Genomic DNA, 57,132 nt, shown 5'->3' on the forward strand with positions numbered 1-57,132 from the left:
AAAATGTGACAAAAAAGTCATAGGTTAGTATGTCGTCCAAAATGTGACCAAAAAGTCATAGGTTAGTATGTGGTCCAAAATTTGACCAAAAAGTCATAGGTTAGTATGTCGTCCAAAATGTGACCAAAAAGTCATAGGTTAGTATGTCGTCCAAAATGTGACCAAAAAGTCATAGGTTAGTATGTCGTCCAAAATGTGACCAAAAAGTCATAGGTTAGTATGTCGTCCAAAATTTGACAAAAAAGTCATAGGTTAGTATGTCGTCCAAAATGTGACCAAAAAGTCATAGGTTAGTATGTCGTCCAAAATGTGACAAAAAAGTCATAGGTTAGTATGTCGTCCAAAATGTGTCAAAAAAGTCATAGGTTAGTATGTCGTCCAAAATGTGACAAAAAAGTCATAGGTTAGTATGTCGTCCAAAATGTGACAAAAAAGTCATAGGTTAGTATGTTGTCCAAAATTTGACAAAAAAGTCATAGGTTAGTATGTCGTCCAAAATTTGACAAAAAAGTCATAGGTTAGTATGTCGTCCTAAACGTGAAAAAAAGTCATAGGTTAGTATGTCGTCCAAAATTTGACAAAAAAGTCATAGGTTAGTATGTCGTCCAAAATATGACCAAAAAGTCATAGGTTAGTATGTCGTCCAAAATTTGAAAAAAAAAGTCATAGGTTAGTATGTCGTCCAAAATGTGACCAAAAAGTCATAGGTTAGTATGTCGTCCTAAATGTGAAAAAAAAGTCATAGGTTAGTATGTCGTCCAAAATTTGACAAAAAAGTCATAGGTTAGTATGTCGTCCAAAATTGGACAAAAAAGTCATAGGTTAGTATGTCATCCAAAATGTGACAAAAAAGTCATAGGTTTGGATGTCGTCCAAAATTTGACAAAAAAGTCATAGGTTAGTATGTCGTCCAAAATGTGACCAAAAAGTCATAGGTTAGTATGTCGTCCAAAATTTGACAAAAAAGTCATAGGTTAGTATGTCGTCCAAAATGTGACCAAAAAGTCATAGGTTAGTATGTTGTCCAAAATGTGAACAAAAAAAATCATAGGTTAGTAATATAATAGTAATATAAAAGCCAAAAACACAAAATTGTAAAAGGCTATATAGTACAGAGGTATGGTGTAGTGATACACTGTTGTAACAGGTCAAAATGGATCTAATATATATATTATTAATGAAACATGTAAAACAATGATGTTATTATAAGCTACTTAAAAAAATGTCAATAAATATAAAATCAGAAAAATGTCATACTGTAATAAAAAGGCATCAAACCAAAAAAAATGTAAAAACTATTGTACATGTTTTACAGCCATTTAAAGTATACAAAACTGATTTATTTATTATAATAATTGCCTGCAGTACCATCACAGAAATGTATATTAAAATATTTAATAAAAAAAATACTTGTAAAAAAGTGCACAGTACAGTGTCAAAAATGCCAAAAAAAGTCAAGTTATTGAGTAAGAAGGCATCAAAATAATAAACAAGTATGGTATAAATGCTGATGTCGTCATAGTTATTATTAAAAAATGTATGACATAAGATTAGAAATGTAAAAGCTGTGGAGAAGTCAGAGAGAAAGAAAAAAAGGAATAATTGAGACAGTTTGATGTGTTGACTTTAATCCATCCGTTTGTTTTTCATACATGAAATTAAAAAAAGTTCCGTACACACCAGAGAATCAGGTTCTTCAGTGTTTCACTAATAATTCAAATCCTTCTGAATCCTTTATTGAGTCTTTTCATTTGTTAGGAAATGAACAACATCTTGTTAAAACTTTTTTTTATTCCAACACAAACGTTACCTAATTATTACTTTAAAACAATAGCAGGTTCTCCACTTTGTGGTCCAAAGTAATTATTATTTGCAGCCCCACAACAGAGAAATTTAGACTTTCTGCCAAATTAGATCCTACGATGGAGAATTAGAGATCAAACTGAAAAGGAAAAAAATATTTAATCTTTCCAGAATAAAGTCGTAACATTATGAGAATAAAGTCGTAACATCTTGAGGAAAAAGTCGTAACATTTCACAAATAAAGACGTAACATTTAGAGAATCATTTTATAATATTATGAAAATAAAGTCGCAATATTACAAGAAAAAAATTGTAACATTAAGAGAATAAAGTTGTAATATTACGAGAAAAAAGTCGTAACATTAAAAGAATAAAGTTGTAATATTACGAGAAAAAAGTCGTAACATTAAGAGAATAAAGTCGTAGCATTACAAGAATAAAGTCGTAATATTACAAGAATAAAGTCGTAATTTTACGAGAATAAAGTCATGAGAATAAAGTTGTAACATTGGAGAATAAAGTCGTAACCTTACGAGAAAAAGGTTGTAACAATATGAGAATAAAGTCGTAATATTACGAGAATAAAGTCGTAATATTACGAGAAGAAAGTCATGAGAATAAAGTTGTAACATTGGAGAATAAAGTCGTAACCTTACGAGAAAAAGGTTGTAACAATATGAGAATAAAGTCGTAATATTACGAGAATAAAGTCGTAATATTACGAGAATAAAGTCGTAATATTATGAGAATAAAGTCATGAGACTACAATAGTAACATTGTGAGAATAAAGTCATAATATTATGCTTTTATTCTCGAAAGATTTGATTTGTTTGGCCCTAATTCTCCGTCGTAAGATCCAGATCTCAAATAGAAAAAGAAAAAAATCTGTTTGCCCAAGAGTGAAAGAATCCAGGTGTTTCTAAACGTAAACGTGGCAACACATCATCTTTCATTGTACAAAAATTATTTTCGCTTATACAGTTTATCCATAATCAACATCGTTTCACCACAACCACAAGTGAGCTCTTGCTTTCATATCATTTAAACCACACAGAGAAGAGTAAATAACCATTCATGCTGCTGTGGTGATCCATGTACTGACCTGTGACCTGTGTCACGTGACTCTTCACCTCTGCATCACACGGTTATGGCTATCAAATCAAATGTGCTTCCATCCACCTGCTGACAGTTGTGAGCAGAAATAAATATACAAGGGTTGTAGAAAACAAAAAGTCAGGTCAGTGAGTGTCACCGACACAAAAAAGGCATTTTCCTCTGTTGTTGTTTGGCTCAGTGTATAAAACTGGTGTCGTACCAGAGAGAGGGAACAGACAGTAACGTCTGAGGAAGTTTTCCAGTAAACAACTTCCATTTTCTTCTAAAAGGAAAAAACGTTTTTTCAAGTTTGTACTTCAAACAATGAAAAGTATAAGTAATGAGACTTTTTAAAAGTAACTCTTACTTGTGCAATATTGAACCTAGTGATGTGACAAAACCTTCCTTTTGCACACTGTGGCTAAGAGCGAGTCTGTTTTCTGTATTTTTTTTCTTTTTAAAACACTGTAAAATACCTCCTTTGAGACAACGTATGAGACATCATAAGAACACAGATTGGACGACACGGTGCTTTACGTGAATTTGTCCAGACTGGACTTTAAATCTGTGTATGTTCTCAATCCTTCAGCGAATGCTATGGCGTGTCCAGACTTGACATGGTCACGTCCTACCCAAGGTCATTATAGTTACTGCAAACTAATGAAAGAGAAAAGTTCAAAGATAAACGACAACTAAATGAAACTGAATTGTGGGTTTACAAAACTAACTAAAATTGTAGTGATGTGCTTAGTCTTTGTAAATTTATTTCATACATAATCCTTCTGGGTTCATATAAAACGTGTTTATTTTTTAATAATATAAGGAGTTGTGTATTATCACCGTGGCAATTTACTAAGGGTGCACCCTTTGTGAGTACTAAGGCTAAGTGGCGTCTTTTGTTGGGTTTTTATGACATAATACTTTATAATGACTTTTTAGAATCTTGCACCTGGAAAAAAACTAGCAAACCCGCTCTAAAAAAAAATAAAGTAATGAAGAATCCAAAACTATTATAACCTTGGTCCTACCTCAAAGTGTCTGACGATATTTTCGAACAACGTATTTGGAAAGTAAATAATAAATACACTCAAGGAAGAGTTCCTTGAACCTGAGTTATTTACCTAACTTTTAATCTGGGTGGTCAAATGGTAATATTGTGATGTCAAATGTTTCATCTGTTGCTCTCAGACACTGTCCTCCAGTGACGGGGACGGATGATAAAGGTGAGAAACGGTCGCCTCAAAACAAACGGCCTCACTGTGGCAAAGTATTTTTTTGTATTTTTGAAAATACAAAAGAACAGTGTTTTATTTTGATACATGGTGTGGCTGCTTTATATTGATGCATTTATTAGTTGGGTAATTTATTTTGAAATATTTTGTCAAAATTCAAGGGCAGAACAGGTGTATCTATAACACGGCTTATGTGTGTACTGTTTTCAATTCTCACGACACTACATTTCACCATAGTCAGTGTGATTGCAGCATCTTCTTTAGTCACAGGGACGTTCTCACTTGGTAATAACCGCCTTCTTAGTAATGCTTGCTCTCCTGCTTCCTCCTCCTGCTGCTCCTCCTCCTCCATGCCAAAGATGGCCGGGGATGGTGAAGGCATCCACACTCATACCCATAGTTTTTGAAGGGATGGCACTAAACTGCTTCCTGTCCGAGCTGTATTTATAGATGGCCTCCACCTGGGTGGAGCCGATTGTCCGGGGACCCACTCCGGCCAGTCGCACCAGCTCCTGAGAGTCAGGGTTCATGGTGTAAACACCTCTGAACTGGCAGCTGGAATCACGGAAGAGGATGAGGAAGTGGTTGGCAGGACTCTTCTCTATCTCCTGAGGTTCAAAGGAAATTAAAGAGAATATTAACCTTCCAGAAACTGTGTGTTTAATACAACAGACAGGATTTAAGGAACAATGGAAACCTCTACCTCGACTATCTTGTTTTTCTGTGTCTCGTTGACCTTTCCCGCCAGGCAGCAGCGAGAGAGTGCGTTATTAATGATAAATTTGTTGGACTTGAAGCTTGGTTCTTTGAAGAGCTTTGGACCTGAAATTTAAAACACACACACACATTCTTGTTTGTACAAACCTAGACGTACAGCTGTCAATACACAACACTGAAGATTGTACTGCTTTGTCGTACTGCACCTGTGTATTCTAGGGCCGGTGACGCTCCGTTAGAACCACTCTCCAAGTCCCTTTCTCCGCTCTGATTGGCCAGTTTACTCGGTGTCACACATCTTGAAGGTGAATCATGGCGGCTGCTGAGAGAGAGAGAGATCAACAATGACCTTAACTCGTATACCTGTGCTATATTTGATAACGGAATAATTCATGCATTCATTGTCAACAAGAAATAAGGGAGGACGACCCACACTCCACTAATTAGCTGAAACAAACAGTTGTGTTTGCAATGTAAACGGTTACAAAAACTAAAGACCCTTGACAGAACAATGATGGTCCTTCGATAAAAGGCCTGTCAACAACTTCAGTTCTTACTATGTGAGAAATAAGTCAAGTGAAAGAACCAGGGATCTGGTCTTCTTTCAATCTAGTATTATACTATACTGTCTAATTGAAGTCCAGTATAACCCAGAGAAGGTGGAACTTATCAGCAAATTAGCAAACAGGCTTTTAGCTTCTCAGGATGTTAGCATTCTGGACTGTGTTTACAATTTTTATCCTTATGTATGGGAAATATTGCATTTTGCTCCATTTACAGCTAATGTTAGCATGTTACTGTGATAAAAGGAAATGTGTACTAACATTAGCAAGTTACAAGTAATTAGCACATTAATGTGATTACATTGACACCTCTCATGTCGCTACCACTGCAGCTAAAAGAGATTGCGTACCTTTGGGGTTTCTTAGTGTGGTCACTCCCAACGTTTCCTGGCTCATCCGTTGCTGCCAAGGTGAGGGAGGAGTGAGAGTACACTTTGTTCAACTTAGACCCTAAAAAACATTTAAAAAAAATTAAATGTAATCAGTTAAATCATCAACAGAATACCTGATGTACTTATAACTTTCAATTCATTCAATTTACCCGCGGTTCCTTTGGCTGGACTCAATGACAGCTTAGTTTCCTCCCTGGTCATACTTCGAGGCCGAGAACGGGTTTTCTTTGCTGAAGATCGTCCCTGATTGGAAGATTTCTGCCGCATCATTTTGTCCAAGTCATCCATGATCTTAAGCTGATGTCGCAGCGCATACTCCCCTCGTGTGAAATCCCCCCAACGGGCGCCTGGAGTAGCAGGAGGAGTAGGGGAAGGGGAGGTGGTGCCTGCCGGTGGTGTATTTGAAGGAGACGCTATTCTCCTGTCTGAAGACGTAGGTCTGAGAGAGGGAATAAAGGTGACTTTTTCCAGATAAGCTTTAGAGCGTATACGATGACAAAGCTGCTTAGATAAATATGCATGTGCTTACCTGATTTCCTTTTCTTGCTCGAGCCACTGTCTCCTCTTCTTCATCTCCTCTGTTCTCCTTTGTTGTCTCTCCAGTAGAAGAGCTTTACGCTGGGCCATCTCCCCTTCATGATACAACTCCTCATCCTACAACCACACAAATGCACAATATTACCAAAATGATTGCACAGATTCTGCATGCATGCAAGGCAAACTCAAATGTCACCAGCTCACCTTAAAGAAGAATCCTATTCCTCCTTTGGTATCTTGATCATTTTGTTCTGCACTTGGTTCCAACATCTGTGTTTGTCTTGTATCGTCTTTGGATTCTGTTTTTTCTTCTGGGGAGTCTGTAACTTCTGCTCCAAGATTCAGCTGCTCTATAGGATCGAGGAGTTCTGGGGCGAGCCTCCTCACTGGTTCTGCAGCAGATTCAGTGTGATCACTCATAGAATCAGAGGAGAATTCGTGCCCCTCATCTGTTGGTTCATCACTGCCCCCCTCAGGCCCTCCAAGAGATGACAGCGACACCTCAATCAGGCTGCAGCGATTCCCTGCACCACCATGTCTCCCCCCTTCACCTCCTGTGCTGTATGCAGCAGAGAGGGACAAAGTCTCACTCTCAAATGAGCACTCTGACGGAGCACCAGAGCTGCTGCCACAAGCAGCCCTGGGATGATCTTGCCTGGTCTGTGAAGGGGCCGGCAGCGCTCCAACAGCCTCCACGTCCTCCTGCTCCTGCTCCAGCTCCAGACTAAATTGGGTTGGTGTTTCACTGGAGCCTGTTTCTGATGTGCTCTCATCAGGCTGTAGTTGCTGAGCAGGCTGAGGAGATGCCTGAGGAGTCTGGGGGCCACCAATACGGAAGGAGGAGGAGGTCTGAACCTGACATTTGCTGGGCGACACACGGCGTAAGTGGGGGAGTGTGTCCACAGTCTGGGTCGGAGCCAAGACACGGTTGAGTGGAGGGAACTTGAGTTCAGAAGGCCGTGGATGGGGGCGCTGATTTTGCAGACGCTGGTGGTGTTTGGGGCTGCGAGGTGTGGAGGAGTGAATCTTTGTGCGAGGGGCGGGGCAAGAGGAAGAGATGGCCGTTTTTGGAGAGGTGGACAAGGAATGAATGTTAGATCGTCGTGACGGAGAAGAAGCAGTGGGGACATTGGGATTAGTAGGGATTACCCAGCCTTTACTGGTGCTCCTGGTCGGAGTCTTTGTCGGGGTTCTTGGTGGGGTCTTTGTTGGAGTGTGTGGAGGAGTTTTAGGTGGTGTTTGGATGTTACTTCTAAGTGTTGATTTTGGAGTGGTCTTGTGGTTATTTATAGGTCTTTGGTTGCTCATGAGCTGCTGTTGCTGATCTGTGAGTTTCTGCATGTCCTTCTGCAGTGACTGCAGGGCTTCACTCAGTTTATTCACCACTTCATTGTATTCCACAAAAACAGCTTCACCTGCTTTCTCTTTTTCTGTTCCCTTTTTACTATCAATAGAGAAAGTGACCTGCTTCTCTAATCGTGGTGGATTGGAAACAGATGGATTCTCTTTCTCTTTATTGCCATCTTTTTCTTCCTCCTTTTTTTCCTTTTCTTCTTCCTGTTTTAGTTGCTCCTCCATCTGGGTAAGGCGCTCCTCCAGGGTGAGACTATCCTCCTCCGCTGCCTGCCCTCCTCCCTCTCCTTGCTCTCTTTTTAGTTGAAGGAAAGCATTTTTTCCAAGCCTCTGTCTGTGTTTTGCAAATATGGCTTCAATGCGCCTTTTTTGAGCTTCAATGCTTTTCCGTTTTTCCTCCAGACGAGCACCCAACTCCCAGGCCTCAGAGCCTGGTTCAGGGCATCTGGGACCTGGGCTGTCCTGATGGCCAGGTGCACCAGCTGGGGTTGAGGGTGTGTGTGGAGTTCCCGGAGTTCCCGGAGTTCCTGGAGTTCCTTGGGTTGGAGTAGATGTCGACTCCTCACCAGGAGCAGCAGGATGTCGCCTCCTGTTGTCTCGTCGCTCAGCAAAGCTTGTCATTCGTGGACTATTGCTGGTGCTGTGGTTTCCTTGGTGACCACTACTAGGTCGAATATTACCCGGGGCATTTCTGGGGGTATCATCCGATGCTTCAGAGGAGTCAACACTGCCATCTCTTAGAACAGAGTCATCATCACGTGACATATCAGAGCTCCGCCCTGATCGCTCTCTCCTCTCTGCCCTTCCTTGCTTTTCTGTACCACCCACCCCTCCTCCAACAGGCCGGTAGAGAATTCCAGAGCGACTGGGAGCAGAGCTACTGAGCTGAGGATTATCTTCCTCCAGGCAGTGCAGGAAGAAACCAGCAGGGGCTCCCTCAGGACGTAACCTGGGCTCCGGCTTTCCTCCAAACACCCCTCCACCTTTTTCTGGTATCCTTACCTTCTTCACGCCTTTGCTGTTGGGAGTGTGCACCACCTGTAGTGCCTCCTCAATAGTTGGCAGCTCTCCTAGTGGTGCCGTTTGTGCATAAGGTCCCCAGGAAGACCTCTGCATTGGGGCTGAAGCACTGACCAGGTGGCTGAGGTCCTCTGGAGGGCTGTATGGGACACGAGTCATTGCAGGGATGCCGGTGGTTAGGTTGTCAGTGCTGACAGAGTGAAAGACAGAATCTATTGGATTTCCCATCACAATGTCAACATCACTGTCGAGGCCAAATGGGATGCTGAAAGTCACTGCTGACAGAGGACGACTGCAGAGTGATGATGGAAGGATGGACCAATGGATGGATTGTTTCAAAAAGTATGGAAAAGCAGAAACCACAGAAGCCAAAGTAAGAAGATTAAGAACGTAAGATAAAAATATGAATGCAGCACAACATTTACTATCGAAATTACACAGAGCTTTTAAGTATATCTACCTGATTTGTTTCTTTGTCCAACTTTTGTTCTCTGAATATACAGATAGCAAGATAGAGAATAAATGAGTAAATAACAGTTGATTTAGTTTGATTCATTTTAAAGAACCACATTTTTTCTTACCCGGTGACACTGGTGACGAGATGGGCACAAAGGGATGTTTGAATATAAAAGACGGAGAACCACTGAAACAGGATAAAACAGAAAAAATTAACTCAAAAATAACAACACCAAAATAAAGTAGTGTTCTAAGAACCAGGTTTTATGGCTTTGTTTCTGGGCATCTAGTTCAGATTTTTTTTCTCTCACTGGTTATTTTGACTACATGTTTATTGTTTTTTGGATTTGTTTTTCAGGTTTGCTGCTTTTGAAATAGTGCTACCCAAAAACAAATATGGTCTTTCAATTGCTTCAAAGAACTAACAGGCAGTCTAACGTGATAACCTTATGTCTAGATTCAAGGGTCTTGTAAGAAAAAAGTGATTATTTGTTCTGCCTGACCAAATTTTGAGTGTGGCATTCACGAGAAAGAAGGTTTTGATACCTGTTACTGTTCCCACTGACAGGACTTGTGCAGCCCAGGAACCTTGAGACATCTGAAAGACACACGGGTGCTGCAGTTTCAGAGGCTGTCACTGATTTATCAAACAACCAGGGGCAACAATGATGCGGGGAGGGATTGGAAGCAGACTGAATGTAACAAACCTATGAGGTCGATGGGTTGTATGGGCTGGACAAAATCAGGCTTCTTGACCTCAAACCAGTCCAGCAGCTCTGCTATGAAGTTCATGATGTTCAGCTGAGGAGGAAACAAAACCACATCAGGTGGAGGATTAGAACAGGTACATAAAACCAAATTTCCAGGTGCTTTACTCGCAGTGAAAATTAGGACAATCAAAATAACCGACTTACGTGGAGAACTGGTGGAGCGTAGAGCAGGTCCTCCACAGCGAGGGAGCATGAGTTCTGTAAATTGGTCTCACAGAACTCTTTGATCAGCTGCAGGTTGTAAACACTGTCGGCCACCGACATGGTGTCCTTCAGACAAACATCTGGACGAGAAGAGAAAGTAAAACATAAACATATTGATATCGTGTGTTTTAGTACTGTATATGTATTTTAGCAAGTAGTAATATTATCAAACCTATTTTCTGTTATATGACACTTATTTTGATTGATGGGCAACACTGACACGTTTGCACATACTTTAGCCAAACATTAATATTTTATCGCCTAAATGCGTAGCATGTATGTATGCATCTGTGTTCATGTGTGTACCCTCTAGAGGCAGCAAGCTCGGGCAGTAAAAGTGCAACACAGCAGCTACAGCACAGCCATTAGACAGATCTTTGACCGCAGAAACCAGGGGGAAAGTAGGCGTCAGCTTCGACTGCACTTTATCTTTCCTATAACGGATCTGCAGAAGAACGAGAGGGAATGGGGAGGAGGAGGACAAGATAGAGAAGAGGGTAAAAAGAGGAAGAGTGGTGCATTGACAAGGAAAGAAGAAAATAAATCGTAAGGAGGATACAGAAAGATTAGGCATATGAAAAATTGAAAAAGGCACAGAAAGTTAGAAATGATGACAGAATTAAATGTACAACCAGCCAGGACTGCCCTGCTCTCTCATAGACTGTGCAGCCAAGAAATAAGAAATAAGCAACATTTGCATACATACACACAGACACCAATCAGAAGATGCAGCAAAAAGGTGGAGCAAAAAAAAGACTGGGAAACAATTATGGCTAAAAGGAAAAAAAAGTCTGTGATTTTATGAAAAGATGAAAATCTATTCTGGTGCCCATGCAGCAGACGGAAACTGTGAGTTATAGCCTTTAGTTGTCATTACAATCTGCTGTACATATTCATAGTTTTAGTTTTATCTAAAGACAAGATAAGGCACAAAACATTTATTTACTCAACTTGTAACAAATAAATTAATTAACTAGTCTTGTTTTCTGACTAATTATCTTTAACAGATGCTGGTGATGTCCGCTCTGTTTGTTCATGGGCTGGTAAAAGTTGCTTGATTTATTTCATGTCCTGTAACTGCTTCTAGCTAAAGTAGCAGCTACAGTGGCGGCCAGAAGCAGCTACAGCTAGTAGCAGCTACAGTTAGTAGCAGCTACAGTAGCAGCTACAGCTAGTAGCAGCTACAGTTAGTAGCAGCTACAGTAGCAGCTACAGCTAGTAGCAGCTTTTTTAGCTATTTCTATCAGCAAACAAACAAACAGAGGCTCAATCATTCTCCTCACTTCACCAGTTAAAGATGGCTGCCTTCTATTAAGAAAAAACTGAAATATGACAAGTTGGCAAATAGTTGCATATCATGTTTAATTGCGCTAAATCTTGCCTTAGATAAAATAAAATGAACTACATTCATATTGCTCAGTGCTTCATCTCCACTTTAAATATATAAAAATAAAAGAAATCTAAAAAGTAAAGGAAATGTGCTAATGCCATAACTTATGCTAAATGATGTGCAGCATTGTTGCAAAGAGGAAAAGTGTGTGTTACATTGTTTTGAAACACACACTTAAAATAAAAGAAACATAAATAAATATTGTTAAAAGCTAGTGAGTGTTGAATGATCCATCCAACCTCGGGGTTGGAGTGGTGATTAGTTTGCAGTCGGTCATTGGACAACAGTGTGGAAGAGGTGTGGCGATTGGTCGGTCTGTCTGTCAGTCAGTCAAGTGCGTTGCTACAGGACACGTGGGAGGATGAAGGTGAGACAAGAGCGAGGAGTTATACGTTACCACTGGTGGCTTATTTCCCGACTCCTTCAAACAAAAAGCGATAGCATGCTGGAATGGGGGATGGCAGAGAGAGGGAAACAAGCATAAATGACAAGGGGGCCGGTCATCATGGGAACCGCCACACCCACAAAGTCACATGGCACTGCTCAGGAGAAGAGGAGCAACGGGGAGGAGGAGAGTAAGGATGGGACCATGTAGGATTTTATCTTGCATCGCTGTAAACAGCACTCACAATCAGTTGATCATGGCGACTTTCCAGTGACGCAATAATTATGGAGAAACAATTCACCTCACTTGAAAATATCCTGTGTATTTCACATGAAAATGTGTATCCTATTATTGCAAAACACAAACAAACAAAACCCCAAATTATTTCTGACCAAAATGTATGGGAAAGTGATTTCTGCTGCGTTCACACCGGACGTGATGAAGATTTTTTGTGTTGAGATTCTTCAGATAACGTCACATACTTGTCGGCAGTCAGACTCAAAATGGCAGCCAGACACAAAATGGGGATAGAAAACTAGCATCTCTGTGTGTGAGCACCCGAAGCTCTACGATACAAGTTGCCGTATGTAGCGGGGCAAAAAAAAACCCAGAAGAGAGCTTGGAAACTCGAATTCAGGCTGGCCGCTGAAGCTGATGACATAGGTGGTTGATGTTCTACAAATGATCTTGCGGCACACCACACAAATTTGCATTTGTGAACACAGCATTCGAGACCGTTTAAGAGTTTATAGTGGATTATTTGAATTATTGCAATAACATTGAGAATTGCATTTATTTTGACAACCTATATCCCAACCTATAGCATTAGTTCACTGGATAAAGCTCCACCGTTTTTCATGTGTCATATAAGTGAAATTTTACATTTACATTTAGCATTTGTGGACCTAATGTGTAACATTAGTAACATCGGTTTATTCTACCTTCAACTTTCCAATTTATCCCGGCTTGGGACCCACACTAGGAGAACGCTGGATGTAACCCTCCCCTGCTAAAGTAGCGACTAGTAGCAGCTACAGTAGCAGCTAAAATAGCATCTAGTAGCAGCTACAGTAGCAGCTAAAGTGGCATCTAGTAGCAGCTACAGTAGCAGCTAAAATAGCATCTAGTAGCAGCTACAGTAGCAGCTAAAATAGCATCTAGTAGCAGCTACAGTAGCAGCTAAAGTAGCAGCTACAGTAGCAGCTAAAGTAGCATCTAGTAGCAGCTACTACGATAGCGGCTAGTATCAGCTGCAATAGTAGCTAATAGCAGTTACCGTAGAAGAAAGAAGGCTCCACCCAATTTCATCTTAGAAAAACAAAAAAAACTAGTGACTAGCGACTAGTAGCAGCTACAGTAGCAGCTAAAATAGCATCTAGTAGCAGCTACAGTAGCAGCTAAAGTAGCAGATAAAGTAGCATCTAGTAGCAGCTAAAATAGCATCTAGTAGCAGCTACAGTAGCAGCTAAAGTAGCATCTAGTAGCAGCTACAGTAGTAGCTACTACGACAGCGGCTAGTAGCAGCTGCAATAGTAGCTAATAGCAGTTACCGTAGAAGAAAGAAGGCTCCACCCAATTTCATCTTAGAAAAACAAAAAAAAGTGAATCATAATTGTTTTGGTCAGTATGTATGGGACAATATGGATATTCTATCTCACGAATATCCATATTGTCCCATGTGTAAAGGAGAGGAACGGGGGCAAACAAAGGGGGACCCCTCCCTCCTCTCCAACATCTCCCCCTCCAACTCCACTCTGATAATCTGGGCAGTTTAAGATGAAATTGACGACTAAATGATTCAAAGTCAGAAAAACACCCAGGGGTCCAAAACAGCGTTAATTATAAATGGCAATAATTTCCGGGTCATTTCAGTGGCATCTTATTAGTCAGCTGAAAAGGTCATACAGACAGGCACTTTTTCTTATAATAGGACAGGTAAAGAGGTTTCGTGGCATTTCCAGCAGGCACAGTAATGTCAGCCACAGCCAATGGACACACTCAGAGAGAAGGAAGGAGAGAAGAAGAAGAAGAAGAAGAAGAGGACACTTACGGGGACTAGTTTCCAGTACCAGCGGTTGGACTGACACTGCCCGAGGGCAACGCACGACAGAGGTGAACCACGGAGAGGAAACAGAAGCAGAGCGAGGTCGATGTTAGAAGCTGAAGCAACATAGCAATGGGAGACAGTGTTTGTGTGTGTGTACTTGTATTTATATCTTTGTGAGGTACAAAAAAAACATACAAATCTATCTTTGTGAGGACATTTTGATCTTGAGGGGACATCATTGGGTTAGAATTAGGTTTAGGTTAGGGTTAGGGTAAGGGTAAGACACTCAGTTGTGATGGGTAAGGTAAGGGGATATGGAATGCATTATGTTTATGATGTGTCCTCACTAAGATATAAAACCAAGTTTGTGTGTGTGTGTGTGTGTGTGTGTTACCGTTTCCTGAGCAGGCTGCAGATCTGTACACGACTGTGACTTGAGAGGCTCGTCTTCCTCTGTGCTTTCTCTCAGCTTCTGGTTTAGCTGTTGGCACATGATGGCACAATTAATTATTTAATATAGGACAAATCAGTTTTAAAGCTGGATTAGGCAAAATATGCTCATCTTGTCAGATTAGTATTTAATGACCTGGGGTTGAGTTCTCTCTGAAATGTCCAGTGATTGGTAAAGTCTCATGTCATAGGCCAAATCACCCTGAGACTAAAAAAAGAGTCTAGAGGAGGTGTAGAAGTCCAGGTTTTTATCAGTGACACCAAAATTATGTCGCAAATGCACTTTTAAGACACATCAGAGTTTGCTGATCACTTCAAATTTTCTAAAAAATTATATTTACATTACAAACATCCTTCATAACAAGGTGCTGCAGAATTGTAGGAGTCAAGATTAAACCTGATATCATCTTTTATATGATTATAATATACTCAAATATTACAATCAATGGGCCACATGACAGAATAGTAGCCAGTGCTACTGCCTTGCAACAAAAAGACAGGGGCTCGCAACCTGGTCATAACAAGGGCCGTTTTCTCCAGTTTTCCCACAGTCCAAAAAGGTCAGAGGTTAATTTGACACTTCAATTTGTTACGATGCTATGATGTAACCCGCCTTTCGCTCTGTGTCAGCTGGGATTTGGCACCAGCAGCCCCGCGACCCTCATGTGGAGGATAATGCCGTAGACGATGGATGGATTATAATCAATATTAAAGAAAATATGAAAACAGGTCATTAATAAGAAGGATAAACAACGTTGGTCTCACCATGTTGACCCAGAACAGCAGAGCGTTCTCCCACGGAGCCCCGGCGCCCATCTGCTCCGCCTCCAGCGCCATCTTCACCTGACCGACTGTCTCTTTGGCAGCCAGTGACATCATAGAGTCAATCAGAGCAAGGTGGCATTTCTACACCAATCAGAGACAAGAAGAGGGACAATATAACCAATCACCTTTCTTTCGTTCTTTTTTTTTTTTTGCCCAGTGCTACAAACGTACCAACTTGAGGGGAACACTGCAGAGATCTTCCTCTGTGACATCAACATCCTGGACCTTTGGAGTGAAACCTTTTCTAATGAGGTACTGCAGGAGGGCGGAGGTGTCGGCAGGTGACCCCTGCGACGCTCGGCAGTAGATCTCCGGGGTGAGAAGCAGCTTGGAGACAGCCGGCTTAAGGTGCTCTTGTTCATACCGGTCCTTGTAAAGTGGCTCCTGCAACTCAACAGGAATGGTTTCTGAAGAAGACAGAAGAGGACTCAGTGAGCTGTGATTGGTTCATCATTTCAGTCCGGACTGGGCTTTGTTTTGAATGCTGCACTGTTGCCATGCATGGTTCCCAGAGGAAGGACTTTGTCTCTAATGACACATTGATATTTTAGGGAAATGTCTTGAGGGTGTTATCATGTTAATCAAGTTTAAACTTTGACATTTTCTGTTGGTCAAACTTGTTTTGTTAACATCTTCTTAGATTGGTTTGTATAAATTCATGTTTCATGGTTCATAGAGGATGAATCCTGAAGACTTTACCAATCCCAACACTTCTCCTGTCATGGCACCACAAGGCGGACATTAAAACTATTTTTGCAACCTCTGATGGTTAGTTTAAACAAAACAGGTTCCAGGCCCAATCCAGACATTCTTATGTATCATGAGAGACCATTGAATGTACTCTATGTACATACTGGACATAACACTTTGTGCAGATGATGGTTATTCAAAGACAAAAGATCACCAAAAGTAGAAGGATTCATAATCTGGTAACCATAAGTGTAAGAAATATACATTTCTTTTACAGCTTCAGAGTCATTGTGAAGGTTAAGGTCTCCACTCCCACTACTCTCTGTTAGCAGAAAACCAGCCTTCCAAGATCCTCAGAATCAGGAGGTCTCATAAAAACTCTTGGGTCTGGCAAGAAACACAAATTGCTTTACAACAGTTAGGATAAAGTGGTAGACATTGTATGTTCAAAGTGGTCATAAAATATAGAGTATTTTCCTATCTTCACTATAATTACTATTCTTATTATACAAATACTTATTTATAGGATTCGTCTATAGGGGGAGCTATGTAGTGAAAAAAGCGGAATGTATTGCAAAGTTCTGCTTTAAAAACCTAAAATGAAGTTGTCATCAAATAGGTGCATGGTTGCAGGTGCACAGTGAGTGGACCGGTTTTAAAACAACTGGCCAAAATGCTAAACTTGAGTGTTCACAGTGGCACTTCACAAACACATGAGTGACTCCACACTTGATCAGTGCGTTAGCATCATAGAAGTTGGAGCGACAGAGTCTTCGCTGCACAGAAGCACCGTGTTTATTAACAGGAAAGAGTTTTAGAATGAATATTTCAGTGGTGCAGGTTCAAGAGTGCACTCACTCATTATGTACTGACAGATGTTCTCCGTCTACTAATGGACTTAACTCTTACCTCCATGTGCATACTTTGTAAGAAAATGGGGAAAAGTGAGTCCGTGCATTGAACTGCTTTGTGAAATCTTTGCTGCAGCCTCACTGTTGTGTCTTTGCTGGCAGAGAACACGACACATCTACACATCTACACATCTACACATCTACTGGACAAAAGTGGCGACACTTCCACACAATGGAAATTTGGGGCAACATGTAATCTGACTGCGGGAGAGAATAACGTCATCATCTGCATGAACAGCTCAGCCCAGAGAGGTTTCTCAGACTAAAGTGTGGCTCCATGGAGTGACTGGGTCATTTCATGGGTACACACACACTTTCCTGACCCATATTCCAACTCTGCAGCCTCTGGACATGAACACAAGTCAGGATAATCCTGAAGATTGAGGCAGACTACGCCTGCACTCACTCATCTGTCCTTGCACATCACTATGACTCCTTTTTAGATTTCAGGAGAGGAGAGGAGAGGAGAGGAGAGGAGGGAGGTTATCTATCTGTGTCAGCGCACAAACAGCAGTTTGAAACACACACACACTCCGCTGCAGTGTGACACACACACTCTTTGGGGTTAAACCATTGCCTTTCACACTCTGCAGCACTGGGAGGACATAAAACTGCCCGTCACTATGGGAACAGTGGAAAATTGAGGAGAGTCACAGAGGAGGGTGGACTGCAGAGTGGGACCCATGCAGCTTAACCCACATAATTCAACACTAACATAATCTGGAGGGAACAGACGCAGGCCTGTGGAGCTAAAAACAGAACCAACAGTGTTACAGACTCAAACGTGATCAAGTAAAACTCTCATTAATATAAATGTTTACACACAGGATAATAATAAGGACACTGACACAAAACCTCCTCAGCACAGTGTCCTAACTACAGGGTGGACTACAATATCAATATTTCACATCTTGTACATGACTTAACTTCAAATATTAAATACACAGATGTGTGTCAGTTTTTGGGGGTCAAGTTATGGAACGAACTCAATGATGAAATGAAATTGTGTTAAACTCTTTTGGGGTTCAAAAAATGTTTGAAATGTAAAATAAAATACAGCTTACAATGTGAATTAAAAGTCTAGTATTGTACAGGAGAGGCAAAAATAAGCCATGTGCTTCAGCCTATTCCTTTTTCAGTTATTGGCATAATTGTGTTAAATGATGTCGCTTTATTTCTTACTTTTTATATGAATGCAACCAAAACAAAGATGTTCATTCTCATTTGAGATCACCACCGTTTTAAAAACCTTAAATCCTCCAACAGTGAAACAATTATTCTACTTCCAAATACGACCATCAGGAGACTTCTGATTCCTCTTTTTATCATCAACCAACAACAGAAAACAAAACAAACACAAAGAGGAAACGCTCACATATACGATCAAACTTATTTATCTAATTATCAAAACAGATATGATGCCATTTTCTGTGATTGATTTGTTGTGCGTGCGTGCGCACACACACACACACACACACACACATTATGTTAACATACATGTTTGATTGATTGACAGCAGGCGACAGCTAAGCTTCCATTTAGAGTCGTGTTTCTGGCCGCCTGATCAATGTGAGTGCAACATTATAGCTCTATGTTTGGTCTCCACTCACTTTCCATTCAACCGTCTGTCCGTCTGTCTTCTGGTACAATAGGACGTAGAACAAACCAAAATAAAACCATCGAATCGCAGCAAAAACTTGTGATTCTCTAATTGCGTTGTTTCAAATTCGATTTTTCGCAAGTTTGATTCCAAAATACTATCGTTCAGTGGCCAACTGTCCAGGTTGGATGGGGTGCACAGCAGCCCCTTGTGACCCTCATGTGGAGGCTAAAGCGGTAGAAGATGGATGGATGGATGATTCAGTCCTAATGTGTAGTTCTGAAGGCTTTTAGCCTCTTTTAGGTCATACTTTTTTATTTTCCACTCCATATCTTTATGGTTTTAAGAAAACTACACACTTCCTGCACTTGTCACATTTAGCAGATAGACATTTTCCTGAGAAGATGGATGGATGGATGGTTAGATAGATAGAAATCTTGAACAGAGAGAGACTGAGTTAGGCATTGTGTTTATGTTTTTCTTCTGGGCCTCCATTAAAATTCTATGACGACCAGCTGACAGACATGGAGGCCTTCCTCTCTCCCTCTTCCCTCCTCCCCATCCGTCCCTCCCTCCCTCCCTCCCTCCCTGCTGTTGCTGTGTCTCACAGACACAGTGACTCACAGACTGGACATAAATGTGAGATGGATTTGTGTCTAAGGTCATTACCACAGCAAAAGACACAGAGACGTGAATCGTTTACACGTCAGGACAACTGAGGGGAGTCTACTCCTGCAGACTCAGTGTGACATCACTATGTTAGTCAGCAATGACACACACACACACACCTTATTGTATTCTTTATATATCTCTCTCTCGTTTCCAGTATTTATTAGGCACATGGGTTATGTTGCAAACCAGAATTCTCTCATTGGGGACTAATAAAGGATTTTATTCTTAATTAATTTGAACTTATTGTGTATTTTATTGATGTATTTGTTACTGTTTTGTTACCACCTTGGGACAACGGCTCTAAACCAGCATTTATTATATACTCTGGCATTTTTATGTCTCATATTTACCACTGATGTTTATTCATGCACTGGATTTGCTGATTTAGGCCTGTATTCCTTCTCTTTTTCTTTCTTTCTTTCTTTCTGTCTGTCCATCCATGCTGTGCAGATTAAGCCTCTAGATGGGCCCTGATATAGATACACTGATCAATAATGATAATAATAATTGATTGGAAAGCCTATTGTGTGATGATGTCATGCAGTAAACCTGAATAAAGACCACCAACGTGAATCAGTTCACATTTGAGCCATTATCCATCAATAATCTAATAAGTGACTCAGACTCACACACTCCATTGTGTTATAAAATAACGCCTACTGTGTGCCACGCGCGCCTACTGCCCAACAACGTGGGTGCGTAACACTGACACAAATATTATGCCGTGCTGACCCATCCACAGACACACACGAGTTATATTTAAACACGCAGGTAATTCACATGCACGGAGGGGAGAGTCTCTTTGCTTTGCAGCTTCTTCACTTATTTATTTAGTTTTATGTTATTCCCCGGCACAGGCCTGAGGGTAGCGGCTCCGACAAAAGGCTTTTGTTGCACTGCAGCGCTGACAGACAGACTCCTCCAGCATCAGCATCATCAGCATCATCATCATCATCATCATCATCATCCACTGGGGAGATTCCTCCTCACATTCACACGTCAATAATGATGAGGAGGTGAAATCAGCCTCAATGGCAGAAGCAGAGAGGGAGGGAGGAAGGTACGTGAACGCACCACAGCAGCGGCTGCATGGATGAGGATGAGGAGGAAATGCTGCTGGAGCAGGATGGACACAACAACACGCATACACATGCACACTGAAAATACAATGGTAAACTCCGGCGCTCCCGTTTTAAATCAGGGTGGAGGAGAAGGAGGAGGAGAAATGATGGAGCGCCCCACCCAAGCAGCGCCTCCGCCTGAGTGATGGGAGCAGAGAGTCCGTACCTGCAGAGGCGTAAGACTTCGACAGCAGCCACCGGACACTGGCGCGGATCTTGGCCCGGTTAAAGTCGTACTGGTCCAAAGGTTTGATCTCCGGCACCGAGAAGGTCTTCTTCATCGCGCTGGGAGAGTCCACCATGGCCGCGCTGTGGCGCACGGAGAGCGCGGAGGAGGAGAGAGGAGCAGTAGCAGCAGCAGCAGCAGCAGCGCCGGGGAAATGGGAGGAGGAGGAGGAGGAGGAGAGAGATGAGGACCATGTGATGCAGACGCAGACTGAGACAACGAGGGATAAACACACAAAGTTAAAGGCGACTTAACAAAGGGATGAAAAAAGCTAAAACGTGTTTACAATTTTAAAATAACATAATACTACTACTACTAATAATAATAATAATAATAATAATAAGAAAATCAGTGCAGTGGAATAATAACATCTCACCCATTCATGTCAAATGTCACTCCAAAATAATCATATTTTTCTTATACTATATTATAATACAAACCTTCACGCCTAACATTAAAATTATTAGACAAAATTCCAACTGAGAAATGACTCAATCCACTCTAACCACCAGATGGCGCCATTGAGTGATACTTCACCTTTGACTCAGTGGAAACATCGCTGTGTGTACAGGTGCTGATTCTCATCCTCGTTGCCTCCCATCATGTGTAAAAAAGCAAAGCTGCATTCCTCTGGATCTGCCTGACCTTCCTTTCATGCAAAAAACGGGGGGACAAAAGGAGTTTCTTTAAAAATGTGTGTGTGTGTGTGTGTGTGTGTGTGTGTGTGAGAGAGAGTGAGAGAGAGAGAGTGAGAGGGCACCACATCCCAATCTCGCCTAGGACACCAAAATGAATCAGGCATGTCCTGTGTGTATGTGAGCTGTAAATCAGGCCAATGAAAGGTTCTCTTGTGTGATGGACAAAAACAAGTTGTTTATGCAGCAGCAGCCGCCGCTGAGAATGTACCTCAACCGGTTTGTCCTCTTCCTGTCCTGATGCAGGTGAATCGAGGAAATGAGTGAACACAGTGTCTCAGAGTGGAGTGAAGGTCTGACCTGCTTCAAACACAGAGATGTTAAAGGGAACAACAAACTGGACTCGAGTTCAGTGAAGACGACTCGACAACTTCTTCTGTGACTGAACTGCACACAGGAAATAAGGTGCGTTAGTACATTTGTGTGAAGTTTGTTTTGTTAGTGTCAGTGTTTGTGGGAACAAGAGCTTCAACATCACACTTCACGTGATATCTATTAGAACTATGCATAATATTTGGAATTGTATCATAGAAATGTCTTTTATTCATTATTTACCGTGTCTATTTCTCTAGAAATGTGCAGCATCATGTTCCGGGTGATTACAACGTCATGTACGATGTGTTGAATTTTAAATTGAATCAATGCAAGCATACGGTATCTGTTCTAGTACTTTGTTTTTGTTTAATTTCAATTAATTACCTTGAACAAAGAGGGCACAAGAGTTGAATATTCAAAGTGAAGCACTACGTCTTGCACTGACACTGCACTTTAACTAAACAAGTAAACCAGTTTAATAAATTTGGTTTTTAAAACTTAAAACAGAACAAACTTCAACTACAAAATCAAACCGAACAACTTAAGCTTAAAATAAGTTCTCCACACGCTACTGAGGGCATTAAGCAGCCGCTTCTGTTGCTTTTCCATTACAGTTTTAGCACGACTCGGTTCTACTCGACTCAGTTTGGAATCAGACGTGTTGTTTTCCATTACTTCCTCCTCAACGGACGTCTCTTCCTGTGACGACACTCTGACCGATCAGTGGCCGGCAGTCTGGTGACGTCACGCATAGTATCACCAGGTACCAGGTACTGTACTAAAGAAGTACCAGGTACTATGCTAGTGGAAACGCAACTTAACCGTGCCGTGCCGTGCCGAGGCGAGCCGGTGGAAACACGACACATCACTGATGGAAAAGCAAAATAAAACACGTTGAGTCGAGCCGAGTAGTGCTGTAACTGTTTAATGGAAAAGCTCCATTAGTTCGCTTTTGCCCTGATTTGTAGTTTTGCCATTGCAATAAAAAGTATGCATGTAAATGTATGTTCTGTATAAACCTGTAAACAATAAAAAAAAAAGTTAATTTAAGTGCATTAAATGACCTCAAATTCAAACATAATGAAATATTTAGCTTCCAGTAAGATTCAAGGTTGCATTCCTGAAGCCTGTGTGTTCAGAGATGATGACATCGCTGTTTCTCCTCCTGCAGATCAGCACACGATGGGCGGCTCCTCCTTTTTCAGGAAAAAGAAGAAGTCGCCTCTGAAAAAAGCTTGGAGTCAACTGAGGGGGGCGCTGCCCAACAAGAAACACAGCAAGAAGAATGCGGCGCCCAAACTGAACTTAGATAACCTGAGGAAGAAGAAGAAGAAGTCTTCCCAGAGGAGATTCTCGCTGCCAACGGACAAGACTGATCCAAAGACAAGGTTTTCTCTCAGTAACATAAGGAAGAAGCTGCTTCGCACCGACTCACGGGGGAAAAAGGAGAAGGAGAAGGAGAAGGACAGAGGAGGGGTGGAGAAAATAGGTGAGCAGATAAAAAGGAAGTTTTCTCATGAACCCAAACCTGCGGCCAGCACCCAACAAAGGTCTCCCTCTGTGGACATGGACACAAATGAGGCGACTGGTGCAAAAAGTGGCACAAAAGGATCCAGAATGACCCTGCAGGAGGTCATGAGGTCCATGCGTCCGGCAGGATCCAGATCAGCCGCACAAAAGAATCACGGAGTCTGAAAGTGTGGGGTTTAAAAAAAAACACGTTCTTTTAATGACGTCACTGAGCAAAGATCATCACTCAGAGGCTGAAAGGGGAAGTTTTGACGTTTACAGCCACTTTCACAACAACACCAAGCTTCACAGCACTGACAGGTGTACACGTAAAGCTGGGGTAGGCAAGTTCACCGTCGGGACTCCTCATCTCTCTGTCCTAAGCCCCTCCCACGTGGAATTAGATTTGAGTTGATATTTTAAAACACAACAAGTGAGGGAGATCACAGAAGCAAAAGAGTCGGAGGAAGCAAAATCCCCATCATTGCAAACAAAAAGTGGATTTTCAAACAAATAAAATACAATATTTTTGAAGGATTAGATCCACATTTTATTTGCCAATTGTGTCATTTGTCGTTCATTTTCGTTTGCTCAATTCATTCGAGTGAAAAGTGTCCACGAAGCAAGCAGAGAATTCCATCCTCCGAACAGACGGACACACTTTAAACACTTCACACAAGACGGATGATCTAATCTTTCCTGATGCTGAAAAGCTCCGCCCACATCTCTCTCGCTCTAAACTGCTCTGTGATTGGTCAAAAATGCCATGTGCCATGTTCTCGCTCTGATCTGCCTACCCCAGCTTTAAACTGAAATATTCAGAGTTTAAAACATTATAGGTTGGTGGGGGGGGGGGAAATCCTAACAATAATAATAATAATAATAATAATAACAACAACAACACAGTCTACATGAAGCTTGATTTTGGTTTAAGCTGTTTTGTTTCTTTTAAATTGCTTAAGTGCACTAACGTGATGTACGTGACCACAGTATGAGCATAAATAAAGATTTGACATCACACAAACACACACACTGTCAATAAAAGCGTCGCCTTTTTCATTCCAGCTCAGAAACTATTTACATGAAACAAACAGTGTTTACAGCAAAAAAAATAAAAAAATAAAATAAAATAAAACATCGAGAAAGGAACAGCTTTTAACACACAAAATAAAACAAAATAAAAACAAAAAAAAACCTGATTGTTACAACAGCAGAGGCTGCGTCAATGCTCAGGCAAAAACCGCCGCGATACGAAGTCAGTGTGAAATAACAAGTGACATTAAGACACCTTAAAATAACAATTTAAAAAAAAAAGAAATGCTTTAAAAAGAAAATGATTTAGATTTTTTCAACATCAATCTTTATCTCAAAAATAGGATTTTTTAAGCTCTAATATTTTATGTGTACAATGATATTTATGCCACTCTTCATATTTAAAAAAAAAAGAAGAAAATAAATGTACAAGTTTATACCCAACATGACCTGGACCTGAAGGCATCACGAGCCTGAACAGAGCTTAACAAGGAGACTGGATCATTATCTGTGAAGAACAAGCAGCAGCAACCATTATATTACCTTTCTTTAGACCTTTAGGATTAGGACAGGGGTGTCAAACCTGTGGGATAAATTTGTCACAGATATCTGTGACTTTTGTAGATCCACTGCGATCTCTAAGTGTGTAAATGGTCAACTTGGGCAGAATATTGTTGAAATTCCACTTATTCTTATTTCTCTCAAGACATTTCAGGTTGTTGATAAAATGTTTTGTGGAAAGAAAGGGAAACATTTGGAGCTCTTGCTTCTTGGTTATGATGCCGTTATTTTACGGATTAAAAATGAGTTAGACAGCCCTGGATTAGGATGAATTTAAAGAACTATAGTCCAAATGTTGCCGTTAATAATATTTCATTGAACTCCTCAATAAACCATTCCAAAACGTAGCAAATTAAGCTCTAACAAATCAGTGATAACCCTGTTTGTGAAACGACACAGAGCACGCTTCAGCGACGCTGCATGCGTTCAGCCTCCACTTTATTAGGTACACCCGGGGCGATCGCTCTTGCTCCGCATGAAAAGTTCACTGACCTTTACCACAACAGGTGAATCCGCTGTATTTACGTTTTACGGATGAGTTTAAGCACAAAAATAACAGAAAGAGAGCCTGATGTTTAATTTAAGACTTTTTCTTAAACAGCTCCATCTGGATCTGTTTAAGTTGGGTGTGCCTAATAAACTGGCACCAGATTTGAACATGTTCCACTCGTTCTGTGGCTTCTTCCACAACTAACCGGTTGTTTATGTTCAAACAGGAAACGTCAGTGTGTGTGTGTGTGTGTGTGTGTTTATGTCCCACTTATGTCATCTGAGTGTGGATGGATTGCCAAAGTTGCTTCTGAATGAATCAGACGATATTAAACGTGAATTAAATCCCTTTAGCTCTTCACTCTTGTCCACTGGCAGCAGAGGTGAAGTTCCTTTTTTTTTTTTATTTAATTTAACAGAATAAACAGTTTCTGGTTCTGTCACAACAGTCTGCAGGCTGAGGGGAAACAGACGTCCCGGTTTACACAGACGTGTGGAGTCCACTGCTGAGCCATGATCAATCATGTCCTTCTTCTGCAAGTGTGTGTGTGTGTGTGTGTGTGTGTGTGTGTGTGTGTGTGTGCTTTTCACTGATGTTTAACTCCAGTTGTCCGAGGTGGACGGTACGTCTTCTGAGCCGTTGCAGATGAGAGGCTTCCCGTTGCTCCTCTCTGCGGGCGCGGCGTTACGAAACTTAGAGTTCTACAGACAGAGGCAGAGATGAAGGCGAGAGGGCAAAGGTGGAAGAGAGGTAAGAAGGTGTAGCAGAAACAGGAAGTGGAAACAAAGGACAAGAGAGGAGAATGGGTTAGTCACGTATGTAAGTGGTTTTACAGCACCTGAGAGACTAAGATAAGGGGAAAAATAAAACAGCCAGATTTTCACACCCACATTTAGAGCAAACTCTGCATTCACAAACACATTTCCTATCGTTCATGTTTGTCTACTGACGTGAAAAGTGATATTGCCCAACAATCTCGCGGTTACAGCGCCCTCTGGTGAGCAAAAGGAAGTGGATTTTTTTACACATCGGTCAACAGGCGATGACGTTGAGACACAGAGAAGCAGTCGCATGCTGTGAGGCAGACAGCAGAGAGCAGGCGGCGGACACACGTGACCACATGAATCACAGATCACAGACACATTGATGTGTTTATTCATGTCATGTTTCAACAGTGTTTGTACAAAAAAAACAAAAAAAGAAGAAGATAAACCCACAGTAATAAGTGAAAAACGCTCCCCAAACTACAAAACACCTCCAACAGTGTGTTTAATGAACAGTTAAAGCTAGGGACGGTACCATACCATAATAACACTTTTGACACGGATATCACAAACTCAAGTATCTGACGACACAAATATCAGTCCAACACATTTTAACCCTTGGTAAATTACCGTGGGAATAACACACAACTCCTTATATGGACGTCATGGGTGTGTGTGTGTGTTTATAGATCACATCTTTTTTTCGTCTTCTCACGTGTTGTTAAGTCAAAGTTACGATTTTATATAAAAATATTTTTATAGTGATATAAAGTAGCAATAATTGTGCTTTTTGTTCATAAAAATTAGGTAAAGTGAACTTTGAACTGTGACACATTTCCCAAACTTCCTAAATTCAAATCTGATTTTAAACATTTTGAGTACTTTTTGGTCCGGTGTGTTTCTATAGTTCTATAAAAGTTTTTTTTAAATCAGATTGCCTACAGGTTGTGCTGATAAAAAGACACTCTATAGGGCACACTCTTATCGCCTCTGTATACAGTATATACTGTAGGTTTAATTGTGATGGATGCATCACAACAAAAACTTGACATTTTAAGGGGTTAAAAAGTTTTACATTCCTTTTTCACTGTCTGCAAATGTCTGTGTCAAGCTTTCACATAATATACCAGGCTGCAATAATATATCAAACCAAAAATAATCCAGTTCGCATAAAGTATATTGAAAATAGCTCCTTTATTGTGTTTTTTGGACCATAAAACGAAGAATGAAGGTGCATCATGAGAAAAACATGGCAATTTAAGGGTTAAAATTTTTAAAAAATCATTAATATTTGATATGTTTAGGACTGAAAAAATGTATACAACTTATATAGCTTAATTTTCTTTACATGCTCTTGGTGTGTAAATGTCACTTTTTGGAACGCGCATCTAAGGTTAAACAGTCATAGAAAAAGGGTTAAACTATGGATATGACTCAGCTACATTTTTATTTACATTTTTTACAGTGTTACGCATGTGAAACCTGCGATAAATGGTATTTTTGGATTGTGTCGGATTTTGCATTTTCCTCTGACCGGTGATTCTGACCGGTATTGGACTGATACCGACAGAGTATCGTGTCGACTCATCCCTCTTTTAATATCATCCATATACGTCCTTTCAAAATAAGATGTAAAACAATGTTTCTGTGAAATTAGTGCGCGCACACACACACACACACATATGCAGCCTGTTACTACAGCGTACAGGAAGTGTGTGTGTGTGTGTGTGTGTGATAGAGAGAGAGACAGAGAGAGAATGACAGAGTGCATGCCTCCAACATACACACATGCCAGAGCAACAAGTCAGAGGAAATGTGGCGAGGAGCACGACACGCTCTAACCACGAGTGAACATCTGGACTGATTTAAAAGTGCACAACATGAACACACACGAGCAGGAAACACAACAGCGAGTGCAGGAATCCTGCGCCAATAAAACACTTTCAGGGCTGCGACCATTGCTCAATTCATTGTCAACTATTTTGATCGATTCATCAATTTTTTTTTTTCCTCCCATAGTTAAACCAAGCTCTTAAAAGTGAATATTTTCTGTGTTTTTTTTGCTCCACATAGCAAAGAAATCATTAAAAAGAAAATTATTTCAATCATTTCCAGGTTTTGGTTCAACAATGATCAACATTTTTTGGATCAAAGCAGAAAAAGAAATAAAAAAAAGAGTGGACAGATTCATCTGAAGCAACAAATAAGCCGCTTTGATTGTGACATCAAAGTGGTTTCCTCCAGTTACGGGAGGTTTGACATCCTCACTGATCAATGTAGTGTACATATGATTCATCTGTGACGGAGAGCAAGAAACCAGAGGAACTCCATCTCTGCGGGTTTGTGGTCATCACTGAAATTCATTTATTTCACCATTTTCTGACATTTATCGACCAAAGAGGATTATTTTCTCAGTGAATCGTGAAAATAACCCTCAATCTTTAGTTTCAGCACTACACATTATACACATATATATGTATATACAGTATATATATATACATATATATATGTGGAATTGGTGCTGGTGGGCGCAGGGTCACATTTCTGAGCACAAACAATGATTTGCAAAATACAAGAAGACCATGTTTGATGTGGGGAAGATTATCAAGCCATCCGGAAAATTACATATTCCAGCTCTGACTGACATTTTTTGGCCCGTTGCAGCGATTCCGCCGCACCACGGAGAGACTGAACCGACCACTGAGCTGCTTCACAAGTTCATACTCAAATGAGCGTCTTCCAAAAGTACAGCGCTTGAGCATTTGTGTCACGCACGCACGCACACACACACACACAGCACAAATGAAGCAGAAGCGTGTTTGTTTAAATTTGCTGAAGCACAAAAGGACAAAACAAAAGGAAACTTTACAACGCTGATGTGACTGATAGTAGGACGAGTCTTTGTTTCCCTATTAGAGAGTCATTTAAAATATTACAACTAAAGCTAAAGATCACTGACGATAAGTGCACACATAAAATATGAATATTGACAAAGAAAGGACATGTTTGTGTCATATAAAAGGAATACAATGACGAATGTAATTGGTTGGTTTTGGCGAAAAAGTGAAGCACTGTTGTGTTTATAAGGAGTAACAAATCATACATTACTTTTTTTTTTTTTTTTTTTTTAACAATGAGACCGACATTGTACGCTAAACTAACCATTATTCAATAATAATTAAGCTTCTCCATCAAATGCAAAAACCACGACAAAAACCTGACATAAGCTGGTGTTGAATGCAGCCCTGAAGTACTAGCAGGCTTTTAGCTTAGTATACACATAATAGAGATGCACTGAAAATGGGCAAAAAAGGCATTTTCGGTTTTCGGCCGCAAGACTTTTATCACCAAAACAACGCGAGTGAAGCAGGATGTTGTGATGACGCCAACATGTGCCTGTCTATTCCCGCTAAGAGTCTGTCCAACATCAGTTTGGAACACAAATAAAACGGTTCCAACAAGATGTGAGCACGCGGTGGAACAGCAACCTATTAAATGCTGCAAAGTCTCTTTTGTGCAAACGCGAAACTTGGCAGCGTACAGCGCGACATTCACTTCACACCAGTCAAGAACATTCTCTCTCTCCCCGCGCGCCCTTTGAGCAGTTCACTAAAGAGATGATATTCCCTTAACTGCAGCACTAAAGCGTCTTCTACGCAAAGAGGTTGAGACGGAGCACGGCGTGAAAACACTGAAGAGTCTGTCATGACGTTTTACTCAGATCTACTCTGTACTTCATTACAACTGTACTCCACCCTCATCATAAACATCATTACTTGGATGAGGGGCACGCAGCCTTGTTGTGGAAAATGTTCGATGAGATCCTCCTAAATATTTTCATAGTTCCTTAATTGATTTATTGTTTGAAGTGTGAATGTTAATCTATATAATTGCAAAGCCTTGACTTTAGTGAGGTAAGTACACACAGTCCCAGCCATAACAACAAAATTAGAATTAAAAAAAAAAAAAGTACAGAATTGGCATAATCATTTCTTTATATATGTATATATATATATATGTGTGTATGTATGCATGTATGTATGTATGTGTATATATATATATATATATACACACACATATATATATATATGTATGTATGTGTATATATATATACACACACATATATACATATATGTGTGTATATACAGTATATATGCATGTGTATATATATATATATATATATACAAACACACATATATGTGTATATATATACACACATATATACATACACACACACATACATACATATATGTATATATATATATATATATATATATATATACACACACATATATATATACATACATACATATATATACACATACATACGTATATATGTGTATATATATATATATATATATATATATATATATATACACACACATACATACACACACACACATATATGTATATATTTATTTATATACACATATATAACAATGAAAGTGTTTCCACCAAGATTGTAACTGTGTATAAATCTTATTTTTCTTATATTTCTAATTTTTGGATAGTTAGCTTTAAAGGTAAAATGTGATCGTGGTCGTATGATGTGAGAAAACCACGGTGTCTACAGTCGCCGTCCCTCAGTGGTTGTTGTGTTTGTGATTGCTGTCGCCGCCGCTGTTGCTCTCAGACAGTACCTCATGCTCCATCGTGGTGAAGTGAGCGCTGGAGTTGCCCTCCTTCGGGCTGCCGCGCCTGCACACGTAGCACAGGATCTGCTTGAAGGTCTTCCTCATCTCGCTGTCCCGGAAACAGTAGATGATGGGGTTGACGAAGGAGTTGCACTCGGCCAGCACCAGGCAGTACTTCTCGTAGCGCAGCACCTTGCACTCCTCGCAGCCGAGGCCGTCGAGCAGCAGCACGACCAGGCCGGGCGTCCAGCAGATCACAAAACAGCCTGTGGGGGGCGATCAACCATACGGGAGGGCATTAAAAGACTTGCAACAACAACAGAAAGAAAAAAAAGAGGAGTTTAACTGATAAAAGAAGGAGTCACTTAGAGGAAAGAAGATGAACAGGGTTGTAAAGAATGTTAGGGGTGGGGGGTGGGGGTTAAAGAAGAAAAGGAATGTACTGTAAATTCCTTTGTAGACAATAAACACACATTCTTGTTTTTCTCCTTCACGTTACCTCCCCACAAACGTAACCGACTCCAAATTACGTCTAATCCTGACTCTAATGTGAAGTTTTAACCCTCACAGATGAGACAAAGTGTCCTCACTGACTGCAGCGTCGAGTCCGTGTGATCGCGTTTCAGTATCATAACACTATTAGGCGGCACAGGAATTCATTATGTACACACATTTCGCGGCGCACGCTCACGGGCTGCAGATGAGAAACACTGGGGTTAACGCGCACGCACACACACACACACACACACACACACAATCATGCAGTGCAGGGCGCATTCCTCGACTTTAACGCTCGCAAATTACACGTTTGACCACAAATTTAGATCCGAGATGCTCAAACTGAAGGAGGGGTCAAAAATGTTCCATACATTAAAGGCCTTGGTCCTCACAAGTGTGTGTGTGTGTGTGTGTGTGTGTGTGTGTGTGTGAGATCCAGCCGGGAGAGAAGCTGTTTTGTGTCAAAGTGACTGAACTATGCAGCTCCCTGTCAGGACACGCTCAGGGTTCTCCTCGCCCTCCTCACATGCCAGAGGTGCTGAATCGTGGCTGCCGAGCGACGAGAGACGAGAAGAGAGGGTTGTTTTTTTTTTTTTTTTTTTTTGTTAAGACAAAACAAAAAAAAACACTGAGGAATTTAATCAGAAGTTAGTGTAAAAGCAGCAGAGGAGGAGGAGGAGGAGGAGGAGTGAAAGGGCAGAGGACAGAGGAGGAGAGCGCGGCCAGGTCGGCAGCAGAACGAGGGAGTCAGTGGGAGAAGAGAGGAGCGAGTGTGCGATGGAGGGAGTTTTCAGACGAGTGCAGACACGCTGCACCGTGAAGTCATAGCTCATAGCTGTTTGAGGCCGTTTTTGTTATTGTACTGTGTGAGCGTGCAGATAATAGAGTTCCTGAAAACCTGCAAAATGACAGATGTGTGCAAGTCGCATCACAGAGTTCTCGGTGGGAAATCTGCGGCTTTTTCCATTTACCACCGACTTACCGTTTCATTATCATCGCTCATCGTTGTCAAACTACTTTAGTCAGTCACACACGTGTCATCGCAGATAAACCTGCTCACGAGAAGCTTAATCATCACCGCTTATGTTTAATATATATTTAGGAATGCTAGAGCTGAAATAGATCATGTTAAACGGGATTGTACTGTGTTATGGTGATCAACTTTTACATTGGTCTCTCCATCTCTTCACTACCGGGACATAGTCTTTCCAGGAAATAAGTATTTTCTAGACCGTTTGTGATACCTAGAAAATTCAAAAAAACTATGGACTGATATCGAAAGTGAAAAGCAGAAGCACTGACATCTTTTGACAATTCTACAGCCGTTAATGACCCTCATAAACGTGGGTTTTTCCCCACATTTAAAACGTCTGTTGTTACACGCAGGTATGAACTCGATGAAGGTCAGTGTCACACTGGATGTGCATGCTGCGAGTGAACGGCTTCTCGGTTGCGTCACACGTGACTGAGCCGTTTTTTCATGCGACCGTTACATTACGCGGCTTCTCGCGGCAAATGTAAAACAGCGACGATGGATTTCTCTTGTGAGATACACGCAGGAGCGACGGATGCATTGGCTTCATGCTGAAGATTCCTGGTATTCAGTGCCGTGCAGTACAGTACAGAGGAGTTTGACATGGCAAAGGTCCATGTCAAACACAGCAGAAGCATGTGTGAATTACACAGCTGAATGAGATGCACATGAAAATCACTGACGGCTGAACAAGCTTAATTACGTTAACGTCCTAAGGACGTGGTTCACAGAATACTAAAAGTTTCCACCTAAATTCCAGTTAAAAAGAGTTGCTTGTCACCATATTATTGATTGATGTTTACAGTAGCACTTAACTTCACGTTGTTTACATGCACAGTTTAGACTGAGTCAGGGAATCAGACAACCTGCCGAGTCTGAGTATAATGACATGTATTTACGTTTTATTTCTTTTATTTATCTCTGGTGTACAGCACTTCTGTGTCAGCTGTTGTTGTTTTAAAAGTGCTTTATAAATAAATGCTTTTTTGCTGCACAGCCCTGGATGTGTTGGTGTGTGTGTTGGTGTGTGTTCCTCACCCAGGATCATGGACACGGTCTTCATCAGGCTCAACACAGTGTCTTTGAGTCTCATCTGGGACGTGTGCTTGGACATCTGCCTGCTCTTGTGCCTCACGTAGACAAAGATGCGGGTGTAGACGGCCACCATGATGGAGAAGGTGAGGAGGTTGAGCAGCGCCCAGAACACCAGGTAGCTGCGGCTGTACATCGGGGCCATGGTGGAGCAGTTGGGCAGGTCGCAGAGGCAGTGCCAGCCCATGGTGGGAACCAGGCCCATGATGATCGCCACCAGCCAGATGCACACGATGATGACAAACACCCGCCGGGTGCTCATCTTGCTGTGAAGCTGCATTTTGAAGATGGTCTGGTGACGCTCCACGGCCACGGCCAGCAGGTTGAGGACAGAGGCCGTCAGACTGGTGTCGATCAGGCCCTGCCGCACAAACCACTGATACTTTGACAGCTTAATGGTCCAGGGACCAGTGTGGAACATCAAGTGGAGGTAAGAGATACCTGTGAAGGGGATAGGGATGATGTCAGTGATGAGAATAGCTGGGATCGCATACCATTTTTCATGATTTTTGATCCCATCACTCGGTGTTTACTGAGCTAGATCTGTGAGAAAATAGCCTCTCAAAAATCAATCTCCTGGATTGTAGAAAACACAGATAAACACAACTTTGAACGCCTTCTGTAAACTGACAGCTGCTACTTGTTTCCTGCTCATCACGCTAGGTAGAAACAAGACTGTTCCACATCGTGTTGACCTTGAGAGATAGTTGTTTTTGTAAAAGGCTCGTTTTTCTGCTCTTTTTTTTACCCACCAAAATCTTCAATGTCTGTTTCCCATCTACATTTGCATCATGAGGGAACGACAAGGGTCAGAGAGCACATACTTCCACTAAGACGAGGGCTCTATTTCACCACGTTAAAGCCGCAGCAGACAGCATCCCTGGATTGAGGCTCTCTGTGCTGAGCCCCTCCCACCATGCTTCATACTCCAAACCTGCATCTGTTTTTGGACTGTGGGAGGAAACCGGAGAACCCGGAGAACATGCAAACTCCAGGCCCTTGTTTTCTGACTGGGTCTTGAACCCGGCTCTTGTAGCTGCAAAGGCAAGAGTGCTAACCACTACACCAACAAAAGAGATCCATTATAGCAACAATTCAATTAGTGTCTATATGTGGCAGGGAGGGGGCGTGGCATCGAGATGGTGACAGTGTGACATCCATCAGCCTCTGGCATCAGACGATGAGGCCCAATCCTGGAGTGGAGGCCCTGAGGTGGTACACTGTGCAGCTCTGAAATGCTCTGCCCATACAACCACGTACTTTACTGTATTCATTGTCAGAGTTGCTCTTGAAAGCTCTGTCTGCTTTTTAAGTTACTAAGCAGTAAATAGGCAGTTGTTGCCAGTGCTGGAATCGTGGCCTTTTCATTGACGAGATCTGCGCACTCAGCTACTTTCAAATAATAATGACTTAACAGCCTAAACAACACTTTATCCCTAACTTTAATCATAACCAGTCAATGCCTCAACCTAACCATGATTTCAAATCAGCCCTAAACCTAAATAGTTCCCCAGAAATGAAGTTCTGCCTCATTAGGACCAGGTTTTAGTCTTGACTGAGGACTACTGGTCCTGACAAGGTCAGCGTTTATGCCAGAAAAGAGGTCACACAATACACACACACATACTAGAGGCATATGCTGTGACACCGCGGCAGCGTCTCTGAGTGCGTCACAGAACAGTAAAGACTCGCGGCCAAAAAACAAAACCACACACTGACTTTGTTACCACCTTCAAATCCCACCTCAATATCCTCCACTTTAGGATTCTGTCATCTCTTCTGAACTGCCATGAAACTCTTGTGAGGTTTCTCCAGTTTTTTCACCTGAGTTTGTCCTCAGAAGGTCTGTGAAGGTCTAAGGACAGAGGACGTAAAACCCTTCGGGACATTCTTTTACATTAAGTTATTTTCAGATTTATTTTTTGTTGCTGTTTTTGCTGAACAGTAATGCGACCTTGAGGGTCTATTATTTATACTCACATATACTTCTGCCAAATCTAAAAGGATTCCCTCGTTAGGGTTACAAAGGGTTTTGGGGATTTATGGGAATAATTAGCTAAAGTCAAATAGGTGTTGACGATATTAGGACTCATAATATCATTATGAGTCCTAATATCTTCAAAACTGACTTGACTGTCGTCCTTTGGCTTCAGTAGTGCTGTGGGCTCAGAAAAGTAGCTTTTTTTTTAATAGTTTAGAGTTCTAGAAACCATTGTGCATGTGATGGAATGCAGGGGGCGTGGCCTCCATAGCCCTTGCAGTAAGAAGTGTTAGTGCTCTGTCCCTGTGATTGAGGAATAGGGTCTCAAATTGGATTGTTTTAGCCAAGATTATGCTGCAATATTCTTTTTTTTTAACCAATTATATTTATGTTCCCAACCTTCAACTTCAATTTCCAGTTTATTCCCATTAATTCCCATGGAAAGTTTCCAACTACCCACTCAAGGTGTTCTTCAGATATCATATTCTATTAGTACAGAGGCATAAAAACAAGCAAGGCTCAGTTTTAGTTTCAATAATGATATTTAAATATATCAGATGCACTTTGAAGGACATGAAATAAGAATAATAATAATAATAATAATAATAATAATAATACAAAAAAAGGTCTGTACCTGAGAAAAGATCTGCACAAGCCAGGTTTCCCAACAGGTAATAGATGGGAAAGTGAAAGCGTCGGTTTTTCAAAATGGCCCCAATGACCAAGAGGTTGGAGAAGATGACGATGAAGCAGACTGTCATGCCCATCGTCACGATCACATAGTCACGTTGGCGCCAGTGGGCGCTGATGTTCTTGCCGCTCTCCGTGTAGAAGAAATTGACGGAGCGGTTGTAGTAACATCCCTCTTTGTCATCGGTGAGCGTATCCATGACGAGGTGTTGGGGGGGAGGGGCGACGTGCGATCACAGAGGAGGAGCTGAGGTGGCCGGTGAGGACGGAGCAGACGGTGAGCGGAGGAAAGGGACTAGGGCGCCATTCAGACTTTAAGGACTCGTCCTCGCTGGCGGGCTGGACATCAGCATTCCATCAGCTGGAGGTGCGTTGAGAACCTGTGGAGACATTAATTATTAGTTTAAGAGAAGCAAAGATAGTATGCATGGTTTTGTTTTTCTGTAATAGAAATACATATTGGGATTTTCATTTCCATTGTAATGTATGACACTTTTTATTCTACTTTAATTAGTAAAAGGAAGCTGGTCGGATCTTGTTTTTTTAACATAATCTTAACACACTTAATGCAAGATCATAAAGTACCAGATGAAGTGATTACAGTCATATTTTCTTCTTGCACTCATTTCCTGAATCTTTTGCCGATAATACACTCATTTACATGAACGTGCAGACAGACTGTTGGAAACCCCCTGTTGTGTTGCTGAACTGGAAATAGAGGTTTAGTTTAGGTAAGGGTTCAGTGGATTTACGTGGAAAGGGAAAACGCACAAACAGGTCACAATAATAATAATAATAATAATAATAATAATAATAATAAGAAAAGAGTCATCATAAAGACTCAGACGACACACACACCTATATGAGGCATGCGACGCAAACACACAGTGTTTCAAGTGTGAGCGGAAGCTTATTCTCTTTTCTTTAGTGGACCTAAAAGAGAAAAGGCTGAGTGCAAAGACAGAACAGTGTTCAGGGGGAAGCTACAATCAGTACCAGAAATAAAGAAAGAAAGAAAACAGACCTTAAACAAAAGTAAAAACTTAAAATTTCAAAGCCTAACCTTTTATATTTGTCAAGTATATATATATATTAGTTTATATTTGACCCAAATAAATGATAAAAGACAAAAGAATACATAAAATGAACTCACACAAGCGGTTAAGGCCACATGACTTAATAACCACAACTGTTTGATCATCAGTTTCCCTGATTTCAGCTTCTTAAACACAGACATGTTGTGGTTTTCTTTGCTCCTCCACAATAGTAAACGGAATATCTTTGGAGATTTATGACATTTAAGCAACACAATCAAGAAAATAATCAACAGCTGAAACAATTACTCAATGCAATTACCAAATTAATCGTCAACTATTGTGTTTTTAAGGAATTAAAACAAGTTTTCTGAAGTTCCAGCTTCTTAAATGTGAATATTTTCTGGTTTCTTTGCTGCATATAACAAAAAAATTATTTAAGCAGAATAGTTTTTGGTTTTTGGACAAAACGAGACATTTGAGAACATCCTTTCCAGGTTTCAGAAACACTGATCAACATTGTAATGGAACTAACAATTACTCGATTCATCGAGAAAATAATCGCCAGATTAATCGGTTAGGAAGATAATCGTTAGTCGCAGTCCTAGATTAACCAATGATGATAAGAATGTAGCGGGCCCAATGACCTGAACACACAAGGACAACTCTCAAAGACACACACAGTCCTTAAAAGGTTAATTTAATGCTTTTTATCCCTGTTTTTGTACTACATGAAAACAAGGGAAACATCTGCAACGACAAACACCTACAGGGACATGCGGGGTTTCATGACGGACACTGGAATCAAACCTGACCACAGCTTAGAACTTCCAGAGTTCAGACTCACACACGCGTTCATTATGTGGCCAACGACAACAAACGCACTCCAGTCCTGTATTTACAGTAAACTCGTAGGGGCCACATGTTAGGTTTTGAGTCGACAACACTCCCTCACACTTTCCTCCGCACGTTTGCGTGCACCAGCGCGGCGCGGCGACACAAACCGCCCCGTGGACAAGTTCCACTCTCCACAAAGGAAACGGCAGAGCAGCTCCCTACAGCAGAGACACACCTCACAATTACACAATCCAGCTATGTAACTCAATCTTAATCCAAACACACACATGCACACACAGGGAGGGAACCTCAGTGACCCACTCTCTCACAAAGGGGATGTGAGGAGAGACAACCAAATCAAGAGCCAAACGAAAAAAAAAAACACTTAAGAGGCTTGAGAATAAAACGCTGCATGAACAACAACAACAACAACAACTGTGGGACAAGGATCTCATTAAGGCAACAATGTGAAACAGAAAGAAGACAAAAACACGTGCAGCAAGACATGGGAAAGAACCAAAAAGTCCACTCGTGTGACGTCTATGAGAGTGTGCGTGTGGTGAAGACGCCGAGCTTGAGTTTGAGTTCGAGAATAAGTCATTCTCAAACACCACATCCTGTCAATCAAGTGCTAAAACTGCAGATACCGCAAGTGCTGCACGTTTCTGCAGAAATGAGAATGAGTCACTGAAGTATATATGAGACAGTTTATACACAGTGTGTCGACAGTGTGTGAACCGCACAAGTCGTTCCCTAGTTCAATTCAATTCAATTCAACAAAGTTTTACTGTGACACATGTGCAGCAGCACGGACAGATGTGTGGGCTCATACTGAAGAGTCCTGGCACGTAGTTGAGTACAGAGGATAATTAAAAGTACTTTATAACCCATGTTTTGCATAGTAATCTGTTTTTCGTCTGTTTACACTGGAGCTTTTAGTCTCTTTTCTCTCGTATAATTCACACAGTCAATCCGTCTCTTTGCATTGTATTTTATTGTACTTTTACTGCTTTTTTTGCATTCTACTATATTTAGGTAGGATATGTTTTTTTTTTTATATATAGTTTATGTTTAGGCTATTTAAAATGTTCTCCTACTAACAGCTAGGCCTTGTTTGTTGTTGATCTATCTGTCTACACCAGTGTGAACAACACATGACACACTGCACACGTCCAGAAACCAAGTCCAGAACTACTCCAGGTTCTTTGGTGTGGATGGTAAGGGCACAACTAAAAGTCCAGCCTGAGTTATTACCCATTTTTTGTGAAGTTGGTCATAGCTACAGTATGTACGCTACACATGGGCCCATACGTACTGTAGGTCTCTGCAGGGCAACTCCCCAACAATTTAATTATGCATTTTCAGACCACAACAGCTGCGGAATGTTCGACTGGTGGCATCGGATTTTCTCCAAAATGTTAATTAACCCGCGAGGCCATTACCACATTCAATCTGATCACAATACAATTATTTCAGACTTTCAAACGGGTACAAACCTTATTCCATGATGGAACACACAAACATAGACTGGTTGGAAATATTATTGGTCTTTATGGACACTGCAAAAATTTAACTTCAAGGGATGTGTTCCAATAACATGATTGAGAAACAATGAAACTGGATGGTCATTATAGCATCGCTAAAACAAGCAGTCGCCTCCAGAAGAGGACGTCACTGAGTTAAATGACACCAAAACGAAATGATTCAAAGATAGAGAACATACTTTAGACGCAGACAGAGCAATAACAATAATAACAATCACACTCGACTGGGATTTTCACGCCAGCCATCTCTAGAGTTTACAGAAAATGGTCAGAAAAAGAGCGAAAATAACCAGTGCACTGCACTTCTCTGTTGTCTCGTTGATGCCAGAGGACAAAAGACAACGACCAGATTGGTTGAAAATAATAGAAAGGCAACATCCATGGTATGCAGAAGTCATCTATCCACACACGACATGTTGAGGCTTGAAAGAGATGGTCTACAGTAGCAGGAGACCACACTGGGTATCACTGCTGCCACATTATTGACTCTCCTGGTTTTCTTCAATGGCAAAACGTTTAGTATATACTGTAAATCCATGTGATGTTTATGTACGGCACAAACACACTTTGAATGTTTGACCTCAGATGACTTGAACGCTTCACTGTAGGTTCTTCTTCTTCTTACTAATGCTCAGCACTAATTCAAAAACAAATAGAATGTTTCCTATGGATGAGCGATGCATGTGTGTGTGTGTGTGTAGTACTGTGAAGCAATTTGTGTTTCTCGTCAGACCCTGGACTTTGTGAGACCTCCTGATTGTGAGGGTCGGCGGCCATGATCTTGCGAGGCTGGTTGTCCGCTTACAGACGTTAGGGGGAGTGGAGACAGACCCTGATCTCCCTGCAACGAGCCATTTAACATCACAAAGCTGTTCAACCTGTGTAAAAGCTGCAGAGTTCCACTTATAATAAATTTGAATAATACATTTGTTGGTGGTTTGTGTTTATAGGCTTCTTATGAGCAGTTTATGTAAATTATGATTCATTTTATATATCCCATATTGTTTTTAAAAAGTGGGAATAGTGATAATTGTGCAGAAATCGGCATTTTCCTACATTTTATGGACAAAAGAAAATAATCGACAGATTACTCGATTCTAGAAATAGCGGTTAGTTGCAGTTTACTCTGTTTTCACACAGTAATGGAATAAAAAGCAGCCTAAACGCTCTGTGTTCTAAGGGTTAAACTGACTGATCATAGGGTCACTGGTTTCGTCATCAGTGCAAAACAGAACCCGGAGTGAATGTCGTCATGCTCGACTCTGAATCACTTTCACATTCTTTCAACTTCTGTGATGCTAACATGTTAACGTGTATTTTTTTTTTTTAAAAAGGTCTGGTTTTAGTCCAAGTCTCACACAATAATCCTTCAAATGTGACGTAAACAAAACGACGTACTCCTGTGAGTGCTGTAGAGCACCACCGGGCTTCGAATTTGCATGACTGTGTGTTTTCATGTATCACGTGTGTGTGTGTGTGTGTGTGTGAATGAATTGGGCTGAATCAGTAAACACCAGTTTGAATGCAAACCAGTCATTACCGGAGGAGCCACACCCGTGTCTTTTTCGCCTCCTCCTCCTCCTCCCCCTCCTCCTCCTCCTCATTCTCCTCAGGACATCAGGACTCAGGCCTGCATTTGTTTTGAATAAGACAGATTTATACACAGGAAGTGAAACCATCACTTTCACAGGCGCTGTGCGGTAATTGATTGCACAGCTGTGGCCTCTTGATTCCAGGTAAAGACAGAAGTTCAGCTCGTCTCCTCAGGAGCCTGCTCTCTGGCAGCGTTTACTGTAATTATCTGCCTCCTCTAAAGTGTCTCCTTCCAGCTGTGACAGACGGACACACAACTGCTGCCACTGACCGGGTGTCGTGATGCGAAACCATCTCCCGCTGCTACTTAATCACACAGACGGACACATAGACACGTCCTTCTCATTGGATTAGAGGAAACTAACGCGGTCCGTCCGTCCATCTACCAGGAAAAACACTCAGCGGGAAAGTAGAGCCACTGAGAAGCTTTTTTAGGTTGAAGAGAATGAATATATAATGTCAACCCTGTTGCCCTGCATTATGAATAATGTCATTTGAGCCCATTTTAGACAAACTACCTCACATCAAACCCTTTGCAAATGAATGGAAAACAGAATGTAAACGGACAATTAAATAATGGATAAAGCAAGTACTTGATGTCCAAAAATGTAGATTTTTTTTTCCAAAAACCTGAAAAGTTACAAAAAGAAACAAAGAAAATATTCATATTTAAGTAGCTTAATTGTTCAACCCTCTTGTGACCATCATGATAATCAGGCTGCTTGGATTTATTTTGATTTTATGGAGTGTAGAATTGTCAAAAAAAATTGTCCTTTTCCAAGATAACTTTCACTTTCAATATCTGGCAGTGATTCAACCGTTTAGTAATTAAAGTACTGAGAAGCTGACGTGACAAACGCTGCGATTGGATCCGTGTACGTCCCAGAGGGGCTTCCGTAATGACAAGTACAGTATATGGGCGCAAAGATCGCGTTTGCTTTCCAGTATCCATGCCGTGCCAATCCCAGGTGACCTTGGGGCGATCGCCAGTCCATAGTTTTTGAATTTTCTAGATATCACAACAAAACAGTCTAGGAGTGACAGTAATAAGTACGCAGGATAGAAACAGAAACACTGAAACCTATGAATCGATCAATCAGACAATCGTTGCAGCCCTAGTTGTGTTTGTAAAGAGACACTTCACCAAAAAAATACATTTTTTTTTTTTTTTTACCAATTATTAGAGGTAAATGTGATCAAACGGCCACTCAGGGGAAGTTGTGAGATTGAAAAAAAATGTAATAAAATTGAGTATTAGACCTTAGTCAAGGTCACTTCCTTCAACGAACATAAAAGTCCTATGCCCTATGCTCTTCATTGAGTTTAGGTATTTAGGAACTTCATTGCAGCAAAGCCTCTGGGAAACGAGTCACACAAACAAGGACGTTTAAAGGAAGGCGCTATTTTAGTTTGCCTAAAACCCTCTTGGAACCCGCAGAGTTTTCAGTTACCTGAATTCACTTCCTCTGTGGTTCTAATTGGCCACATTTCAACTTATTTATAAGCCAAAATAAAAAAAAGTAACGCTTACTTTCAGGTTCACCCTGTTGCTTTGACATTTTAGTCACACGAGCACCTGCCATGTCTAGTGTATGTGAATTAACACATGATATACTGTATATACACATTTTACATCATCTCAACTAATTATCTGTTATCAACTGAGTCCATGTGTCCGTAAGTGTCAACTGTCACAGGCATATGTGTATGTATATATATATATATATATATATATATATATATATATATATATATATATATATATATATATATATATATGTATGTATGTATGTATGTATGTATGTATATATATATGTGTATGTATGTATGTGTATATATATATATATACACATACATACACACACACACACATATGCCTATATATCTATATATATGTATGAGTGTGTGTGTATATATATATATATATATATATATAAACACATACATATATACACACACACATACATACATATATATATATATATATATATACATACACACACACACACATACATATATACATACATACATATATACACATACACACACATATCTATCTATATACATAGATAGATAGATAGATAGATAGACTGTCTTTTAGTGTCACAGTAAAGTCCACATTTATGGGTTTGGGGCATTTTCTCAACTAAAAATAAGAACCAGAGTTTGAGAATGGGTAAAATAAAACACCTGTGACTCTGTGTCAATCACATCCGGACAAATCTGATTTAAATCATTGGACGAGAGTCAGCAACGAGACGAGCTGATCACAAACATTCAACGCTACATTTTGGTACATTTCTGTTGTCGCAAAAGGTCGATACAGTCGCACTTTGCGCTACATTACGGTAAATTTACGGTAAAAGGACCAACAACCAACCTATGCTATGCATTCACCAGCTGAGGTTACGTATAAAAACCCAAACTTCTCAAATGATTTACAGGTTTTTCATAGGTTTACTGTCTCAGTGTTTTAGACAAAAACACTGAGACATGAAGACAAATTCAGGTTCTAAGAAACTACAATCAGCTCTGTATTAATTATTTACCCTTTCTTCATATGTAATACATGTAAAAAAAAAAAAAAAAAAAAAGTGAGACCAGCAAAACTCAAATTTACAACAGTCTGTGGTCAACACAGTCACAGTGTCAACACAACTGGGAACAATCTGACCTTCACAGTGACCCCTGATTTACAGCACACACACACACACACACTCTGAGTAAACTGTGTATGCATCGATGAAGCATTTATAACCTCTACGTGACGCCCATGGCTCTGTGTGTGTGAACCGTGGGGAGGAAGACGCAGTAAAAGTATTTTATCTTAAGTGAACGAGAGATAACATACAATGTGACAGGGTAAACGGAGGCAAATCAGAAAACAAACAGCGAACGTGATATATATATACACATATATGCCAAATAAACAAAGGGAATCAATAAAATATGTATTATTATTATTGCTGCTGCTATTTTTGTTATTTAACATTACATGTTACATAACATTTTACTGTTTCACCTTTTTTATTGTATATCACTGTACTGTATACTATACTATAAATGTTCTTACTATCTTATAGTATAGTATAATTATAAGTATTACTACAATGATTGATATTACTACACAGACTTCTCAAGCCTGCGCCAACTTCAGTAATTCTACTCCCAGGTTTAAATCACTGGTATTTTCACTCTTGGCTCCATTTTTGTATTTTGATGCACCTTCTTTAAATGTACATGGTTTGGGTTTGTTTGTTTGTTTTCTTAAACCCTGAGAGTATTAAGTGTTTGTACTACTTTGTGTCCAGGCTGCTCAATGACAACTTCATTTCCCTTTGGGAATTAAAACAGTCATCTATCCATCTATCTGTCTGTCTGTCTGTCTGTCTGTGAGGGATGGGAATCAGTACTGGTCTAAAACCAGTGAAAATCACTTTGCACAGACTGTTAAAAAAAGGGGGGAAGAACAATATTTGTTACACAACTGGGGAATAATGTCTTTTAAAGTGGTATGTCCCACCCCTAATCTATCTATTACAATGATCACAATAATACTGCTAAATCGCAATGAATTCTTGGTTTCATGCCTAAATACAAGTAAAAGTTGTTTCCATGTCCTTATGTGAAGATACACACAGAACATCCAGATATATGGTTGACAGATTTGTCTTTTACGCACAGAAAACAGTCTCAACTTTTCACTTCTTTCAGTAAAATCAACTTGTTTGAAGGTGAAAAGTCCACTCGTGTGTTGCGTTCACGTGCTGCCCTAAACTCCACACCACCAAGTTAGTGTGAGCGGCAACAGCAGCTGCAATAACTAAGACAATAGTGGATGATTTAAATACTGGTGTGTTCAGAGCTGAGGATGTTCCAGCTGTTGGAAAAATGAATGCCTTCGCGCGCGCATGGACGGAAGAGGCTCCGACCTCGCGCCGCACGAGAAGGAACAATAAAAGCGCACAAAAAAACTCCCAAAGAAACAACAATAACAACAAACAAGTCTTTTTTTTTTGTCCTCTTCACCTCAACACCAACTACCAAACTCACAGTGAGACACAGTGTTTTACTAAAACTCAAGAAAATGAAGAGAGGAGAGATTGCAATTGAACTCACCTTTTCCCTCGCGCAAGAACAAACTCGTTTGTCAGGTAAATCCAGATCCGGAGTCGTCGTCGAGTGGAGAAACAAAAGCGGTCTCACCCTCAACGTCCTCTGCGTGCGTGCGAGCGCAAGGTGAAACCAAAGCAACACACATGGACGGAAAAGAAAAGTGTGTGTTTTCTACTCTACACAAACTTTGCTGCCCCGTCTCGGTCACCTGTGCGCGCGGACTAGTACATCTTGACTTCCGGTTAGTTGTGGAGCGGTCGGTGCTGCCTGAGAGCGCAGTATCCCCGGGTATAGGGCGCAGGAAAGGGCGCGGCACTGTGCTGCTGCTCCTTCGCCGCTTCTCCGTCACAAAGGAGCGGGTGTGGAGCTGCACTCTGCTCCGCCGCTCTCTGCCAACCTGAGCACTGCGTGTCCGCCCCAACCGCTCCCACTGTGGGGCAGAGGAGGAGGCGGAGCAGCCAATAACAGAGCAGCTGCAGGGTGTGTGGCGAGAGCGTGGAGGATTTAAATGATAGTGTGGGACATGCATTATTAATTGTTTCTCCCCCTCCTCCTCCTCTTCCTCGCTGTGTTGTGGTCAAATATGCAATTGGATGATGGTGCAAATAAAAGACATAAAAGAAATGAGACCTTTGTGGGAGTTTTCATTGTGCAGGGGTGTTTCAAGGGTTTTGCGGGTGAGGGCACAGACAAAGGGGGACCAGACCTGCGGGGGCCACATCCTCCTGAACAAATTATATGATGAAGAACAAATAAGTAAACATATAACAAGAAAGCTTAAAGATATAAGGCTTTCCATTATATAGTTCTAGCAATTGCGATATGATTCACGTTATCAGAGGGAATGGTAATTTTTACATCATTAAAAAGTTTTGTCGGATGTCGACGGGGAAAACTTTGGGAACGAGTTCCCGACGGACAGCGACTCCAGGCCTGTGACTACTTCCTGTCCACTGAGCTGTCGCTCCAAAACTCAGTCACCTGTGGACGGACCACCGTGTATTTTTTTTGCGTTGATTCTTGTATCAGACGTCGCACTCATGACCACAAACAGCACCTGGTACCATCACTGATGGAAAAGCAAAACTAACTATATAATGGAAAAGTCGCGTGCTTTTCCAAAGAAGCGAACTCTGGTCCGCCTAAAAACACAAAGGTCAGGCAGACGGTCAAGCAGACGGCAACACAGGGTATTGTGGGTAAACACAACCAAAACAGACGCGCATGTAGAACAACAGCCAGGATAGGATTTGATGCAGGTCCATGTTTTGCTCTTTATGTGGCGGAAACAGAAGTTGTCCTGCATTAACCAACAGATGAGCAAGTTTCCTTGTTCATTGTTTGTCTCGTCTTCTCTTTCAGGAAGTCTTGATGCAGCGCCGCCTCAGACGAGGAGGGGAATGCGTTATTTAAAAGCTTTGTTTGTTTCACGTGGGGTGAAATCGATACAGTTTAGCATATCATTTTTGAACTGATTAAATTTAAATAAACATTACACTTTTTGTGGATTAGTGATGACATTGTATCCATTTTTATCCATGATGTTGTCTTTCTAGATGTTGAGCTTTGTTGTTTTAATGTGGATCCTGCACCATGGACCAAACTTGGACCGGCTGAATGTTGCAACCCCTCAAAAATTGAGTCCCCAATCGTACCAAGACTAGCGGACTATGGGTCCCGAGGACCAGGATTGAGAAACCCTGAGGATACTGGGGCTCTATAGACAGGAGTGCCCACAAAAATGATGGACATAGGAAAACATAATTTAAGATTAAATGAATTGCCACATGCCTGTCCGGTTGGACAATAAATCATCACATCAACACACAAATCAATGTAATAATCTACATCGTTATCGCATTTCATTCCCAGGGCCTTGTGGAGACCAAGTCTGGCTCCAGTGTAGAACAATAATGACAAAGACAGCCACAGAAGAAGAAGAAAAAAAACAAAAAAAACAAAACACCACCACCAACCTCCAGCAACAATGAGCTGTCAGCCTCATCTTTTATTCACAAGTTCAAGCACAAGGCCCAACGAGCAGCGCTGCTCGCCACCACACAGAGCGAGGCAGAATCTCAGCAACAGTAATGAAGATGCATGCAGAAACCAAACAAAGGTGATTATCTGTACCGAAAAAAGGTTTGTACAATGCGCCGTGATGCTGCAATAAGGTTTATGGATCTCCAGAGGATGATTAGAAGAGCAAACTGTCTCATAAAGAGAACTAGATTTCCGCAATTCCGTGCCGAAATTTCGAGTGTGCCTGCAGTTCTTGCGGCATGTGTCTTCGCGTGCAGGACTTGTGCTGGTAAAGGATTGAGTGGTATTTTGGTGGAATCACCCTTTGAAAGAGAATAACTCATAAACCCCTCCCACTCCCTGATGCCCCCTCCCCCTTCCGAACACCTGCGTTATAAAATCTAAAAATGTGGATTGAACCTTTAAAAGCATTTAGACAGAGTGGTATTTTGGTGGACTCACCCTTTAAAAACACCAAGTTTTAGAGGAGATAACAAGACGGATCAGAGAGGACTCAGACGCAGAGGCCTTTTAATTGTCTTTATTGGCACCCGTAAACAATTCTCAAGGCAGGTCCTCTTTACTGAGGAAAAACAAAAGCGTGGCTATGAAAACCTATAACAAATTGCGAGCGCAACGCTCTACAAGAGAAACGTTGTGGAACTATAAACGCGGAACAAAAAAATCACTCCGAAGAGGAAACATACTCGGACTAAGGTTATCATGTAAAACTTAAACAGAAAACTCTCCAAACGGAGGAAAACACGGCTCTAAACACTTCAAAACAAAAGCTAACTCAAAAGCACAATCCTAATGATTGGCGATCCTTAACCAACTAAGAATGAGATAAAAAACAAAACGCAATCTAAATGATTGGATCTAACTAATAAAAGGTAAGTCACAAGCCTAGTGATTGGAGTTCCTAAAAGGCTGTGAAAATTAACAAACAAAAAATCTCTCCCAAGGAGGAAAACAAAAGCTATAAATCTTAACTAAGGTATCAGCTAACAGGCTATGATAAGAAAACTTACAAAATAAAGCGTCGCTCACCAAGAGGATCAAAAACTTGAGGATTCTGGGGCTGTGACGAGGCGCTATGGTGATCAGGCATGGACGAAAACGCACTGGAACAGGGAGTTTTTATAGTCCACATGGCTTAATTGTCAGCAGGTGTGTGTAATCAGGGCTGGCAGAGGAGGGGGCGGGGCAAACTGCTGGAGTGACAGGAGAGAGGGAGAGAGAGAGATTCACAATCCCCTCTGTTTCCCATTCTCACAGAGAAAACAGCATGTTTTAAAGTTGTCATATCTCAAGAACGGTTGATGATAGAGATAAAATTTTTGGTTTGTGAGCGCCAGGAGGCTTTCAGCAGCTCCCATCTCAAAATTTGTGACAAACGGGCGTGAATTGACAGAGAAATCACAGTTTTAAAATCACCCTCATCTTGATTTTCCACAACTCCAAAGCAGACATTTTAACATGGGAGTGAATTGAGACTGTGACCAGAGTTCTCTGTGCTTTGAGGTGATTTTAAGAAAAACTACAAGTCATATGAACATGACAAACACACACAGGGTTAGACGACAACCATGGCAACATTTTGATGTAAAAATTGTCTCTGTAGGTTGGAAATTGTGGGCAGGAGAAGAGTTTGTTTAGAAGTTTTTCTGATTATTTTGCTGGATCTTGCTAGAGTGTGTCACTCTAGCTCACACCTAACGACCACACACACACCCATTATAAAATCAGAAAGCTTTGAAAAAAAGTACAAAACTTAAACTGCGATAGTTCAAAAACCGTAACATGTATCAAAATGTCGACTTAGGTCAGAAAAGTCCCAAGTCTTGTGACCCGTTTAAACTTCCAACCACGTTTCTACGTTAAAGTATGACGACACTGTGATGCTCCAAAGCGGGCTTGGTTTTTTTCGGTCTCCCATCCACTTCAATGTTAATTTTTGTTCAGTTTTTTGAAAATATTATCCCAATGGTTATATGAAAATCTTAGAAAAGTCATAGCACACCATTCCCAGTCAAGGCGCACATTTTGATATAACTTGTGTTGGGGGTTTCTCAAAGCTGCGGGAGGAGTAGCGCGCCAAACTTTTGGCGGAAGAGGATTGTCAAACAGAACTAGATTTCCGCAATTCCGTGCCGAAATTTCGAGTGTGCCTGCAGTTCTTGCGGCATGTGTCTTCGCGTGCAGGACTTGTGCTGGTAAAGGATTGAGTGGTATTTTGGTGGAATCACCCTTTGAAAGAGAATAACTCATAAACCCCTCCCACTCCCTGATGCCCCCTCCCCCTTCCGAACACCTGCGTTATAAAATCTAAAAATGTGGATTGAACCTTTAAAAGCATTTAGACAGAGTGGTATTTTGGTGGACTCACCCTTTAAAAACACCAAGTTTTAGAGGAGATAACAAGACGGATCAGAGAGGACTCAGACGCAGAGGCCTTTTAATTGTCTTTATTGGCACTCGTAAACAATTCTCAAGGCAGGTCCTCTTTACTGAGGAAAAACAAAAGCGTGGCTATGAAAACCTATAACAAATTGCGAGCGCAACGCTCTACAAGAGAAACGTTGTGGAACTATAAACGCGGAACAAAAAAAATCACTCCGAAGAGGAAACATACTCGGACTAAGGTTATCATGTAAAACTTAAACAGAAAACTCTCCAAACGGAGGAAAACACGGCTCTAAACACTTCAAAACAAAAGCTAACTCAAAAGCACAATCCTAATGATTGGCGATCCTTAACCAACTAAGAATGAGATAAAAAACAAAACGCAATCTAAATGATTGGATCTAACTAATAAAAGGTAAGTCACAAGCCTAGTGATTGGAGTTCCTAAAAGGCTGTGAAAATTAACAAACAAAAAATCTCTCCCAAGGAGGAAAACAAAAGCTATAAATCTTAACTAAGGTATCAGCTAACAGGCTATGATAAGAAAACTTACAAAATAAAGCATCGCTCACCAAGAGGATCAAAAACTTGAGGATTCTGGGGCTGTGACGAGGCGCTATGGTGATCAGGCATGGACGAAAACACACTGGCACTGAAACGGGAACAGGGAGTTTTTATAGTCCACATGGCTTAATTGTCAGCAGGTGTGTGTAATCAGGGCCGGCAGAGGAGGGGGCGGGGCAAACTGCTGGAGTGACAGGAGAGAGGGAGAGAGAGAGATTCACAATCCCCTCTGTTTCCCATTCTCACAGAGAAAACAGCATGTTTTAAAGTTGTCATATCTCAAGAACGGTTGATGATAGAGATAAAATTTTTGGTTTGTGAGCGCCAGGAGGCTTTCAGCAGCTCCCATCTCAAAATTTGTGACAAACGGGCGTGAATTGACAGAGAAATCACAGTTTTAAAATCACCCTCATCTTGATTTTCCACAACTCCAAAGCAGACATTTTAACATGGGAGTGAATTGAGACTGTGACCAGAGTTCTCTGTGCTTTGAGGTGATTTTAAGAAAAACTACAAGTCATATGAACATGACAAACACACACAGGGTTAGACGACAACCATGGCAACATTTTGATGTAAAAATTGTCTCTGTAGGTTGGAAATTGTGGGCAGGAGAAGAGTTTGTTTAGAAGTTTTTCTGATTATTTTGCTGGATCTTGCTAGAGTGTGTCACTCTAGCTCACACCTAACGACCACACACACACCCATTATAAAATCAGAAAGCTTTGAAAAAAAGTACAAAACTTAAACTGCGATAGTTCAAAAACCGTAACATGTATCAAAATGTCGACTTAGGTCAGTAAAGTCCCAAGTCTTGTGACCCGTTTAAACTTCCAACCACGTTTCTACGTTAAAGTATGACGACACTGTGATGCTCCAAAGCGGGCTTGGTTTTTTTCGGTCTCCCATCCACTTCAATGTTAATTTTTGTTCAGTTTTTTGTAAATATTATCCCAATGGTTATATGAAAATCTTAGAAAAGTCATAGCACACCATTCCCGGTCAAGGCGCACATTTTGATATAACTTGTGTTGGGGGTTTCTCAAAGATGCAGGAGGAGTAGCGTGCCGAAATAACGGGAGGGCGCGAGAATAAAAAGCAGAATAAACGCGCACGATTACAAGAGATGCCTTGCAGCGCAAGGCATTCTAGTGAGAACCCTAGGGTTCTCACTAGAATGCCTTGCAGCTGCAGGCACTAATAAACGCGCAGGATTACAAGAGATGCCTTGCAGCGCAAGGCATTCTAGTGAGAACCCTAGGGTTCTCACTAGAATGCCTTGCAGCTGCAGGCACTAATTAGTGGAGAAGAGAGGGAAGATGGGAGGGATTACAGGAAGATTGCAAAGCACACAGAGATAGAGTGAAATAGGCAGGGTGAGGGAAAATGGCTTTCCTGTTTACATGAGCATTGGAGTGTGAGGAGGGTAGCGTGCGAGAGCTGTGACAGCCATGTTTGTTCAACGTCGTGTGCAATCTGCTTTCCTTATTAGGTCGACTTTGTGTCACAGTGCGGAGCCAATATGAGTCTTCCAGCGCTCATAGTTTCCAGTTTGGGGCCCGGCTGTCCATTCCCTTATTTCCTCTCAGTGTCATGGGGGGGGGGCGAATGCGTGCGGCGTTGCCATGGCGACAGGGATGCTGATTGGCTTACACACCTGTTTGCAGCCGCACACGACGGAGCACATCGCTCACATTAGGGCGTAATGCCGGCCAGACCTCCAGACCTATTGAATTCTGGGCGGGAAATCTCATATCGCCGCGCTCCGAATTGTGTTTCGTGTCATATTCCTGCGAATTTATGCTCCGCTGTCGTCTTGCACCTTCATCGATGAGGTGGGATTTATAGGAGAACGGAAACATATGGGGAAATCATCTGTGATTTATCGAGGAGCAATGGCTGCTGTCAGGTGTTCTGAGCCGCCTTCAAACGGAACAAGTGTGCCGTGTGAATGTGGATGAAAATGTTAAATCTATGGTTCCTCAGTGAAAGTCGAGCCGCTAAGACACAGTGACTCAGGATGTTAGTCACTAACTGATACACGTTGTAACCGCGCCTTTACAAATTTCAGGTGACTGATGCCCTCACCCTTCCTGCTGGTTTGGTTCAAGTTGTGTGTGTCAATTAACTAAATAAATCTTACTTTTATACTGATATACAAGTCTCTGGAATGAAGGACACGTTATTGTTTGGTGTATTTCAGCTTCTCACCGTCTAGGGGGTCACCACAGCGGATGCAAGGAGGTTCTGCCACCTCCCCAACCGCCCAATGGCTGGAGTCTAGAAATCTAGAGTGTTCAATTAACAGTGACTAATAAGGGATTACCTTGCTCAGGGGAACCCCAGCCCTTCCTTGACCGTGAGGGGACCAACGTTATTATAGTTGACGGAAACATGTGGGCGGAAGTATACCAGGGCCTTTGAGAGCCACAGGTTGTAGACCCCTGCTTTAAACTGTCCTCTTTCTGCAGCCATTTTAAAAAAATAAATAAAATAACGTTCTCCTGAAAAAGACTGTGTACACAACAGAAAAGCTACTCATTAGACTTTTAGTGGTGAGATTGTTTTGTCAGCTACTGTTTCCAACATCAAGTATGATTTTTTTTTTTCTCTCTTCCTACTATTATGTTCAGCAGTGAGCCTTTAATTTAAGTCACCATCCATTGTGGGAGTCCCTATGCTGGGAACGACGGCTCAATGGACATAATGTGCTGGTGCTATTTCTGTATGTCTGGATTCATAAAGTAGTAATAACAACGCAAACGTAAAGCCTACAGGGTATTTGAAGGGGAAAATAGATCATCAGTCTGTGACTGAAAACAAGACAAAAAGGAAGTTTTATTATAGAACAGGATGGGGAGAGGAAAAGGATGACTGAGGAAGAGCAGATGTGCTCTTCCTCAGTCATTTCAGGAAGAGCAAAAGTGCTTCGGGGTGATTTACCGGGGAGGGCGTGGACATTTTCAAGCAGTGTGGTGAAAACAGAGGAGACGGAGATGAAAAGCTGAATGACAGCCAGATCACCTCCTACAGGCCGGAGCGCCCGTGCATGTGCGCCATAAAACACAGCCGCTTCCCCACAGCGTGAGAGCGAGTTGTGTACGAGTGCGTGTGTTTCCGTGCGTTGTTACGTGGGGTCTTGTGCAACCTTGTGCTGTGACTGTTGTGTGATTGCGTGTGCATAAATCACACATGGAGCCACTTATCGTCATCTGGCACTGGTTTTGGGAGGGCCTTGATGTCCCAATGATTCCCCTCATCACTGATTTCCAGCCCTCGCCCACCCTTACTGCCATAACGGGAAGACTGCATTGGTTCTTGCTCAGTCTGACTGTGTGTGTGGAGAACGCGTATTTCACGTTTGTAAAACGCCTCCATGACTTCACAGTGACTCTGATCGTCCTCCATATGGACGTTTTCATTTACTGAGCTATGTTTTCACTTATTGGTGGGAAAGGTCTTATTTAGTTTAAAAAGAAAAAAAAAAAGGAGCCGTGAAGCTCACACAAATTGCACCCAGTAATCGTTAGTATTTGGTGCATTTTAGTGTCTTTTAGTTCATCATTTTGGTTTTTTTGGATTTGGTTTACGGCCACCGCTCCACCACCGACCACAGGGAGAGACGAGCTGGTGAACACAGAGAAGCGTTTAGCAGCTGAAGAGCCAGATGTTTCTCTTAAAGGGTTGTGGAGAGCAGAGGAAATCAAACTCAACTTTTTAAATAAGAACTGTTTGGTAACTTTGTAAGGGTCAAAATAACAAGCCAGTATCTCAAATAGTAGTTCATTTCCCGGGTGAATCAGGGCATGCTTTGGTTTAAGCCAAGACACAAACACACAACTGGATCATCAATAATGTATCGACACAAATCAACCAATGAAGAAGCAAACAATCAAATAACAAATTAACCACAACCAGCAAACCAACCAACCAAAGAACAACAGACTTCAAAAACACATTTCATCAAACATGTGTGTTGCAAGCCGTTTACAAGGCCACAAGAGAAATCTGGAGGTTCCAGAGATGATTCATTTGATAAAAATGACCTTTTTTTTTTTCTCTCTCTGTGATACAATTTACTCTTAGTGAAACACGATGAGAGGAGGAGGAGGAGGAGGAGAACTCGTGATGAAAGGCAGGGAGCAGATGTACCAAACTGTTCTTAATATTTGAATAACTCAGCGAAACAAATGCTAATCAGGGGAGTGGCTGCCTTGAGGTTAGAGGGATTATTGCAGCAGATGTGCCGTTGAGCAAGACTTCTCACCACCACCACCTGCAGTGATCCACAGTTCAGACTCGGTGTGACCGTGTTTACCTGAAGAAAGACAGCATTGTTCTCTGAGGAATAAACAACCGCAACTTTATAAAGTGATTTTCCTCAGCCTGCAGTGTCTGAATACTGACTGCAACCCAAAATGAAACTTGTTTTTCCAGACTGTCCTTGTAGATACTGCACTGTTGATACTTCTGAAACACACAAATCAAACAATCCGGAAACATCTTCCTCGTCACGTTGTCGTGCCGAGGACGCTAATCCAGAACATGCAGCGATATCTGCTGACATGATCCACAAACACTGCTTGTTTTATGTTTATACAAATAACTTCATGCTTCAACACAGCTCCATCAAAATGTAGTTACAGGTTCACACAAGTCCAAATTTAGCTTCAATATGGCTGCAACTTAGGTCGTTCTCACACCTGTTTACTGCACTTTAGTGAAACAAATCGAACCCTTTCAATAACGTATTCCCCTCCTCGCCTGAGGTGGCGCTGCATCAATAATTACTGAAGGAGACCCCGCTAGCGCGCTAATTTGTTTAAAAACTTTGTTGTCCTTGTGGCTGCTTACTAGCAGTTATGATGTATTACCGTCTGACCATATTTCTATCAGAGCTTTTATCTCGTGTATGTTTTGGTCGTGTTTACCCACAATGCCCTGCGTTGTAGTCCGCTTCCTGCATTTGGGCTGGGCTGGTGGGAACGCGCCCTTAAACCTAACCTAAGTTTGATCTCGTCAGAGAGCCGCAGTTGACTCCATGTACTCGAGCAATGACTCGTCTGACCTGAACATATGTGCATTGTTATGAGAAACCACACACACACAAATGGAAAAAGGAGTTTGACTGTAGTGGTCAAGCTGTCATGATGTTGCTGGTGTCTTTAATAATAATTCTTATGAAACACAACGACAGTATTGGTGTTATCCAGTCAGGCCTGCAATAGGTTTGTTGTTGACTGTGTAAAGCGCTGCGGGCACGGATGTGTTAGCAGAGGCTTTTTAAGCTGCACAGTAAATAGCACTTGGCTCGTCACGTCTGTGTTTACACTAAAACCTTTCTCAGTGGCCTGAATTGTGCTCCAGAGCTTAAATGACGTTTGCGTCGTTGATTTACTGCTTTTTGGGTCTCTCAACCACCACTGCTTTTTCTTTCTCTCTGCAGGAAAAGATGTTTTTTTACAAATCCAGCACATGTGACTTTGATTAAATGTTTTTATAAACACTATCTTTCACCTTTGAGCTCAAACCTTCCAAGTTAGCACCTTCATTACTCTCCAGCAGCTTCACTCTGTGTATGGGTTGCCTTGCAGGAGCATGTACGTCCATGGACTGCAGTGGAGCGTCCATCATGGTACAGTTTGGTCAGGGAACAGAACCTTCACTCGGGGAGGCATCGAACGCAGCACAACAACAATGGAGGACACCCAGCTGGTCTGTTTTCCTGCTCAGTTTGTCTCAACAAGACATCAAACTTTGCCTCAACTTCCATGGAATATTTTCACAAGGGAGTGACGTTTGTAGACGTCGTAGGTGGAGTCGGTCTCACTGTACCATTTTATTCTAGTGCCCTGAGGGAAGGGTACCGAGGAACAGAAAGGATGGTGCGTGTTATTCCAGGGAAGAAAGTATGATAAAGGTCAGAGACAGAAATCAGTAGACACCGTGAGGAGATGGCAGAGGAGATAAAAAAAAACAAAAACAAAGAACAAACAAGACGCAAATGTACCCAAACAACAGCTGACATTAATAAGCACAAATGTCAACACGTGACAAGTGTTTTAGCTGCCCCTACGGAGAATCAATTGATCCAAGATGGATTTGCTAAGCTGGTCACTGAACGCGATCGACAGTGTGTTCTCAACAAGACGTGCAGGTTCTGGTAATATGGACACATGTACAGACATACACGTAGTCTGGTCGACCGCATCTCTGAGTGCTACCTGCTGCTGAAACATGTTTTGTCAAACCGTCATAAGAAAAGAAAAAAAAAATGAGTATGATGAAATGATGTATTCTGTGGGTAATGGGGGTGGCACTAGATAAGCTTTTGCTTCCCCCGCGTCCCCTTTCGGTTATCTGTATTGTGTAAACTACACTCAGATGATGTGTGATGATGACTGATCTAACTGACATGACCCAAATAAACATATAAATAAATAAATCAATAAATTCCTGGAATGGAAAAGCAAAAAAAAGATGTAACGTACTGTACCAAACTCAGTGGAAACACATCGAGAGTTCAAACTCGATATAAAACAGTGTTTAGCATGAAGCCAGACCTGAAGGACCAATGGGATCAGTGTGGACCAGGTCTAACTCACGGGCTACCTGGGTTAAGGCCCTGGCATCGCGTACGTCGCGGACCCTCCTAACGTCAGGGTCCTGTAGTATAGCACTTCACCATTGGGTGGCGGTACAAGTCTGGACGCAGGGAATAGGACGCACTACTACCAAAGAAGAAGAGAACGATGCTACAGCTCCCTCGGGTTCACAGCTCGGGGTGTAAGCCATGTCGAGGCTCAGGCAACTATCCTTGGTGATTACTTCTGTTGTTGCTTGGTGAGTAAGGCTTAGACTCCACTTACTGGTGCCAACATACACACTTCCTCTACATAAAAGAGGAACTAAAGGGAACACAGCGCGGCTTTTTCAGTACGTGCAGACCCTATGAAACACTTGAACCTTAAAAGAAGTTCTGCTTCTCAAATGTAGTAATTTAGGGGAATTGTGTTTTGGGTTCCCATGTCTTGGTGCCGTCGGCTTCGCCTCCTCCACATGTGTGCAGAAGTCATGCTGGGGTCCATTTGATATGGCTCACGCAGACCAGACCATTCCGGGCTCCCTGTAATCCAACACTGTCCAGTTCACTTAGCAGTGTGCTCTTTTTCAATGGAGGAGACAGAACCCTGGAAAGTGACTCGAGGTTACATAAGGACATGCAACTCAGCACTCAATGAAGACATAAACATACAAAAGAGG

The 57,132-nt window shown here is 41.4% G+C and overlaps 2 protein-coding genes across 4 annotated transcripts; both read right to left on the minus strand.

Annotated features, from left to right (window-relative positions):
• Positions 1 to 1,611: 1,611 nt before the first annotated feature.
• LOC131467360 (calmodulin-regulated spectrin-associated protein 3-like) lies at positions 1,612 to 20,771 on the minus strand. 3 transcript variants are annotated; one of them, XM_058641214.1, is made up of 19 exons: positions 20,400 to 20,771; positions 15,411 to 15,646; positions 15,180 to 15,320; positions 14,359 to 14,445; positions 13,968 to 14,003; positions 11,930 to 11,977; positions 10,449 to 10,587; positions 10,083 to 10,222; positions 9,876 to 9,969; positions 9,715 to 9,766; positions 9,294 to 9,355; positions 9,173 to 9,203; positions 6,544 to 9,004; positions 6,332 to 6,456; positions 5,952 to 6,241; positions 5,761 to 5,860; positions 5,054 to 5,166; positions 4,834 to 4,952; positions 1,612 to 4,738 (listed from the first exon to the last, which is right to left on the minus strand). In XM_058641214.1, exons 1-19 carry the CDS (start codon positions 20,533 to 20,535, stop codon positions 4,409 to 4,411), a joined length of 4,740 nt encoding a protein of 1,579 aa, XP_058497197.1. In that variant the 5' UTR covers positions 20,536 to 20,771; the 3' UTR covers positions 1,612 to 4,408. The 3 variants fall into 3 exon arrangements, with proteins under 3 accessions (XP_058497197.1, XP_058497196.1, XP_058497199.1); XM_058641213.1 differs by having other exon boundaries at positions 5,054 to 5,169; XM_058641216.1 differs by lacking the exon at positions 11,930 to 11,977.
• Positions 20,772 to 23,170: 2,399 nt separating this feature from the next.
• Positions 23,171 to 45,306, minus strand: LOC131467368 (lysophosphatidic acid receptor 2-like). Its single transcript, XM_058641232.1, has 5 exons — positions 44,881 to 45,306; positions 35,698 to 36,133; positions 33,029 to 33,523; positions 30,466 to 30,725; positions 23,171 to 25,762 (listed from the first exon to the last, which is right to left on the minus strand). The coding sequence occupies exons 2-5, from the start codon at positions 35,951 to 35,953 to the stop codon at positions 25,658 to 25,660; spliced, it is 1,116 nt and encodes a 371-aa protein (XP_058497215.1). The 5' UTR covers positions 35,954 to 36,133; positions 44,881 to 45,306; the 3' UTR covers positions 23,171 to 25,657.
• Positions 45,307 to 57,132: the final 11,826 nt, after the last annotated feature.

The sequence above is a fragment of the Solea solea genome, chromosome 10 (assembly GCF_958295425.1).
Source record: "Solea solea chromosome 10, fSolSol10.1, whole genome shotgun sequence".
In the NCBI taxonomy this organism is placed as follows: domain Eukaryota; kingdom Metazoa; phylum Chordata; class Actinopteri; order Pleuronectiformes; family Soleidae; genus Solea; species Solea solea.

Excerpts from the sequence above, each read along its gene's own strand:
- LOC131467368 (XM_058641232.1), bottom strand. The coding sequence starts at position 35,953 with ATGGATACGCTCACCGATGACAAAGAGGGATGTTACTACAACCGCTCC. Across the intron at positions 30,726-33,028 it reads GACCGTGTCCATGATCCTGG|GCTGTTTTGTGATCTGCTGG; the intron begins GTGAGGAACACA and ends CGCCCCCCACAG. Across the intron at positions 25,763-30,465 it reads TCACCACGATGGAGCATGAG|AACTCTAAGTTTCGTAACGC; the intron begins GTACTGTCTGAG and ends CTCTGTCTGTAG.
- LOC131467360 (XM_058641213.1), bottom strand. The coding sequence starts at position 20,535 with ATGGTGGACTCTCCCAGCGCGATGAAGAAGACCTTCTCGGTGCCGGAG. Across the intron at positions 4,953-5,053 it reads ACCGGCCCTAGAATACACAG|GTCCAAAGCTCTTCAAAGAA; the intron begins GTGCAGTACGAC and ends TTTAAATTTCAG. Across the intron at positions 4,739-4,833 it reads AGAAAAACAAGATAGTCGAG|GAGATAGAGAAGAGTCCTGC; the intron begins GTAGAGGTTTCC and ends TTTGAACCTCAG.